This window comes from Populus nigra, chromosome 1 (assembly GCF_951802175.1).
Source record: "Populus nigra chromosome 1, ddPopNigr1.1, whole genome shotgun sequence".
Classification (NCBI taxonomy): Eukaryota; Viridiplantae; Streptophyta; class Magnoliopsida; order Malpighiales; family Salicaceae; genus Populus; species Populus nigra.
The window spans coordinates 28,116,175-28,188,263 of record NC_084852.1 but is presented as its reverse complement, the minus strand read 5'-3'; the positions used below and the strand labels follow the sequence as shown (position 1 = coordinate 28,188,263).

At 31.9% G+C, this 72,089-nt stretch overlaps 5 protein-coding genes across 11 annotated transcripts in view; 2 read left to right on the top strand and 3 right to left on the bottom strand.

The window, feature by feature from the left end:
* The window catches only part of LOC133681032 (histone H2B-like), a 952-nt gene extending 364 nt beyond the window's left edge, over positions 1 to 588 (bottom strand). Inside the window, exons 1-2 of the mRNA XM_062104122.1 lie at positions 333 to 588; positions 41 to 201 (exon numbers count right to left, since the gene is read on the bottom strand). Coding sequence (XP_061960106.1) covers positions 41 to 201; positions 333 to 588 — 417 coding nt within the window. The remainder of the gene's footprint in view (positions 1 to 40; positions 202 to 332) is intronic.
* A 33,709-nt stretch (positions 589 to 34,297) lies between these two features.
* On the top strand, positions 34,298 to 35,134 carry LOC133681022 (uncharacterized). The gene has a single exon (XM_062104110.1). It carries the CDS (start codon positions 34,298 to 34,300, stop codon positions 35,132 to 35,134), a length of 837 nt encoding a protein of 278 aa, XP_061960094.1.
* A 10-nt stretch (positions 35,135 to 35,144) lies between these two features.
* On the top strand, positions 35,145 to 35,771 carry LOC133681013 (uncharacterized). Its single transcript, XM_062104100.1, has one exon. The coding sequence runs from the start codon at positions 35,145 to 35,147 to the stop codon at positions 35,769 to 35,771; it is 627 nt and encodes a 208-aa protein (XP_061960084.1).
* Positions 35,772 to 38,855: 3,084 nt separating this feature from the next.
* Positions 38,856 to 40,740, bottom strand: LOC133702342 (protein RGF1 INDUCIBLE TRANSCRIPTION FACTOR 1-like). Its single transcript, XM_062126669.1, has 4 exons — positions 40,376 to 40,740; positions 40,105 to 40,281; positions 39,782 to 40,003; positions 38,856 to 39,261 (listed from the first exon to the last, which is right to left on the bottom strand). Exons 1-4 carry the CDS (start codon positions 40,376 to 40,378, stop codon positions 39,037 to 39,039), a joined length of 627 nt encoding a protein of 208 aa, XP_061982653.1. The 5' UTR covers positions 40,379 to 40,740; the 3' UTR covers positions 38,856 to 39,036.
* Positions 40,741 to 45,142: 4,402 nt separating this feature from the next.
* Positions 45,143 to 66,088, bottom strand: LOC133669054 (uncharacterized). 7 transcript variants are annotated; one of them, XM_062089067.1, is made up of 25 exons: positions 65,559 to 66,088; positions 63,559 to 63,726; positions 61,218 to 61,292; positions 58,786 to 58,864; positions 58,323 to 58,387; positions 58,054 to 58,143; positions 57,836 to 57,925; positions 57,607 to 57,693; positions 57,176 to 57,259; positions 55,997 to 56,116; positions 55,443 to 55,471; positions 55,215 to 55,347; positions 54,002 to 54,478; positions 53,182 to 53,726; positions 53,008 to 53,071; positions 52,797 to 52,893; positions 52,500 to 52,666; positions 49,500 to 49,640; positions 48,724 to 48,794; positions 47,751 to 47,816; positions 47,076 to 47,148; positions 46,137 to 46,256; positions 45,945 to 46,022; positions 45,697 to 45,747; positions 45,143 to 45,590 (listed from the first exon to the last, which is right to left on the bottom strand). In XM_062089067.1, the coding sequence occupies exons 1-25, from the start codon at positions 65,817 to 65,819 to the stop codon at positions 45,489 to 45,491; spliced, it is 3,333 nt and encodes a 1,110-aa protein (XP_061945051.1). In that variant the 5' UTR covers positions 65,820 to 66,088; the 3' UTR covers positions 45,143 to 45,488. The 7 variants fall into 7 exon arrangements, with proteins under 7 accessions (XP_061945051.1, XP_061945058.1, XP_061945065.1 ...); XM_062089074.1 differs by having other exon boundaries at positions 47,751 to 47,813; positions 65,559 to 66,087; XM_062089081.1 differs by having other exon boundaries at positions 49,500 to 49,625; positions 65,559 to 66,087.
* Positions 66,089 to 72,089: the final 6,001 nt, after the last annotated feature.

Below are 72,089 nucleotides of genomic sequence, written 5' to 3'. Positions count from 1 at the left end.
CCTTCTTGTGTCTGATCCTTCCTTGCTGCCGTCTTTTTACCTTCTTGGGTCCTAGCTTTTTTACTTGATCTCCAGCACTAGCTGCATCTTCTTTTGGGTCTTTTTTAGATGGCTCTTCTGGTGAAACTCCACTTGTTTGGTCCTCCTTCCTAATCTCATCTTCCCTTAATGGCTCTTCTTGCTGACCTCGAGAAGCAGCACCTGAAGAAATATCACCTTTGATGAGAACTTTTAAGGGCTCTTCTTAGTGAAACTTCACGTGTTTGGTCCTCCTGTCTCTCCTCTTCTTTTGATGGCCCTTGTACATGTTCTTGAGAATCAGCTATAGCAGCTTCCGTCGGGCTTTTCCACTGAAACTTCAATTACTCGGTCTTCTTCCTCGTGTACCTTCTCATCAACAGGAAAGGTTCTGAAAGTCTCCATTGCAGGAGTATCAATATCCTCGGTTTCACCATTTTGGTCTTGATCTTGTGTTGATTCTTGATTGTCGTTTTCAATAGCAGCAACTTGCACAGTTTCTCTAACAACTTTCTTTGTAGACCTCAACACAGTTCCCACCACCTCCTTTCCTCGACGCTTTGGAGCCATTTTCACTCAATTTTTTTGCCTTCACCCTCTCTTGTGCTCCTTACATTCGAGTCTACAAAGTAATTTCAACAGTTTTAGTTATGCCTACATATAAAAGTGGTGAGAGTTACCACGGTTGGACATGTGAGAGGGACAAGTGTCAGTTACCTTAGCATTGAAAGGCTACGTGGGGTAAAAGTAGCAAAGCATGCTCAGATTTGCCTGAATTTTCCACTGTTATTTGTATCGTTTACATGCACCGTCTATGATGTTCTAATCCTATCAAAGGGGTGATCAACAAAAACTTCCCCTGAAGGTAAACCTCTGTTTTCTGCAATGATATGGGACCTTGAGTCAAACATTTTCTCACAGAAATATCCCAATAAGAGGTAGATTATTTCATGTAGTTATGAACTTTTTATTTTTTCTACTTGATTGTGATTTTTTTTTTAAAATTTTATAATCGAGTATTTACTACATCATTGTTTACGCTACGTTGCGTGTCGCGGGGCGACATCGAACACGCTGCTAAAAGTGCCTCCCGGGAGGTGTTAGGAAATGAAAGAGTTTTGAGTTTAATCATAAAATTATGATTATAAGATTTAGGAGTCGCTACCTAGTATTATGATTATTAGAAAACCTATGGTCTGTCAGAGTCTGGATAAGAGATTGGTTGTGTAAGGAGAAGACGCATTACCCCAAGTGTACCCTACCTGAGGTAAGCTGCATTGTTGTTTGATTGTTTTTTTAAGTCAAGTTTCTATTCGTTGATCTTTTTTTGAGATCTAAGGCAGGTCTCCCTTTGTAAGAGAGTCTCTACCTTGTTGGTCTAAATCCGAACTGTTATAAGGTCTAAATTTTAGTATGACATTTATTTTGCACTTTGTATCTTTAATATCTGAAGGTGTACTTTACTGTGTAGTTTTATACCCCCAAATATTAAAGTTTATATCTAAACCTTAATATAAAATGAACAAAATGATTGGTGAAGGTTTTTTGATATTTTGGCCGAATCCTAACGAATAATCGCAAACTAGTTATGATATTCATTTTTGCATTTTTAAACATGAGAAAGATGTATTTTTTTTTTTTGATGAAAACATGCTTGGAAAAATTTTAGGATTTAGCCATATGCATGAAAACAAATTTTTTTTTTTATGTTTTTGTAAGAGAAAATTAATTTAAAAATTTGAGACTTTTTTTTTGAATTTTCAAAAAAAAATTAGAAAGGTTTTCGAGAAAACCAAGTATATTAATACTAGATCTGTATCTTACAGTATAAATATACAACCCGATATTGTGAAAAATTATTGGAAAAAAAAAACATGTGAGAAAATCACAAATTTTTTGAAAGGATTTTTTTATTTTTTTCATTATTTTTATTACTACTACTATTATTATTATATAAATTGGGTTGGACCAAAATAGGTCTAGCTTAACCCAGTCCGGTTAGGTCGACTGGTGGCTTAACAAACCCTTATTTTTTTTCCAGGTGGGCTTGACCCGTCCTAGTCTTCTGAGCTGGGCTGAAACAGTTCTAGCTCACCTTATCAGTTAATTATTTTACAGAACGTGAACTTGGTTCATGTTTTGCATGCAACTAAGAAGTTGTAGATTACAGGGTAAAGTGCGGGGATAAAAAGTAAGGTCACTTGGCATGGAGGGGATGGGCCTACTGTCACTGATCTAGGGTGAGGTGGGTAGAAGTGCTGGTGGATCAAGGTAGAGCTGGAGGAAAAAACAACAACTGTCATGGTGTATAAGGGCCGATGAAGAAGAAGAAGAAGTTAACGATGGTGGTGGTGGCTGTCACTGTTACCAGTGAGCAGATTGGGTTGGTGGAGAAGGTTGGGTCGCTCTTGGTCACAACGATACTGAGATGGAAGTGGATGAAAAGGCGGCAAAGAGAGAGAAAGAAGAGAGAGAATTATCGGTTAGGGAAGGAAAAACCAGGGGAGGCTGATTTTTGGCCAACTTTGGACTAGAATCTCTCCTCCCTCAAATCATGAAATGTACCCCTATTTATAGAGGGTGGAAGAGGGACAATTTTTCTTTAATGGTGCCAAATCTTGGCCCTTGATTCAACCCGAAAGGATTCCAACCGTTGGTTTAAAGTGGTTATCATGGGCTGTCAGATTTGTTGCCGGAAATGGTTGGTTGAGTTGGTCACTTTGGGGTGGTGTCACAGTTGTTGTGGCGTCCATCGGCTAGAACAAACCACACTAGGGTGTAGTTAGAAGTCAGACCATCGTTTGCGTGCAAGTTTTGTCAAATTTGATGAAGAAATGAAGCATTAAATGTCTTGGGAAGGTAACCACCCGAATAACTTTTCAGGTGAAAACCTGAAGAAGAAGATGAATAGCTAACCCAACACTATGTTGTTTCGGTAAAGTTCATTTTAATTCTTTGATTTATGATTTCTCTTAATTACATCCTTAATTGGCCTCAAACTTTCAATTTTGTTCAATTAAGTCCCTGTACCTTATTAAATCCTTCAATTGGATTCAAATTAATTCCCAAACATGATTAAACTTTAATTTGGCCCATGATTAAGTCAAATTGGCTTATTAAAATCTAATTATATCCTTAGGCTTAATTTTTATGCAGATTCGTCCATTAATCATGTTCCTTGACCTTGAATTTGCATTGTTTCCCTAATTTTGGGTAAAATATGGTGCAATTAGACTCCCGATTCCATCCAAAATTGTAGATTAATTTTTTCTACATGTGAAATTCTCCTAGCTTGCTTTTGCCAAAATAGTAGTCTTTATTTTATTTTTTTATTTGGAAAGAAAGAAGATGAATTTGGGGAATAACCTAAAAATGAGTTGTGACATTATTGATCAAATTAATTTTTTTCGTAAAAAAATATTTAGGTGTTGTTAATGTATTTTTTAGCAAAACAAATTTAAACTATATAATGATTGACTTGATGTGAGCTAGTCGACTCGACATAATTGGATCCAAATTAATTCCCAAACATAATTAAATTTTAATTTGGCCCATGATTAAGTCAAATTGACCTATTAAAATCTAATTATATCCCTAGGCTTAATTTTTATGCAGATTCATCCATTAATCATGTTCCTTGACCTTGAATTTGCATTGTTTCCCTAATTTTGGGTAAAATATGGTGCAATTAGACTCCCGATTCCATCCAAAATTGTAGATTAATTTTTTCTACATGTGAAATTCTCCTAGCTTGCTTTTGCCAAAATAGTAGTCTTTATTTTATTTTTTTATTTGGAAAGAAAGAAGATGAATTTGGGGAATAACCTAAAAATGAGTTGTGACATTATTGATCAAATTAATTTTTTTCGTAAAAAAATATTTAGGTGTTGTTAATGTATTTTTTAGCAAAACAAATTTAAACTATATAATGATTGACTTGATGTGAGCTAGTCGACTCGACATAATTGGATCCAAATTAATTCCCAAACATAATTAAATTTTAATTTGGCCCATGATTAAGTCAAATTGACCTATTAAAATCTAATTATATCCCTAGGCTTAATTTTTATGCAGATTCATCCATTAATCATGTTCCTTGACCTTGAATTTGCATTGTTTCTCTAATTTTGGGTAAAATATGGTGCAATTAGACTCCCGATTCCATCCAAAATTGTAGATTAATTTTTTCTACATGTGAAATTCTCCTAGCTTGCTTTTGCCAAAATAGCAGTCTTTATTTTATTTTTTTCATTTGGAAAGAAAGAAGATGAATTTGGGGAATAACCTAAAAATGAGTTGTGACATTATTGATCAAATTAATTTTTTTTGTAAAAAAATATTTAGGTGTTGTTAATGTATTTTTTAGCAGAAAAAAATTTAAACTATATAATGATTGACTTGATGTGAGCTAGTCGACTTGACAGGTTCAAAAACAATCGAACGACCGATAAAAAAATAGTTTAATTAAAAAAAATGAAGACATTTGTCAAATCACTAACCAAGTCTTGAGACTTTGACAATCCTATAGAAAACAAATAATTTTGCATTTTTGAACTCAATTTTCGATTAACTCAATGTTAAGGATGAAGTTGAAAATAAAATTCAAGAAAGTGAGTCGAGTCAACCTGAGTTAACCTGTCAAACCTAAATCATGAGATCAAAATAATTATATAGAAATCAAATCAAAATAAATTATGAAATTGAATTTCCAGTCAGCCCAACGATGCAATTAAAAAAAGATTAATTAAAAAGAACACAAGAAACCACCTGAGTCATGAGACCAGGATAACCTCATAGAATACAAATGAAAACAAATTATAAAGCTTGATTCTTGATCAACCCGATATTGAAGGATAAAATTGAAAAAAATCAACTAAAAAAGAATAAAATACCCCCAAGTCAACCAGCTTAACTTGCGACTCAAGTCATAAGATAATGATAATCTCATAGAAAAGAAATAAAAAAGTTATGAAGTTCAATTCTTAATCAACCCCATGTCAAAGGATTAAAGTGAAATAAAATAAAATAAAATAAAGGATAAAATGACTCGAGTCAATCTAAGTTAAACTGTCAAACTTGGATCAAGAAACCAAGATAACTCCATAAAAAGAAAAAAAAAATTATGAAACTTAATTCCCAATCAACCCAATGTTGAATGATGAAATTGAAAAGAAAATCAAATAAAAAAAGGACAAAAAAAATGACTCGAGTTAATCTGAGTTAAACTGTCAAATCAAGAAACCATGATAACTCCATTGGAAAAAGAAAATATAAAGTTCATTTTCCAATCAACCCAATATTTAATGATGAAATTAAAAAAAATTCAATTATAAAAAAACAAAAAAACTTGATTCAACCTAACTAACCCATAAAATTGGCTATATGAGTTATAAAACTATGATAGCCCTATAAAAAATAAATAGAAATAAATTATAATGTTCAATACCTAGTAAATCCAATATTGATTGATAAATTGTTGTTAAATTTTTTTTAAAAAAAATCTAAAAAATATTAAGGATCTAAGTAGAAAAAACCTTGACATTTTTAATGTATATTAATATTATTTTCTATTAATTAGATATTGACGTTCTAGTTAAATTGATATGCTTGAATATCACATAAATTTATTATTTTATTTCTAACTGAGTGCATGTCCTTTTTTTTTTGTACGTATTGTTTTTTTTTTATTTGAATGTCTACATATGCACATGTTAAAGTAAAAACACTCTATAATGGTAATAAAATAAAATAAAATTGTGAAATTAGTAATAAAAATAATGATGGTAGTGGTAATTATTATAATAACATCGATGCTGGTTACAGTGATAGTATTTATTGTATTACTAGGCGGGTACGGAATCGAAACCCACAATAAGGAGTGTTTCAATTAAATTTATTGTTATTAATATATATTTTATATCACTCTCTCTTCTTCTCTCTTTTGACATCAATGTAATTCTTCCACCCTTGCTGACCTATGATTATAGGGGTTCTGTAAAGTGAGTGAGAGAGGACTTCCTAGTTTTGCAAATTCAACATCACTTGATCCAATAAGAGCAAGATAATATCTTGAAGAAATTACTATCCATTGAAGGATATTGACTAGAAAGAAATAAGGCTTTGTTTAAAATAAAAAATAATTATTGAAATTAATTTTCAATCAGTTCAATATTAAAAATAAAATTCAACTAAAAAAATTAAGCCGAATCAATTTAAATTAATCTGTCAAACCTAAATCATGAGATTGAAATAATTCTATAGAAATCAAATCAAAATAAATTATAAAACTCAATTCTCAATCAACCCAATGATAAAATTAAAAAAAAAAGATAAATTAAAAAGGACACAAGAAACCATTCTAGTCATGAGACCATGCTACAAACCAAAACAAATTATAAAGCTTGATTCTTGATCAACCCAATATTGAAGGATAAAATTGAAAAAAATTCAACTAAAAAAAGAAAAAAAACCCAAGTCAACTAAAAGTCAACTCGCGGCTCGAGTCATAAAATAATGATAACTTTATAGAAAAAAAATAAAAAAAAAAGTTATGAAACTGAATTCATAATCAACCCAATGTTGAAAGATTAAATTAAAAAAAATTAAAAAAAATGACAAAAAAAATAACTCGAGTCAATCTGAGTTAAACCGCCAAACCTAGATCAGGAAACCAGGATAACTATGTAGAAAACAAATAAAAAAAATTATGAAGCTCAATTCCCAATTAACCCAATGTTGAATGATGATATTGAAAAAGAAAATTAAATAAAAAAAGGACAAAAATAAATCGAGCCAATCTAGATTAATTTGTCAAATCCGTATTAGAAAACCATGGTAACTCCATCGAAAAAAATAAAAAAAAAATAAAAAGTTCAATTTCTATTCAACCCAATAGTAAATGATGAAATTGAAAAAGAAAATCAAATAAAAAAGGGAAAAAAATAACTCGAGCTAATCTGGTTTAAACTATCAAATCCAAATAAAAAAACTATGATAACTCCATAGAAAAAAAATAAAGTCTAATTTCCAATTAACACAATGTTGAATGATGAAATTGAAACAAAATATTCAATTAAAAAAGAACAAAAAAAAAAACTTGATTCAACCTAGCTAACCCTCAAAACTCACGATATGAGTTATGAAATTTTAATAACCCCATAAAAAGTAAATCAAAACAAATTATAAAGTTTAATACACAGTTCATAGGTCATGGTTTTCTAAAAAACCCCCACGTTTAAAGGCCATCACACGAAAGTCATAACCCAAAATAAGGTTATGTTTTCTCCACACCCAATTTTGTATTGGGTCGGAGTACACCCGCGCTCAACTTTAAGTTGGGTCATGACGCATCCACGCCCAACTTCTCTTGAGTTCATCCTACAGTTGAACCCAATCACAACTGGGTTCAGAGTATAAGCTGAACCCAAGTACACCTGGGTTCATCATACAACTGAATCCAACTTCTCTTGAGTTTAGTCTACAATTGAACCTAACCACAATTAGGTTTAACGTATAGCTAAACCCAACTCTTCTTGGGTTCAATCTACAGCTGAACCCAAATACACTTGGGTTCAGCGTATAACTGAACCCGAATACTCTTGGGTTTAGCGTATAGTTAAAAAGTAATCCCACTCTAAGCCTCCCTTACTCTGGGTCTAGGTTAGTGATTATAATACCCATCACATCCCATTAATTACGAACAAGTAGTTCATGCTTATATTAATGAGATGTGATGGCATGAATAATAGAATAACATTATTTTACTATTACGAGATTACATCTCTACTCTTTACATATAGTATGAAGTAAGTTAAGCTAGGTAATATAAAAGGAAGCTTGAGTATACTGAAAAAAGGTTTGAAACCTTATGCTTTTAGACATAAATACATTCCTTCTTTTCTTCCATTACATCTACATCTTCTTCTTCTCCTTCTCTATCTTCATTAAAGCTCATTAATACCTTCATTAATGTCTTTTTATCACACAAAAAATCTCGTACTAACTTGATATTTGGAGAGTCCCCCAACAATACCCCTTAGGGATATCTAAGAGACTCTGTGCAAGTATTTATTTAAGAGAAGATTTACAACCCCTAAAGATATCCTTTAAAGAGGAAGCCAATACAGTCTGAAAGTGAAGGTTATAGAACACATTATAAATGATCTACATGGGTCTTTAAGAATAATTTCTTCTAAAATATTTCCTGTGATTTTTGCAGCCTCATCAACAGTAAATCAATGTTGAATGATAAATTATTTTTAAAAAAATCTAAAATAAATCAAAATATTATTAAGGATCAAAATAAAAAAAGACCTTGATTAATGTATATTAATATTATTGCCTATTAATTAGATATTGACGTTCTTGTTAAATTGATATACTTGAATGCCACATTCATTCATCATTTTATTTCTAACTGAGTGCATGTCCTTTTTTTTGTACGTATTGTTTTTTTATTTGAATGTCTACATATGCACATGTTAAAGTAAAAACACTCTATAATGGTAATAAAATAAAATAAAATTATGAAATTAGTAATAAAAATAATGATGGTAGTGGTAATTATTATAATAAAATCGATGCTGGTTATAATACTGATAGTATTTATTGTATTACTAGGCGGGTACGCTGGTTATAGAAATAGAAATATATATTTCGATTAAATTTATCGTTATTAAATTTTAAATTTTAAATTATTTTAATATATTAATATTAAAAAATAGAAAAAATATATTTTATATCACTGACAGAATAACCATGGCATTGAACCAGTCAGTAGTGCGCAATCAAAAAGTAGGCATCCAATTATAGGCAGGCATATATTTTTGTATTTGTGGCCTGCTCCCTCCTTTCCAGTTCGGACTGCACCCCCGGGAGATATTCTTAGTCAGCGGTCCGGTCGAGCCATGTTCGAACATGCCTAGCACACAGATCTCCTCTGGAGCAGCAGGCCGAGAACAAACACGCGGCGCTTCCTGGCTCAGGCACACAGATCTACTCTGGAGCAGCAGGTCGTAATGCCCTTCCACAGCAACATTCAAGCATTCAAGCTCTTGACATTAATAAATATAGACAATACCTATAGGTGAAGGAATCCAGCTTCCTACACCTCCACATCCACATTTGATCATCTCCTCTCTTTAGACATCAATATAATTCTTCCACCCTTGCTGACTTATGATTATAGGGGTTCTGTAAAGTGAGTGAGAGAGGACTTCCTAGTTTTGCAGATTCAACATCCACTTCATCCAAGAGCAAGATAATATCTTGAAGAAATTACTATGCTTTGAAGGATATTGAGTAGAAAGAGTTAAGGCTTTGTTTATTTATATATATCGTGCGGTGTGGTTCACCTAATTTTGATTTAGAAAAACTATAATTTATAGCTTTTTTTTTGGCAAACCAAAACTAAAAAAGCCACCGCACAATGCCAAATGCACACCGAAGCTTCATTCTCTTGGCTGGCATGACCTTCGATCTTCATCAGGAAAATACATAACGTCCATGCTGCAGTCCTTAGTTCTCTCTGTCTTCCTTTTTGCCTTTTCGTTTGCACTTATCCGGGAAAAAAAAAAGCATTGCTGAACAAAACAAATTAACACGCAATTTTGTTCTGAAAGAAACATGAAGATCGTACTGTACTACGAGAGTAGCTAATTAAAGAGAGAAAAAATTACTGTTTTAATGACAAGATGATCATTAATTAAACAGTGACTGATATTTTATTTATATCACATCATGGGCGATTCATTCTTATCTCTGTGAGATCCCATGTATTATGTATATAATTAGGTATTTTTGGCTAGATACGCAGTACTTATAATTCATTCATGAAAATTTGGAAAATCTGGCAACATAATATATACACATATATGAGGAGATTTAAGACAGTACAGAATTAAAATCTTAATTAATAACTTCTGCATCTTCTTTTCATGGGACGAGATTGATTGACACGACTAGGTATCTCAAAGCTTGATCGAAAAAACGATTCTACCTCATCTTTGTTTGTAGCCTCGAAAAACTCTGGAATTTTTCTCTTATGCGCAAAAACTTGCACCTTCTTTCTTGGTGTTGGTGGGCAACTTCGAATGGTCGGTATCTTGTGGTCACTAGAGGTTGGTGTTCTGCACTCTTCTTGATCATCAACAGCCTGGTCAATAGAGGGTGGTGTTGGCGGGCAGCTTTGAATGGTTGGTATCTTGTGGTCACTAGAGGCTGGCACTGTTCTGCACTCTTCTTGATCATCACTAGCCTGAAGCCCGAGCTCCCCCCCTCCTTGTTCATGACCTTGTGGTGCAGATTGTAGAAGCTTTGGTAGATCTCTCTGGTTTATGTGATCTTCTGACATGGGAGTGTATCGAAACTTGCAACGGAAGAAGTTTGGAGAGAGAGACTTCACAAGTCTTCTGACAATTTGTATTGTTGAAGGGATATTTCCTTCTTATCTTTTGAAAATTAATTATATATTATATACATGTCTACTACAATTGGCACCCCCTTCTTTTGTATTTACTCGTCGTTTCTTACACTCTCTGTCGTGGCTTTTTTTTACTGGCTATCTATCTTTACCCGGCTGGGAAAAGCACAAGAATTAGCGATAGTTCCATTACCCTAACTAACAATCAAGGTTCCGTTTTCTTTTTAAAATGAATCTCATAAAAAACGTACTCTAGGAAAATAGATTATTTCCCAACACTTGATTATAAAAAATTGAGTAGGAAGATATTTTTTTATGATATTTAATATAAATTGAAAAATTAATAACTAAAACACTCTATAAAATTTGTATGATATAACAAGAAGTTGAATTTCATAACATATTTTCTATCAATTTTATATAAATTAAAACATTTTAAATATAAATTATATACATTAATATATTAAATTAATATGATGTTTAGATATTATATATTGATATATCCTAATATATAATTTTCTTAAATATTATACACGGATATACACTTTTTACACTATCAAAAAATTAAAAAATTCTGATGGAATATTTCGTTAGCGTTTAGGCTAAATTCTTTTGGTATTTTGCATTGCCGATGGAAACACATCGTTGAACAATATCTCGTTAGGGTTTTTATTTTCTTCCGCAATATAAAATACTAGCAAAATATTCTCATCAAAAAATAAAACTTTACCACCATTTTCCATCGAAAACTTCATCGACAATGAAATCACTAATAGAAAGTTCTCGTTGCCAATTCTATCGGCGTTTTCAATTGTTTTTTTTTTTACTCTTGTTAGTTGTTATGATCCTCAAGCCTAAAATTCTTATTTAATCACACAACAACAACAACCACTATAATAAATCAATAAATCACAACCACAATTCACAATAAACCACAACCATAATAAACCACAACAAAAACACATATTGAGAACAAAATGTACTATATAAATCTCACATTACATTTAAATAGCTCACAACAAGAAGATAAACAGTATTCCATATAAAATTAATTTTTAAAAAATTATATATATGAACAACATATTAAAATTCCTAAGATCTTAAACCAAAAGGTCTAGGAGGAGAAGGAAAAGGTCTAGAAAGGAAAGGAAAAGGTAAACTTATATATGCACTCATTTGAGCCTAATATATCCTAGTTTCTTGTTTGAGAGTTCTACTCTCATTTCTACCCTCATTTCTTCTATGAGATCTTTTATCATTCATGCTCTAATATTCTGCATCTCAACAAACAAATGTTTCTAAATCTTTTTTTAAACAAGCTCATCAAAGTTCTGCAAAGCATGCTTGGTCTAAAATATGGTGTGACTACAATTGAAATAGTTCGGCACGCCCTCATTTCTCAAGCTGATGCCATAAGCATACCATAAACCTTATTCCTATCAGGTCTATGAATTTTAGCAGCATCCAACCACAGTTGAGGGTCATGAGGATGATGGGTTGAAGTGTCTTCGCTAAATTTTGTAGCCATGTTGGCATTATATGTCTCCTCTAAAACAAAACAAAAAGAAGTAAAATAGCTAAATTCAATTACATTTCATATTATTCATGTAAATAAACATTATCAAGGCAATGATACCTAATAAAAGACTTACAACAAAGATTTTCGCTCTTGTATCGATAAAGTTTTTCTTTATTTCCCATATCCCCTTTTCTTTATAAGAGTTTCCTCATATAACTTTATTGGAGTTCGCGCCCAAGTTGTTTTTCCTATAAATTAAATAATATTTTGTTCAAAACAAACACATTGGCATATACCAACATCAAAGGGTAACTCAATTTAATTATATATTATTATCATCAATAAATAATACCCTAATTATTATCAATTCATAAAAAGTCAAATATCCCTAAATTTCTAACTTAATCATAAATTTGACAAAATATAATAATTGATACATATTAAATTACTCGTCATTTCTTCAATTCTAATGCACCTAAATTACAAAATCACACTCAAAACTAACCAATATTTAGAAGTTAAAAAAGGAACATACAAAACTTAGCCTAATTGGTAATTGAACTTTCAATTTTAATATGAAAAATTAAACAAGCTTTTTAAGATAAACAATATCATATCATAAAACCATGACTATCCAAGCTTAGAAAGACACATCATAACACCATGACTATTCAAGCATATAAAATCTACATACTTACTAGTTTGCAATTAGGGAAATTCAACCGAGGCAACCAATACAAAAAAAAATAACTTACCTTATAGTTTGATTATATGAATTTAAAGTATTCAATCAATGATAGCAAGCAAAATGAAAAAAGCAAAACAAAGTGCAAAACTTTCCTTTTCATATAAAAACATAAAGACATTGTACAAAGTAAGTTCACACCAGAAAATAACTTTGCTAATCTAGTAACATATAACTCAAAAATGTTCAAGCCACCAATTTTTTTAAAGAATAACAAATGAAATTTACAGCAGAATCAAACTCTTTTTTTCTCTCAAAAAGATCCAGTGAACCCTTATCATTAATATCCTTTTTTCCCCTTCTAGCTAGGTGGTTAACTCCTTAAAATTGCATTATTGGTTAGTCTCTCCTCCACGATTGATTTACAAGAGGTGTTTTTCCCAATTATAAGCCTAGGAACCATAAATAATTCACTTAAGCACTATTATTTTCATAATGATAGCTAAATCTCAAAATAAGTACATTAATTTTAAACTTTGACAAAAAAATAAATCTAGAATGAGTATAGAAGAGGTGATGCCTGATTTGTAAGTTGGGAAGGGTGACCGCTATGATGCTGCTAGGCCAAATATAGGTAAATGAAGAACAAAAAATAAAGAAAGGAGAGAGACTCTCAGGTTTTTGTCGGGTTTTAATTCAATTTAAAATTTTCAATAAAATTTCCACCAATAATTTTACATGTCATCAATACTGATGGAAATTTTCCATCGTAATTTTCGTTGGAAAACAATGACGGCATATTTTCATCGGCATTTCCGTTATATTTTTCCAATTTTCTAGTAGGGTTATCAATACATTATATTAATATATAACATTCATATATATATATATATATATATATATATATATATATATATCAAATTAAAAAAAAAGAATCAGCAAGCTAGAGAGAAAGACTTTTTATAATATATATTATTCTAAAGTTAAGAAAAATTAAAAAAAAAACTTTCCAATAAACAAAATTAACATTAAAAGTGAGGAGTATCGAGGGAGGTGAACAATATTTATACATGTGACTTTATCAAATATAATTTAGGCTATATTATTTCCTCATATCAATGAATGACTGTGAATTAGTGGTAGTTTGAATTGATGTCATCATATTCATCTCATACTTTATGTTTCAACATCATGTACGTGAATATATATATATATAGCTTAAGATAATATATGATTCTTGTTTTCAGCAAAGAAATCATAAAACTATGTTGGCAAAGGAAAATCATCAGACAATCCACGTGTTTATAATTTCTTTTTCTTTTTTACAAATTATTTATGTGCTACAGGTCATGCGATTGTGTTTTTAGGTGATATTAATATTTATACACAAAGCTATAAATGTTAACCAAGCTCCTTGAACCTGCTTCCTGAGAATCCCATGAAACACAGTGTCTCCTCCTCCTCTCTCTCTTCACCTGTCATGTCAGTTCCCCTCTCCATTTATTTGTCTGCATGTACACTGTAAGCATAGGATACCCTTTTGGACGTCTTTGACACTCGAAGGAGACGTAGAATTCCCGGCACCGATCCACACCCTTTTCCCCATTTATGCAGTACATATATATTGGTTGAAATTCATTAGAGTACGGGTATGTATTTATGTTATTTGGAATAGCGGATGCACATATAGTTGAACTGGCAGAAAAAATCCATCTTTTCTAGGAAATTTTGTGTTGCAGCCTCTTCTTTGTAATAATAATCATAAAAACTATAGGACTATGATACTGATTTATGCCATGAAATTTCTTGAAGCAGACGAAATTAAGGTGTACTATGATAGGAGTGCACTAAAAACCAAAGGGCAAGAGGCAGAGGGGTTCAGCAGTTTCCTCCTCTCTGTTTATTTCTTAGATCAAGCGTTTCCAAAAATGTACGTATAGCTAAGTTACAACTATATATCCAATATGTTGCCTCGAGAATTTAGCTCCCGTTTGGATTTCATGAACGAAAATTTTGGATTGAAAACCAAGGAATTGAAATAAAAGATAATGAATCATAGTGACGTTTTAATTTTAATATTATGTTTGAAAGAATGAAATCAAGAATTTTCAACATCAGTTTTTTAAAATAAAATAAAAATACTAATTAAAAAAGTGGTGGTAGCATAGTGTTAATATTGATAATAGTACAACAATAATAATTTCTTAAAAAACATTAATTATGATGATAGATGTAGTAATATTAAGAAAAGAAATTGCATCATCATCATTGACAGCAAAAATAATGACATTGGTCGAGGAGGAGGCGCGATTGGAAGTTGAATTATTGGTTTAATTAATATAAATAAAAAGCTTAATAATAATAAATAAATTGATAAAAAAAACCTTGACTCGAGCCCATTTAAAGTATAAAAAACTCAATATTAAAAGATGAAACTATAAAAATAATTAAAAAACAATAAATAAATCCCAGTTAAACCAAATTAATTCGAAAATTACATGACCATGAGTACAAAATTGAGATAATCTCATAGAAAGAAAAGCAGAGAAAAAAAATTTAAAGACCAATTCATAATAAATCAAATGAGAACATGATAACTTCATAAAAAATAAAATAAAAAGGAAAACATCAAAGCTCAATCTCTAGCAAATAAAATATTGTAGGATGAAAATTAAAAAAAAATAATTAAAAAAAGGTTGGAAAAACTTGATCCAAACCCGTCTAGGTCAAGATACAAAATCTTTGAACCAGTCGCAATGCCAGGGTAACCGTGTTCGTAAGAAAACTGAATAAAATCATTAAACTCAATTATCAAACAACCCAATGTTGAACGATAAAAATAAAAATAAAAATTAATTAAAAAAGCATTGGAAAAAATATGAGTCAACCCGGTTTAACTCATATTTAATGTTAAAGGATGGAATCGTAAAAAAATCAATATACAGAAAATCTCAATGTAAAAAAATAGCAATTGAAAAAATAAAGATCAAATTTTATAAAAAAAAAAAACAAGGATGATGAAATTGTAAGAACAAAAATTTAAAACCATCTTAAATAAAACAAATGGTAATTAAAATAATAGGGACCAAATCTGATAGATAAAAAAAATTCATAAAGGATGAAATTGAATTTTTTATTTTAGAAATTATTTTAAAAAAATAAATATTAATAAAAAATACATAGACCAAACCTAGATAAAAAAAAAATTGAAGGGTTGCTTTGAATTTTTTGGTGTGATTTTCATGGATGAAAGAGAAAAGAAAAAAAAATGATAGTTGATAACAAAGCTGAGGCAATGAAGTTACACAAGTAGTCTGGTGAGGTAGGGGCCACCGAAAGAATTCTATCGTCACCTTAGAAGCCATCAATTAGCCACACAAAGTCACCACACCCGCCATCATAATTTTTCTTGAGCTCCTGTGAGCCTTCTAATTAATTATTTAAATAATATTATATATCTAATAAAAGATGTATTTGACCCTTTATCAATCAATTATGCTTAGAAAACCAAAGTGAAAAATACATAAATGTCCTTGCATGCTAGTTTATTTATTTTTGGCTTCCGAGGATAGTTTTGATAATTTACTTTGCAAACAAATAAGAAAAGATAAAAATATCCCCAAGTTAAACATATATGTTATTTTGATTTAAAGATTAATTCAAAACTTTTACTATGTAAATGATAATAAAACTACTCAACTAATCCTGCAAAAATTGTTAAAGATAATTGTATTATGGTGAAAAGATCACTTTGCTTGTTAGAAAATAATATAAATCATATCTTAGGACCTCACCTAACAACTTAAGCTATTGGGTTGAGATGATTCTTTGACATGGTATCAGAGTCTTGATGACCAAACGGTCACGAGTTCGAACCTCACCATCCTCATTTATTTGATAAAAATTAAGCACAAGGTAACGTGGGCCTGTGCAAGTTTCAAGCCCAAAGGGCTTTCACTTGAGGGTGTGTGTTAGAGAATAATATAAATCATATCTTAGGACCTCACCTAACAGCTTAAGATATTGGGTTGAAATGGTTCTTTGACATTGCTCACAGTGACTAGTCTAAAGTTTTTCATGGCCAGGAACAATATCGTCAAATCACTATTTCAATGAATAGTGATTTGTTTTTAGGAACACAATAAAACCTCTTTCTCCTTTAATAGTTTTTGTAATATATCATTTTTTAAAACAAATATCATTACAATTCTTTTTTTTTTCTTATTCCTACCTTCTATGTAGGAAGATATTATATTTAATTTTCATTATCAGTCTCACACTTGATTTCACTTATAAAGTAGGAATCAAACTTTTATTTGACTTTTCATCATTTTTGTGAAATTTGAGAAGATTGAATAAAGTAAAATGAATGGTCAATATACCTATATACAAAAAGGAATTGTAATGACCCAAACTGAATTGTAATGACCCAAACTCGAGAAAAGGTTGGTATGCAACTAAACAACTTTTGCGACAATAAGTTCAGCATTGAGTTAGGCACCCTGTACCCACCGTCTAAAAAGAATATTCCTTGTTACACATGGATTCATTAATCAGTTTTTTTTTTAAAATCTTATTCATTCTTTCCATAATACTTAGATGTAGGGTATGAAACATTATATTTTTCCTCTTTTTAGAAGTGGCTCTTATGAGTTCATGACATTGCTCCTAACTCTTATAAGAGTGTACCACTTTGTATATTCAGATAGTATTTGGCTACTGTCATGAGATATAAAAAATAAAAACAATAGAAATAAAAATATATTTGATAAAAAAAGATAAAGAAAGAAATATAAAAATAAATATGTATTTAGGATAATTTTGGAGTGAATTTCTACACTTCCAAAACAGGAGGTACAATGAAGACTTGCCTTCAGAGATAATATTTATTATTTTTTTTCTAAATTATTATTGTAAGAAACTCTCAATCCCAATTACCTAAGTAAGATGTTGCACGTGCGCGCACGGTGTTGCGACGTCGAGATCAAGGAGTTTCCACCTAGTTGTTTGGTTCATGGTTATTAGAAGACCCAGGTTGACTGGTCTTATTTGAAATTTCAAGGTAAAGAACTAATTGTAGTTAGGATAGATATGAGCCCCCTTAGCATATTTTACTTGAGGTAAGCTGAATTATATGGTCTAGACATGATTTAAAGGTGTTAATAGGTTCGTAACTGATGGTTCGTTTATGAATCAAAATGAAGATTTATGCTCGTGAATAAATTTGGCATTTCAAATTTATTATGGGATCGTATGCCTAGGTAAATTCTTATAGGAAGAAGTCATGTCGGTGCTCTGTCATGGTTCACTTATCGTGGAAGGTGAAAGTGTTTTTCACACCTCATATATTGTGGTGAAAATACTATCAATTAAAATTGATGAATATCCAAAATAATTCTGAAATTTTCTAGTCAATTCTTAATACTTAAATACCAATCTACTGGTAGATCCAATATTTATATTAGAATATTAACTATTAATTTTTAAAAATTAAAATTTTTAGGGTTATTGAAATATTGGTCATATCCTTAACTTGAAAAATTTCAGCACCCTAAAATTCTTGGGCACCACTACATTTGGCACCAAGCATATCTCAGCTGTTTTAACTAGGTCATAGGTGTCAAATCCCTTAACAATCCTCAATCTTTCCTCCCAGACAATTCATTTATCTTGTTTGGGACTATTAGAGACATTAACCTCATAGGATCACTCTATTGTTAGATCTATGCACATTTCATAATTCATAAACATATTGATGTATGATTATGCATGATGATGTATGTTGGATATAAATTAGCTATACCCCAAGCTGATATATGGCCACCATTCTTGTATAAATAAATAGGGTTATAGTCCTTTCATAGTTGTCGAGAGAGTTTAATCTGAGCCAATGCTTAATAAAAATACATCTTTACAAAGAGATATTGCTTAAAAGGTTAAGTCTAAAGTCTAAACCCTTTCATTAATACTTGATGAAAACTTTTATATTTGAAAGCTAGTTTACTCATCATCATCATCGTTTACATGAAGAAAAGCAAAGCCTTTGTTTTCTATGTCCCTAAGAAAAGCATTAGTCTCAGCCATGCTTTGTTGATATCGATGGATATCTCTTCCAACCTGCCAAACATTGTGGTGGATTCTTCTGGCATAGATAGAGCCTTGGTCAATCTGCTCATCCTTATTTCTCATCTTCTTTAAGAGTAACATGTTGTTCATATTCAATTGATTATTGTTGGTGTCAATCATCTGGTTATGGTACTTGAGCAATCCGTTCTTTTCTTCTGAATGTTTTGCCTTGGCCTTTTCTTTGTCGAGCTTTTTCTCTAATATGTTAATCTTATTTCTCTTATTATCCGAATCAGTTTTAAAGACCCTAACAACTTTTCCTTTGGCTTTTGCTTCACTAAGCTCACTTTTCAGCATTATATGCTTCTTGTATAGCCTTTCATATTACTTAATCTAACATTCTAATTTAGATTAGGTCCTTAAAGACATATCAAACCTTTCTTGGCAATAGTTGAAATTGGTTTTCAAAGCCTCTAGCTTAGTATTGGTTTGTATCCAATGTGTTCACAATTCTCTTCACTCTTCTTCAACTTAGTTTCTAACCACCTTTTCTTCTTTTAGTTTCTTCTTTAAAGAGATGATTTTCTTGTTCTTTTCCTTCAGTTGTTGTTCTACAAACTTTCATAATTTCTTTTTAGTGAGGAGTTGCTCCTCGAAAGATATCCTGAGGACTTTATTAATGCCCGCCTTTATTTGGAGCTTTTCCAATTATTCTCTCAACTCTTTCTTATTGTTAATCCTCTTTTTTTTAGTTGGTTTAATAGCTTGCAAAGTTTCAACTTCAAATCCAAGAATCATAGAAATGGTGACTAGTGTTAGATTTCTTCATTTTGGATACTTTTCACTAGTAACTAGATCTCTCAAACCATTTGATTCCTTCTTGACCAATACCAAAAGTTTTTAGTCTTGATGTTCTCCACGACTTTCAAAGTAGATTGGTCCTTAAATAACCTAGAGAATTAGGATAACCCCGGTCATCCTTGGCACATGTTGTACACCCCTAAGTTTCCTCATAACTAAAGAATTCAATTCCCTAAAGGAATATTGTAAAATGACATGCATGTAAGTAGGTATGAGAACACTCTTACTCCAACTCTCTGAATAAGCCACCCCCCTTATAAAAAACACTCATTATCAAGTATTAGTCATGACTAACACCATTGATCTCCCTCTAAATCTTGCTTGCATGCTCCTCGTCTAAAATGACCTAGATATAAGATGAGACCAGAAATTGAACAAGATCTTAGGAATGAACATTGCCCCTATATAAAAGATTCTTTATTTTGTTATAAAGTGCTACACATTCATCTCTACAAAGATTATGTATTCACCCAGGCCAACTTAGAGAATTGATGGAATTACAAACCTTAAAGAACATATACAAAACTTGTGAAGCATCTTGAAGCTTGTAACACAAGATAATAATTCTATATATAAATTTCTCTATATGATATTTTATGGATATTCTCTGGCATAGTACCATGTCCTAGAGCCTGACTTCATCCTTAACTTTTATGATCCATGCACCAAACTATTCTTCCATTTTAGAACAAGCATACCAACTAAAAAAAGCACTATTAAGCTTTTTTTCATCATATAATAAGAAGATGAGAGCACCAAACCATATCATCACACAATAAAAAAAATAAGATCACCAGAGCATATCTTTGAACATTCAATGAGGAAACGCTCAACATGAAAAGTCTACTTAAACCCATTACCATACAAGACTTGATTAATAGAGTCTACAACTATTTCTCATTCGAATTACTATATAATGTCATTGATTGAACTCTCCTCATTGTAAGATAGGCAATGAAAACCACATTCGAGTAGAAAAATCAAGTGTGACCAAGAAAAAACACCCTTCTTTCTAACAACAAGGAGTAAAATCTTCTAAACACCATTGATATCCTAGTAACCTCAAATTATCAAAAAGGAACACCAAGGATCAATTTATGACCACCTAAATTCCCCCAAGCACCTGACCATATTTCTAACCACCACGTGTACTAGGGGTAGTGGATGCCATCAAAGAAAACGAGTTCATGTTATATCTACCTTCTATGAAAAGTGATGCAAATACAAGAAACCCCATCAATTTTATACCATTCACTATGACAATGCTCATGATATTAAAGAATGTCATGTCCTAAAAAAAGTTATAAAAATATTGATTATTGGGGGTCACTTTCAATAATTTGTAAGGGAAGAAATACAACCCAAATAAAAAGATGTTGACACATCTTATGATGCATTACCCAAGATCAAATAGGTTTCAAGAATTGTATCTTCACTTGTGTGAGAAAATAGTATGAGATTTTCAATGAAAAAGTCAATATTATCTTTGTAAATAGTCCTCGTACATTTTTCTCCATGATGTTATTTATTTACATGTCTCCAATAAAAATCTTCATATCTCCAAAGAAGTATTCTAATCTCCATGAGAATCTTCATATCTCCATATAAAATCTTCATATATCTAATGAAATCTCTATGTCTTCAAATAATGAGCTCTTTTAACATTCATCATGGCATGTTAACAAAAGCCACAAAAAGGTAACATAACATACATAATTTTTAAATCCCTTTTACTTCCACCAGTTATGTCTTTCATACGTAAATGTTTAAAAGGATTGGGGAAAAATGATGGTGCTATAAAAAAAAGTTGTTTATTTAAGCAGTCTAAACAAAGTATGCAATCCATACAGGTAGCCTAAACAAATTGACCATGTTCATTCATGTCCCGATCTAACCCTAAAAAGATATTTAAACCTTGACCCAGTGCCACGTAAATATTTAGTTACTAGCATGTGCCTCAAGGCAGAATTATGACCTCTAGTAAATTTGGTATTATGCCACAATAATTGATGCTTATTTATGAGTTGTTAATATTGTACCACCTTTCCTCACTAATACCTACATATAACTTTAAAGGGTACTTACCAACCAGCCACCTCTCTATTAATGGTATAGCAAAGCATCATAACCAATGGTGAGCAACAATCTTTCCATCAATGGTAAAACAACCAATAACTCATTTTCACTACAAGGTAGCTTTCCATTATTTATCCACTTTGTACGAGGTGAACTCAAGTGATCAAGCTATATAAATACCTTAAATCGCTAAGTAAGTGCTAAGTTAATCCAAAAACTGCACAATTAGTTAGGAATATACAAACTCCTTTTTTAATATAAATTTTTATCTAAAATCTTATTCTATATCAATTACTCTCTTGGTATTCCATTGATGAATGAGTTGCTTTCATCTATTTTTGTTAAAAAAAAATAGGGAAAAATATTTTTTTATTATATAAACTTTAATTTATATATATATAGTTTATCAATTAACTCTCTAAAAAGTTCTTCACATGATTCATTTAAACATAGGTATAAAAATATTATTTTAAAAAACAATTATATAGTGGTTTTGGGCATTTTAAATTGGAAATGGCAGGAGAAGGAGAAAATATCCCTCCATACAAGACACTTAATTACAAGAAGAAAAAAGAAGAGGTAAAGTTGGGGTAGGTTAGAATGAACATTGAAAATTGCACGACAAGTTAGCTTAACCACACAGAAAATTCAAACACAATCAACCATCAAGTATTGACACATAAGAGGTAGCCCAATAAACTTCCTATACAATATTGTTTTTTTATGGAAGGAACTAGTTAACCCAATTTAAAATTCAAGGCGGTTCAATTCAAAATTTAAATTAATCTTTTTATCCTTATTTTTGCTTATTTAAAAAAACTAAGTTAGAATAGGGAGTTGTCTTGGAAATTCTAGATTTTTATTTTATTTTTTGGAGGCCTAAATCATTTTTAAGAAGCCTAAATCACCTCAAAATAGTCCAAAAACTTTTAATTTTATTTTATTCTAGTCCTTATAATTTTTAATTTCTAGTTCAATCAATAATAACTTCTTTTTCTTAAATTTTAATTTCTAGTAATTGTTATATTTTTTGTTTCAAGTCTGGTGAGCTATGATTGATAGAACGAAGATGTCATAATTATTAGAAATGGTTGCTTGTGTGAACAAACAATAAAAAGAGAAACAAGAAAATCAATTGACATGACAATGGAATCTACAGGATCTTGTACAAAAACTATAACATATATCAACTTAGATGGATCAAATCATGAAACCTCAAGAAAAAAGGCCAGTGGCACCATTAACTTTGATCAATGGGAACCACCGACATGAAGTCAAATCACCTTGAGATGATCAAATTCAACTAAAGGTAATTGACATGATTAAAAGATTGATGTCTTATCCCAAGTACAGGAGTGTCGAAATAATAAATAACCTGGCAAAACCGGGATCGAACCACAGGGAGGTTAACTATATAATAATAATAATAATAATAATAATAATAATAATGAGTTAAAGAGAATTTAGAGATGTAAGATTAATGTGAAGATTAAACAACGATAAAAACAATTGTCAAGGTTAGAGGATCCACTAATGGTATTTCAAATAAGTATAATATAAACTCTTTTTATTACTCAATTGAAAACCACACACCAAGGAGGTTTCAATCGGATGATTTGTCATTAATAGCTCATTATAAATTATTAACATGATCATATTAATTATCTTATTCAAGTAACACCAAACTTTTAAATATTATCAGGAATTTATGATGCTAACTTATGTTAACAACAAATCAAGTTCCTTTCATAGCACATGTATAGGTTATACCATACGGTTGGTTATGAAAATATCAAGCATTTGTTGTACCAAGTGTTATATAACACAAATCTAGATTAACCATTTAATAAGTAAGGTATTAAGAATTAATAAGATAAAAATGATAAGACATGTTAATAGCAAGTTGTTAAGGATATAATCATTGAAGTCCATATTGAGTTTATATTATATTTATCCTAACACCATTAGTGAAACATTTTTACCTTGACAGAATAAACTTAGCCAAACATAATGAAGAAGATAAACATAAATAAACAAGAGGAGAACATGATTATATAAGTATAGTAAAGGAAATGAAAGGCATAAACAAGAGATTAATGAAAATATAACATGAAATAAAACTAGAACATTAAAACTACAAAGAAAGAAAACAAGTAAGGAAATGATCTTGATTTGAAAACCAAGATGTCTAAATGTATGACAATGCCTCCTTTTATAGGCTAAAATTCAGAATTATTGATTTGATGACTAATTGTTGAGTGGGTAGCCACCTTTTAACTTGGTAACAATCATTAACTTCTTGTCTGCAGAAATTATCATTGCTAAAATTAGAATTTGAGCAGGTATTCCTCATGAAAGTTTTGGGAAATTGTCTCAGCTTTCCAACAAAATAAAAATCGGTTCATTTGACTTCTAGAACTTAAGATATGGGTTGAACACTGAATAGTGTCTAGGCTGCAGGACAGATTTTGACTTCTCTGTTGTTGCTATAATTTGAGCTTGAAAACGATCCTTTTGAATCTTGGACTCTTCATGAAAGTTTTAGGCCTATGTCTTAGCTTTTTATACATATAAACCAGACCTAAATCCAAGTTCTATAGCTCCAATTATGATCCAATAACCGAATGGTGTTCCAGCTTGGACTGAACCAACATCTCTTTTCTAAGCTTAGCCCTCTCTTTATCTTCTCAATTTCAATAGTTAAACTCATCAATTAATCCTTTGATTTATGTGATAGACCTGCATTTAAAATTAACATTTACCATAAATTAAAGGTATCTTATATTATTAGACATGTTATTATAAAACATTCTCTAGTTAAGGAGATATTGATACTTCAAGTGCAAAATGATGATATAAAACCTTGATAAAAATGCACTTTGAAGTACTAATCAGAAATGAATTTGGATTTTTTATATTATATATAATTCAATAGAGAAGACTAAAAAGGCAAATGTGTAGTTCCAACTAGTCCTTCAACTATTATAACACCAACCCTCAACACAAGTTATTCATGGTCAATTTTCATATCGAAGGGAAAGTCATAACTTGGTTTTAAGAAATTAAAGAGATTAGAGCCATTTACCAGTTAGGAATCTTATGAAGGATTTACATATTTTATTTAGGGCATCTACTTATGATGACCTTATAAGCACTTATCAATTTAAAGTAAATTAATACGATAGAAAACTATAAGTCCTAATTTAAGCTTATTTTAAATAAAGTTATTTCTTACAAAGGTTGGAAGAGAAAATCAAAATTAGGGTTAAAATGTTAAATCCCTATAATTTTGTTGCAACCTATGGGCTAGTTTAGATATAGAAAGGAAAACATAATGGTGGTTTGCAGAAGTTAAAAGCCTATTACTAGCAAGTTTTAATAAAAGCTCGCTTCCCAAACACACTCTAGAGTTGATCCAAAATCCAATCTACCAGTTCAGAAACTAACACCAATCTAAATGAAAGAAAGGAAAAAAAGGCTTATGTTTCAAGTGCAAGGGAAAATAAAGTCTAAGCTACAAGTGTAGAGGCTAAAAACTATTTTTAATTGAGGAGATAAATATAAAAAATGATGGGGGTTAACTTGATTGATTTAGAAGTGCTATTGGTGGTTAATAAAGAAGCATTGACATCCCTACATGTTATGATAATGAGTTTTAACCCTAGGACTATGAAGGTCCAAGCTAAAATAAATAACCAACTAATAGTGTTGATTAACACAAGAAGTACCTACAAATTCATTCACCTTAGAATTATATAAAAAAAATTTGGAATTGATCTTACACTACACTAGCCTTAAAGATAAGAATTGCAGATGGAATGAAGATTATGAGTAAAGGTGGTTGTTTAAAGTCCAAGTTCATGATTTAAGGGTTTTGATTCTAGACACAAACTTTAGTAATATAGGTATGTAGATGTGATATGATGTTATGTGTTCAGTGGTTAAGGCTCTACGAGACTTCTCAAAACTAGCCATGAAGTTTCAACTTAATAGGCTTATGGTCAAACTTAAAAGCCTAAGAGTGTGGGAATTAGACATTGATTGTGGGTCGAGTTTAATGCTTGAATTAAAAAAAAATGTTAAAGGGTTAATGTTACAAACTTGGGGCACAAAGATAAAGCCCAAGCCACTAGTGAAATACCAATTTAAGTGCAGGAGCTACTCAAGGAATTCAATGTAGTTTTTGAAAAGCCCAAAAGACTACCCTTAGAGAGGAGTCATGAGCATTCTATTATGTTTTAAAAAAACAAAGGATGCCCCCAATTAGCGTCTGATCCTTCCACTACTCATACTACTCAAAAACAGAGATAGAAAATATTATGAAATAACTATTTAATTTGAGAACCATCCAACCTAGTTAAAGTCTATTCTCATCTTTAATTCTTTTAGTGAGAAAATTAGATGGATCATTCTAAGCCCTTAACTAGGAAATGATGAAGGATAAATTCCCTATCTTGATGGTGGAACTATTAGATAAGCTATATAGATCATATTATTTCTTTAAATTAGATCTAAGGTTAGGATATCATCAAGTTAGATTGAGATCGAATAACAATTTAAAGACAACTTTCCAAACTCACAATGAATAATATAAGTTCCTAATCATGCCTTTTAAATTGAATAATGCTCTACATTTTAGGATGATGAATGAGGTATTCAGGCCCTTTATTAAAAAAAAAATACTCTTGGTATCTTTCTTTTTTTATGATATTCTAGTACATAACAAAACATAAAAGGATTACCTATATCATTTAAAGGTTGGCTTAAGGATCTTGGCCTAACATAAATTGTATGCTAAGATGACTAGGTGCAAATTTGCTTGTTGAGAAGTAAAATATTTGGGCCATATAATGTCGGGTGAAGGCTAATCTATATAGAAGATTTATTACATGTTATGAGTTATTATAGGCCCATTAACTAGGCTACTTAAGAAAGAAGGATCAATTAGGGTGACAAGACTAGTGAAGCTTTTATGGGCCTAAAAAGGGCAGCGCCAACCTTGATGCAGACCTTTTGATCACGTGGTCAAGCAACCATCAACAAAGTAGATAATAATTCAAAAAGCTGAAAATCAAGTTTGATAGAACTTTGACCCAAATGTAACCCTACACCTAAAAATCAAAGGTATTGGAAAAAGACTTAGACCTAGAGATAACCTTGTATCTAAGAACACTAAGTATGTGAATGATACCACAAAGCCAGTTAATCTTTGATAAGTCAGTGTACAATCTTTGTCCCTACAAAAAAAAAGGTTGTTTTATCACAAATAGACCAAAGAAAAACTCATGTTTATTTTGCAACATGCTACTTATATTTTCAGTTAGAAAAACATAATATAGTCTCTTCTAACAGACCCTAATGACCCCCTTTTAAGTTGCAAGCTAATGAGGCTAAACTAGTAATCAACTAATATAAATCTAATAATGAAATAAACCTCTAAACAATATTTAATAGTCCAAAAAAAACTCAAATTAAAAATAATTATTCAATATTAAATAAATAAATACAATAGGATAAAAAAAAACAAAGTTTTCATGCTAAAATTCCTTCATATAACTCGAATATTCAATTTTCATACATTCTTGGTAGATTTTCAGCTCTATCTTCAAATACATTATTGTCTCTCGTCTAGATTAATTACTAAGCCTTCCATATATGGTTGGAAAGCTTAAGATGTGTTTAATTTCTAACCTAACTTGAATTGCAGCAAAATTCCACTTGTGGATCCATATATGTCCCAAACAGTATACAAAGGACAAGTGTGGCAGGTTTGATAAGATTTGTCTAGTAAATTAGACCCTCTGAAATAATATTTTTTCGAACATCATTTGACCTGAAAATTTAATAATAGTTTCATGTGTCTAGTATCGCCCTATAAAATTACAGCTTGTTCTAACGTATGGTTTGAGATATATGCTCGATCTTGTAAAACAAGTCAACAATTATTTTAAGGCCAAATTCGAACCTGACTTAGTTCATATCATCCTCCCATTCCTTAAAAAGATTTGATCTCAAATATGTATCATAGAAAACATCTTTTAAGGTCAACAAATTAGTAGCTATTTGAAGAATAGCATCTTCATCATCCTCTTTATCCTTCCCATCGATCTCAACCTTATTATTAGCTTTCATAACCATAACTCTTTTATTTAGACACTGTAAAACAATATGACCAAAACCTAGACAAAATAAACATTTAATCTCACAATTACGAGAAGTAGGAGTAACATTTTTACCTTTAACAACGGCCAGGATGTCTTTATTCTCTTTAGGGTATTTGATTTTGCACTCCTCATTCTTTTGTGATGAACCACCCCTAATGTAATCCTTCTAATTGGGTTTCCAAGGTTTCGAAGGGTGTAATGGTTGGCTTTGTCAAATGGTACCTTTTTGTTTAAGTTGTTTCTCCACCTTCATGACCGTATGCACCATCTCCTCCAACTCCATATAATAATACAACTCAACAATATGAGAAATATAATGATTAAGGCTATTCATGAATCTATCCATAGTGGCCTCCCTATCCTCCTCAATATTAGCTTAAATTATAGCAAGTTTCATCTTCTGGAAGTACTTATTAACACTCTTTGTACCTTGACTCCAACTCTGCAACCTTTAATACAATTCTCTATAATAGTGGCTTGGAAAATATCTCCTCCTTATCTCATCTCAAGTATCAACTTGCCTCTCATAATTTCTCATACGATTTGTCACTAACTGACCCTACCACATAATGACATCAACAGTGAAAGCAATTATAACAAGCTTGACTTTCTTGGGCTCTGGATAATTATGACACTTAAAAATCTACTCTACTTCTTCTCTCATTCTAAATAAACTTCTAGATTATTCCTCCCCTGAAAAGCTAGCATTTTCAATTTAATTGTACCTAAATTTCCACTTAACTCAATATTATGGTCCTAATAACTATAATACCCATTTGACCAAAATTATCATCATATTTTCCCCTATAAACTGACAATTCTACTATTATCCAAAACAATCCCCATGTCCCATGAACACATCTTCAAAATCAACATAACTAGTGTTCGCATTATCAGCCAAAAACTCATCCATATTAGTGTTAACTCGCCTAATAACCCTCCTAACATTATATTCTCTTCGCTCAGACCTAATTTGAACCCTACCATAATCATTAACACATTACCTCTCCAACCTATTTCTAAATTCATTGGCCATTTGATCAATCCGATAATTCATAATGCATAACTGAGTTACAATTTCATTATCTCCTCTTTGTGTTGCCATGTTGTTACTTGCCTCTAACATATTTAAATTTGAAAATTGGTTAATTGAAAATAAATATATATTCTTCACCTACTCCTTCATGTGTTTACACTCCTCTCATGTTTCACTCAAAGATATGATTTTCACTTAAATATGCTCGCTATACCTTTTTCTCTCTAGTCTCACCTTTCTTCGACTCTTGCGAAACCGAAATCAACAACAAATATAACAACCTTAGCAGCATATCAAAATATGTGTATATGACTCAAAAAGTAACAAAAATATAAAAAACAAGCAAAGATAAAACTACGATTACAATTTTATGAGTAACAAGCAAATTTGTATGAAGACGTGAAAGAAAAACGATGCAACTATTATATAAAAAACTTAAATGACACCTAAATATATTAATTATAATGTTATTATACTATCATAATTGAAAAAATAACAACAAAACAAGTTTGAATTGTCGACACGAATTAGACCCATTACAAAAAGTTCTAATACCCCATTTAATTACTATAGCAAACAAACTCCAAATGACCTAAAAAATTTTATGAGGTGCGATTAGAACCTTAAGACCAAGTATATAAAATTTTAGAATCTTATAAATTATTTGACCCAAAATTCCTTTGTAATATGAATCTAACATATTACGACAAGTTTTAATCCCAACCTTGGTTATTATAGAAAACAATCTCTAAATGAGCTAAAATTTTATATGAGGTGCAATCAGGACTCCTAGAACTATTATATAAAATTGTAGAATTTTCTGAAGTGTTCTTTTTTTTTTCTTTTTTATGCTTTATGTTATGGATATGTTCTAAGACAACAACAAACTAAAATAACTCTTTTTTTAAGGACCTCTAGATACAAACTACTAAGCTCTAGACAAGAAATAATCAAAAACCAAATAAAAAATAAATAAAGCTAAGGAAGCCAAAACTAACAAGAAGAAAATAAAGAATATAACCTGATTTTTAGAGCCTAGATCTGATACCCCTTGATACGGACCTTTTGATCATGTGGTCAAGTAACCCCCAATAAAGTAGATAACAAACTAGAAAGCTAAAAATCAGGTTTAATAGAACCTTAACCCAGAGGTAATTCTGTACCTAAGAATTGAAGGTATTGGAAAAAACTTGGACCCAGAGATAACCTTGTATATAAGAACCCTAAGTATGCAAATGACGTCACGAAACTAGTTAATCTTTGGTAAGTCAGTGTACGATCTTTGTCCCTACAAAGAAATGTTTCTTTACCATAAAGAAACAAAAGAATAACATATGTTTATTCTTCAACATGTTGCTGAAATTAATAGCTAAGAAAACATAATATAGTCTCCTCATAACTAACTCTAATGGACCTCTTTTGGGTTGTAAGCTAATAAGCTTAAACTAGTAATCAACTAATATAAATTCAATAATAAAATAAATTCCTAAACAATGTCTAATGGGATTGAACAAACCTATATTCAAAATAATTATTCAAAATTTAATAAATAAATAAAATAAGATAGTAAAAACAAAGTCTTCATTCTAAAATTCTTTCATATAACCCGAATCTTTAATTTTCATACATTCTTAGTAGATTTCCAACTTTGCCTTTAAACACGTCATTTTTTTCTCATCTGGATTAATTACTAAGCCTACAATATATGGTTGGAAAGCTTGAGATGTCTAGTTTTCAGCTCAACTCAAATCACAGCAAACTTCCACCTATAAATCCATACATGTTCCAAATAATACAAAAAGGTCAAGTGTGGCAAGTTTGACAAGATTTGTATGGTAGTTTAGACCCTCTAAAATAATATGTTTCCAAACTTTATTTGACTTGAAAATTTACCAAAACATAGTTTCATGTGTCTAGTATCTCCCTATAAAATTTTAACTTGTTTTGATATGTCGTTTGAAAGATATGTCAGATCTTGCAAAAACTAGTTAGTAGACATTTTAAAGTCAAATTCATACCTAACTTGGTTCATATCAAACCTACTAGTTCTGACCCTACTCGACTTTACTAAACTTTTTATAATGGAATATGATGTATATGGGAAGTGTATATGGGAAATACTAATACAAGATGGTAGGCCCATCTCTTATCTCAACAAGGGTATTAAAAAGAAGGGTGAAAAGGGAGATTTTTGCCATTATAATAACAGAGCAAAAATAGAGACCCTACATTTCAGGTTACTATATACAAATCAAAACAAACCAGTAGAGTCCTAAGTATCTATTAAAATAGAAAATAGAAGTACCAGTTCATCAAAAATGGATTTCGAAATTGATTGGGTATAATTTTATAATAGAGTATAAGTTTGCGAATGAAAACTTGGTGGTTAATACTTTGTCTATAAAACTTAAAGAGCTAATTATTGGAGAATCGTAAGCTACTACAACCTTATTGGGACAAAGAAGCACAACAAATATTTTAGTAGATGAAGAGTAACACTATAAATGCATTAGATACCAAATGAAGGGTGGGGGTCTTGTTGTATGAAGGAAGAATTTACATCCATAATGAAAGTCTTTTTAATTTAACTATTATGCAATACATACATGACATCCAATAACAAGTCATTTAAGGTAAGAGAAAATCTTAAAGTGATTAGGAGGGATTTCTATTGGGTAAGCATGAAATTTTAAATGAAGGACTACTTGAGACAGTGTAAGGTATGTTAGCAAAATAAGGTAGAAAAAACTAAGCCATCGAGATTGCTACATACTCTGTCAATATTAGAGAGACCATGGTCATCAATTTCCATGGATATATTATGATCCTAATGGTGGTGGAAAGACTTTTTAAATATTCTTATTTCTTGACTTTGACTGATCATTTCACAACTTTAAAGGTGGCTTAAGTTTTCTCACAAAATATAATAAAATTACATGGTTTACCCAAAAATATTGTGACTGACAAGGACCTAACTTTCACTAGTAAATCTTGGCAGGGGCTATTTCGGGTCCAGGGGGTTAACTACACACGTCTACTACTTATCACCCCTAAATTGATGGCTAGATAGAAATTACTAAGAAAAATATTGAAAGGTTACCTCTATTTATTATTTTTTTGTAGGTGACAACTCTAAAGAGTGGTCAAATAGCAAACTATGGTAGAGTGGTGGCACAACACTAACTTCCACTCATTCCTTCAAATAACTCCTTTTAAGTTAATGATTGAGCAAACCCACCCAATTTACTCAAATACTTCATTTGATTAACATAAAATCAATTAGTGGAAAAGCATTGTAAAGATAGAACAACATTATTAAAAACAAATATCAAGATTAATCTATGCAAGGCATAAGACATAAAGATAACTCAATCAAATAAAAAAATGGAATTAGAGTTATAAGAAGGAGAATTAATGTACCTTAAAGTCCATCCATACTAACAGTTAAGCATGAAACATAGAAGAAAATAGAAATTAGCCTATAAGTATTATGGACCATTTAAAATCAATGCGAGGGTATGAATAGTGGTGGAGCCACAGAGAGACAAAAGGGGGCAATTCCCCCTTAACTTTTTTTTTAATTAAAATATTAATATATTAGTTTAGGGAATTAATTGTTACTGCAGGGAAGGAAAAAGGAAAGTTGATATTGTTTATAATTGTTGACTTATATATTAATATAATATAATGTAATGTAATGTAATCTATATACATAGCTCATTCCGCAGAAGTTTTTCCTTTTTCCCTTTTGTTTCTATATTAAATCATTAGCACCGGCTTAAAAATATAGAATTCCTGACTAACAGAGTATTTTTTGTTCCTGCCTTTCTTTTCATGAGCTGCTATGTTTGCTTTACTCTTTTCATTAGCTGTTGTTCTCTGCCTCTCTGGTATGTAAATTTCTCATAAAGTATAATTAAGTAATTAATTTTTTTCGTTTTTTGTTTTATATTTTAGGTAAATTTTCTTTATTTTTTTTATTTATTTCATTGCTTAATTTTAATTTTATTATTTTATAATTAGTTATTAAAAATATTAGGGTTTACGATAATTTAGGGGTTTTGATATGAATATGTTCCAATATGTTCAAAATAAATATTTAAATCTACTAATTTAATCAATTAAATGTTTCTTTTCTTATTATAAAGGAATAAATTAATATTCATGCAAAATCACTATTATTGACATCTCTTGCATTGGTAGAGTAGTTTATTGAAATTTAATATTTTCACATGACTTGTTTGTAAGTAAAATATCAAGTAGAAAGCATGTTTTTTAAGTCTCTTGCATATACACGAGGCATTGCTCAATTAAATATCTAGAAATGATTAAGTATAATTTAATCAATATACTTATTATATGCATATAGATATGAATTGAAATAGGTTTTGATTTTGATGAATTGATGTGTATTTTGCTATAAATTTCATATAGAAGATTTAGAATTATTGTGTAACTCAACTGGTTTTTATTTAACAGTGAATTATTGTGTAGTTGTGTTAATTATTATGTAGACACTAATGATGATAAAAAAAATCCAGCAGGTTCATATTAAATTAACATGTCACTAGACAAGTATTTCAAGTGTAAATCCCTTGAGGATGAAGAGTCAATCAAAGCTTTAAATCATGTAACTCAATCAAGTTCAAAGAAAAGTCATATTGAAATCAACCCCGACACTCTCCTTGTTGACCCTGGTTTAAGAAGACCAATTTATGAATACCATATAAATGATAGGGATGCAATCCGAAGAGCTTTTCTACAAAAAGGTCCTTGTCAACTTTCACACTGTGATTTTCCTCAAAAACAATTTGGGAATATATCAACACTACGACGCTTTAATCCGGCTTGGTTTGGTGCATACCCAACATGGTTAGAGTACAGCATAGCCAATGATGCTGCCTTTTGCTTGTATTGTTATCTCTTCAAGTCAAAAGGGGGTGTTGATTCGTTTATGGGTGAAGGGTTTTCAAATTGGAAAAAAAAGGAAAGATTTGATCTTCATATTGGAAAGTCTAATAGTTGTCATAATGCAGCTCGGATAAAATGTGAGAATTTGATGAATGAAAAACAAAGTATCATGACTTTGTTATCTGAGTAGACAGTAAAGAGTTAAAGTGATTATCGAACTCGATTGAATGCTTCAATAGAGTGTGCTTATTTTTTGTTGCACCAAGGACTTCCATTTCATGACCATGATGAATGTGAATGTTCAAGCAACCAAGGAAATTATCTAGAGCTCTTACATTTTCTTTCCAGAAATAATAAAGCTATTAAAAGAGTTACTTTCAGTGAAGCTCCTAGACATAACAAATTGACTTCTCCAAATATTCAAAAAGACATTACTCAAGCTGTTGCAGAGGAGATTACAAATTTGATTATCAAAGATCTAGGTGACTCATTATTTTTAATTTTAATTGATGAGTCACGTGACATATCAATCAAAGAACAAATGGTCGTTGTTCTACGATATGTAGACAATAATGGACATATAATTGAACGTTTTCTTGGCATTCAACATGTGCGAGATACAACTGCTAGTTCACTCAAGGCAACTATTGAAGCTTTGTTTTCTAAACATGGGCTAAGCATATCAAGATTGCGTGGTCAGGGATATGATGGAGCTAGTAACATGCGAGGTGAATTCAATGGCTTGAAAGCACTTATTCTAAATAGCAATCCAAGTGCATATTATGTACATTGTTTTGCTCACAGACTTCAATTGACTCTTGTGGCTGTTACAAAGAAGCATAATGAAGTTGGAGATGTCTTCAATTTTATTTCTAGCATTATAAATATAGTTGGAGCATCATGTAAAAGGATGGAGGTGATTAGAGAAAAACAATATGCTAGAATTATTGAAGGACTTGAAAATGGAGAAATTTCTAATGGACGAGGCTTGAATCAAGAAACTTCTCTTAGAAGGTATGGTGATACTCGTTGGGGCTCCCACTATGTTACAATTATTTGTTTACTTGCAATATTTTCATCAGTTCTTGATGTGCTTGAGATTATAAGGGAGGATGGGATGAACTCAGAACAGAGAACAGAAGCAATCGTTTTAACAGATATTATGGATTCATTTAATTTTGTATTCATGCTTCATTGTTTGAGAAGGATACTAGCAGTTACTAATGAGTTCTCACAAGCATTACAAAGAAAAGATCAAGACATAGAAAATGTTATGAGTTTATTGAACACATCAAAGGAACGATTCAAAATGATGAGAGAGAATGACTATGAATCTTTACTGGAAGAAGTGTCATCTTTTTGCATCAAACATGATTGATATTCTAAACATGGATGATGAGTACAAGCTTCGTGGGTGTTCAAGGCGAAAATCTCAAGGGATTACAAACCTACACCATTTCCATTATGAATTATTTAGCAATATCATTGACATGCAACTTACTGAGTTGGATTATCGTTTTAATGATACGAGTACAGAGTTACTTCTTTGTGTGGCATGTTTAAACCCAAGTGACTCTTTCTTTGCTTTCAACAAAGAAAAGCTTCTTCGCCTTACTTTTTTTTATCCTAGTGAATTCTCTATAGTGGACCATATGGTACTTGGTGACCAACTTGATATGTATATTATTGATCTACGTGGTGATGATGAGTTCTCTGATATTGAAGATATTGCTAGTCTTGCAGAGAAAATGGTAAAAACAAAGAAGAATTTGATATTTCCATTAGTATATATGCTTATCAAATTGTCATTACTTCTACCAGTTGCAACTGTTACAGTGGAGAGAGTTTTTTCTGCTATGCATATTGTCAAGAGTAGATTGCGAAATAGGATGGGAGATAAGTGGATGAATGATAGTTTGGTTGTATACATTGAGAAAGATATCTTCGATAAGATTGATAATGAAGCTATTATGAAGTGGTTTCAAAATATGAAAACTCGAAGAGAACAATTATAATGTAAGTTTTTTCAGTTTAAAAGTATTTTTAAATTAATTTTACTTGATATGAATTAGTATATATGTTTTGAATTGATTTCTAATGTATATCTATATAATATATTATTTGTTAATAATTTGCCCCCTCATTAAAAAAACTCTGGCTCTGCCACTAGGTATGAAAGATACCTTACCCATTAGAGTTTCTTGAAGGTTCTTGTATACATCTTACCTTTCATATCCCTCTTCTCAAGAAGATAATCGAGAAGAATGAATAACCAATCTCTAAGCTACCCTTTTTTTACTAGAAAGGTAAACCTCAACCACAACTTGATGAGGTCTTAGATCAAAAAGAAAGGACCACTAGGCAGAGGATCAGACGTGAGTTACTAGTTTGATAGTAAGGGCTGAATATTAAAGATATGATTTGGGTGGAAAAGGATTGGCTTAAATACACCAACCCTTTTCTTGAGGGAAATGTTTTTTTTATATATAGGAGGTGTAGTGTTCCTAGGAATTTTAGAATGAAAACGAAAAGAGAAGGATAAAATATCCCTTCAAACAAGACATTAAAATTTCAAAAATGAAAAAGAAAAGGTAAGGTTAGGTAAGTTGGAATAAATAGTGAAGATTGCACTACAAGTCAGCTCTACCACCTAGGCGATTCAAATGCAACCAACCACCAAGTATTGACATGTAAAAGGCAACCTAACAGACTTCCTAAACGACAACAATTTTTATGGAAGGATCCAATCAACCCAATTAGCCCAATTCAAAATTTAAGCTCATTTAATTTAAATTTTAAATTAATTTTCTTATCCTCATTCGAGCTATTTAAGAAAAACAGGGTAGAATATCTTAGAAATTTCATATTTTTATTTTAGTTCTTAAATGCTCGAACTACCTCAAAATAAACCAAAAACTTTTAATTTCCCTTCATTCTGCTCCTTGTAATTCTCAATATCTAATTCAATCAATAATAACTTCTTTTTCTTAAATTTTAATTTATGGGGATTTTTTACAAATTCAGTATAAAAAAACAAAGAAAACATGAAAAATATAATTATTTTGAATTTAACAAAAAAAAAGTACAAAAAAAACCTTCACTTAGATTTTATTTTTAGAAAATTTATACCATTAAAACCATTAAATACCCCAACTTCACATAAATTCAACCAATAAAGTTTTTTATATAGATTTATTTTATTTCTGAAAAGAAAATAAAATCAAAAGCTAAGATAGTATATATGCTCATTTCATTTTATTTGAGGGCATTAATTCAAGGAGGGGAAAGTTATTTGATGATGATGATGATGATATATATATATATATATATATAAAATGAGATAGGACATATTTCCTCTCATTAGGTGATCATATTGGTAAAGTGAAAATAGAATAAGAGATATATGAAGACATTAAAATGATAAATATGTAAATTTGATTATTTTCAACCTATGGTAGCAGTTTATTTTTTTTATATTCTTATAACATAAAATTAAATGAATTATATGCATAAAGTTTTTTACTAATAAGTGAGTTTGGCTTCTTTTTTTTTTTTGGTTAATTTTATGCATTTTCAATTTTTTACTAATAGAGATAGATTATAAAAATTTTAAAAATTGATAGGTGGATCTAACATATTGTAAGACCTAATTTTTGGATTTTTTTCACGCATTGAGCCTAAGTAAACATGGGTCCGGTGAGCTGTCGATCCCAACATACTTAGATTCAACCATGTGCTGAGTTCAAATAAGTGTAGGTCTGGCGAGCTATTAAACTCAACATACTTGGGTTTGATCATGTGCCAAATTCAAGTAAACATGAGCCTAGCGAGCTCTCAAATCCACTTCTTCTGGGTTTGGTTACACTTTAAGCTCAATTAGTCTAAGGGTTATTATAAACCTATGTTGATGTCATGAGGCTCCGTTTATTTATCATAAAGACTGTTAATATGAACTATTCATGTCAAGATCAATCATTTCTCTACATGCGTAAATATATAAAAGGTCTTCTAAGAGCCTAACACATTTTCATCTCATTAATTATTTGTAAAGGATATTTATTCCTCATTAATAATGTGTAAGAGATTTTTATTCTTCAATAATATCATCAAGAGAAAATGACTCTTTAATCCCTCAACTCCATCAAAACAATAAGGTTCGAAGATTATAAATATCTCTTAAACAATCTAGGTAAAAGGTTTACAATTTCTACTCTCCAATTATTTATGCCTTAATTTTTAAAGCATTTATCATACTAAAACAAGAATAAATTCCCTTGTTTTTGGAATTAAATCTCTTTCTTTTATTTATTATAATTTTTTATATAAAAAATCATTGATTTTATCATCAAAGAGTCCCTAAACTCCTTCAAAATAAACTATTTTGCAAGTGCTAGGATTTCTATCATTAATCATATACTTTTTGGGCTATAAAAAAAAAAATATTGATATGAACATATATCAAACCATTATTCAAGTATCAAATAACCATGTTACTAAGCATATCAAATTTTAAAACATCTTAGTATTTATAAATGATGCACAACTTTTCTTAATTATTATCTATTGTGACGATTAAAAAAGACAAATGGGAAACGAGGTGCATTTTAAAAAAAAATATTATTCAAAGAAAAAAAAAAAAGGAATAAATTACAAAAAGCACTCTTTGTTATACGAATAATTTTAAGTTTTAACACTATTTCCGCTGTGCTGACACGAATAATTCAATGATATTTATGTTGAACTCCTTCACTTGATTTTGGTTTGTTGTGATATGGAAGCAGTAAATGTCAAAACGTCTATCTATCGGATCCCAATTTGGAAAAATATTGGAGATAAACTCAAGAAAGGAATATATTTTTCAAAGAAAGTAATTTCGTTATCAAAATTCCTTTCTTTGGCTTCTAGCATCGCGTGTTCTTGCAAGTTTCATGAACTTATAATTAAAAAGGCTGAGTTGTTAATTGGTTACTTTATGTAAAAAAAACCGTTCGTGTGTGTATACATAACATTCACACCATTGCACAAGCATTAATCCTACCATTATTATTGGAACCCCCCATAAAAAAAAAAAAAAAAAAAAAAAAAAAAAAAAAAACCCCTTAATTGTAAACTCCAACTATATTTCTGTGTTAAAACTTTAAAACACACCCCATAAGATACACCTTAAATTAATCTATTTAGTTTATCAGATATTATCTTCCGCCATGTGCTGGCTTGTGAAGAATACATGAGCTTTGATATACATAAAAAGAAGAAGTTATTAAGGAGGCTGGTCAATAATTAGGACCCAAAAGGTGCCCTATGGGGGATGCCTTTTCTCCTCCTTGAATTGGAATGTGGAGGAGTTAGCGTGCTTGTGTACATATCTTGTTGGCTTCCTTCACGCAATTCTTCTTCTTCCTTTGATGGCAATCTTCTCCCCATTCCTTCTCTTATTTCCCCTACTTCCTCGTCCTTGGTGCTTAAGTTAAAGGTGGCATCTCCATTGTTCTTTATTCTTACAAGCTGAATTCAATACCAAGTTAACTTATGGTCAAGCCCTTGTCTAAGCAAATTAACCAACCCATCAAAAACAGGAAAAAGTCTATTGGGTAAATAGAAAAAAAAAAAAAAAACATCATACATGTCAATTATGCCGATGATATGATTTCCTTTTCTTTAAGGGCACGAGAGCATCTACGCTCTGACAACTAATTTATAAATTAAGCTAGCTAGCTCGGATGGCTACCAATAATTGATTATATATCAAAATTACCATCACATCAAGTCTGAAATCTTGATACAACCACAGTGTCACTCATTGAAAACCACAATGTAGCAGTAATTTGATAATAATTTTGTGTGCAGAGGGCAGAAATCGAATAAGGGATCGATGCAACTATTTTGGTATAATAAATAATTATGGCGAGTGAATAGCGAGTCTTGAACAACTTGGAGTCGGGTCCTAATGACAATGTGGTCCATTTGTTTTGAAGGAGAGGGCCGGTAGAAATCTGAGAAGAGAAATGGGAAGAAATTAACTGACCTTACATCCTAGAGAACAGAAACGAAAGGGATCCAAAAGACTTCTCCCACAAATTTCGCATAAATGAGGGACTCCTTTACTTGTGCTACACTTGGGCTGTGGTCTCTCATTAAGGAAAAGAACTCTAGCACTGTTTATAACGTAAGTTTGAACTCCAGTAATGTCCAAAACGTTTTGAATCTCAGCAACCCTAACAACATCATGATACGATGACCTTCTGATCTGTTTTTACATAACCCCATGCGTTTCAGAGATGTTATATTCATCGATCAGATACTTATTAAGACAATAATGACTCTCCAAAAAAAGAAAAGATAAATTACTTGAATAACAGAATGATCTTTGTGTCGAGTTGATCGGCAATAGAAGCAAAAGGCTTCGGTATTGCAATCAAGGCAGAACATGTTGCATTCGCTACGTGGGGCATCTCTATGCCTGGGGCAAACGGTGAAGAATGCAGTCGATAATAGTGATTCAAGCCACGGTGGTACCAGCATTTCCTGCATTGTTTGGGACCCGAAAAATTAAAACCATCAACTGGGCTATAGAATGAAAACTAAACAAGATACAGCATAAATGTCTCCCATTAGTTACCATTATCAGGAAGGACCGGCGTAGCAACGGAGGCACCAAGAGAAAAAAACGTGGATGCCAATGAGGGAAGGTGGCGTGGGCCGTGGAGGGTTCAGAGAAAATAAAAAAGCTGCTTAAGATATATCGACAAATTGAACAAAGGAAATGGCAAGAGGACAGGGGTGTGTGTGCGCGTGTATAAAGCTTGCTAAAACACAAAGCTAATGTAACGGTTGAGATCACTGGGGGTAGGTTAAGTGGGTATCCTATCGTTGGATTAATGAAATCAGAAGGCAATAAAAGGAAAGAATATAGGGGGAATTGTTGAGAAATAAATAAAAGAAAGACTATATGTAGGGAAAAATGAAAGAGGGAGAGGAGTGTGTTTGGACCTTACGCAAAACTTCGGTTCTTGTTTTGCGTCTATTAGTAAGGTACACAAAGTTCGGCAAAATGTCAGGTTACTTAATTATGGGCTGATTAATTATACTTTAATGAATTAGAAAAGAAAAAAGTGAAAGTATCCATGAGCTATAAACTATATATTAATTAGAATATTTATTACAAAAGGGTTAATGGGATGCGTGATTGTTCATCAATTGTATGGTTTTGAGGAACCTATTGCGTCCTAAATATTCTAATTTGATCTTTAAATATGTAAATATATATTGACCAAGAGAGATGGTATTATTGAAAGAGAAAGACTGAGCTCCTATAAATTCTGCAAGAGCCAAGAGAAAATACAAGCAAAAGAATTATCAAGAGAGAAACAACGTCATACAGGATCATTGAAAGAATACAAGGAATGACATTAATGACTGATAGACCTTCACCCTCGAAGATCATCTGGTTATCATTCCTGTCAAGAGCAAGGGAAGCAGCCACTTGAGGAGCCAAGGCTTCTGTAGTAGCTAGATCAGAAATGTGGTGGAAATGGAATGAATGATTCTTGATAACAATACCAGCACCACCTTGGTGCCAACTGGAGGGGGAGACCATTGCAGAACAGAGCCATATCGATCGTCATTGGATTGTGTAGATCAATGAGGCAAAGCTTCATCAAATTCCGTTTTCTAATTAGCGGCCATAAGCAACATCTGAGCACTAGACCATATAATGGATTGAAAAACAAGAGCATTTCTTGGTTTCCAAATCCTCTGACATAAGAAGCCAGCGAGCCCCATCAAAACAAGATTATTAGACCGACTATGGCAGCGAGAGGATCAAGAAGACCATCACTCGAAAAATCAAGAATTCGCGTTTAAAAATTGACTCCAGCAGCCAGGCTTGACTTAGTACACGCCAAAGGAAATTTTATTTTTTTCTTTCTTTCTTATGAAAACATACTATATCAAATTGGTCCCCAAACTGAAGAGTAACTGTGAGCTGTCCGGTGAAGAAGTCGGATATAAGAAATTCAAAATGAATTGGTTTTAAACTCCTGCGAAACAAGTTGTTTATGGGGATAAGAAACCTAATTTGGTAAATTGAAAGAGGAATATAATATATAACTAAAAAAATTATCTCGGTTATCTGGTGACTTATGTGTATTGTATTGTTGTGGCCTATTGTTATATGATGATTTGAGGTGTATATATATATATATATATATATATATATATATATATATATATATATATATATATAAAAGGAATTATGAAGAATAATTATTTTTACCATACATATAATTTGTAAAAACAAGTTGTGTAAGCATCGCACTCAAAAAATATGTGTTGTATTAGCTATTAGTAAGAAAGATAGGTGTTTATCGACTAAACAAGTAGGCATGTATTAGATCAAAAAATTATTTTTGATATCTGCATATCAAAATGATTTGAAAACACTAAAAATATATTAATTTAAAGTAAATAAAAAAATTTAAATCTTTTTAAAAATATTTTTAAAACACAAAAATAAACATTAAAAAACACTCCACCACCTGCAATTTGTATGCCTCTATTGATGCATCTACGACAAAGTATTTAGGTGTGTTACGTAACAACATTGGATGGTTGCATGACATCATACTGATAAGGTATAAGGTATACGTTTGTAACTTTTGCAAAATAAGTGTGACAGGTGTTGAGCAAGCACGTGCATAACAATATTTTTTTTGAATTTTTTTCCTTTCTTTTCTCCCTATGTGGTTTGGTCAAGTAAATTAGAGGACTAAAGTGGAGAGTAATTGAAGAATTAAGGGCTGAAATGAAGGAAGAAGGGAAAATTTAGCTGGCAGCCTGGCACATGTAATGCACAAAGATTGTCTTATGTGGTGTAGTTGTATTTGTCTCTGTCTCGGTGAACTCTTTATAAATAATGTGGCGCAAATTGTCATCAGAGCTTTGATAGGCTCTGATTCGTTCTCTCTTTTCTCACTTTTTTTACTCTTTCCTCGCTTGGATTTTACGCTTGCTTTCCAGTCTTCTCTTTTCCAATTTGTTGTTCGGGCTCTGTTTTACTATAGCTAGCCTGAACAGTGTTCAGGCTTCTTTTTTAAAAATTACGGGGTAGTTCCCAACTTTTTGACCGGACAGCACTCTAGGCTTTGGGCCTTTTGGCCCAGAGAAAGACTTCCTTTCAGGCTTTTAAGAACTCCCTCCAGCCTCCAATGTAACTTCACAGAGAACCTTGCATTCTACGAGGGATACAAGCATAGATTATCATGAGTGTGAGGAGTACTCAAGGAAACACGTGGAACAGCCCACACATAAGATTCTGAAAACATTTTTCGTAAGAAAGGCTCAATCCATGAATATGAAAGATCATGAAAAAGCTAAGAAACTCGATGAACGTCAGCTAGAGCATCAGATTTGATGGAAAGAAGAAAAGGATATTGTGAAGGAATCTAAGGATTAGAGATAGGTAGGTGATAACAAATTCTTAACCAATTCTCCATCTAATTCCACATCGTAAAATATATTTGCCCGTTAGAATACTTTTCCAAGCCCATGATGAAGCAGCAAGCAGGAAATTATAGAAATGGGAGAAGGGACTATGGCATAGCTGCCTCGGACCAAGCTTCGCTGATAGCTAGATTGAAGGCTTCCAAGTATCTAAAACCCAGGCCACCTAACCTTTTCTTTTCACATAAATCTAACCAGCGAATCTTTCGTTCATCCTCTTTTCAGCCCTGCCAGAACTTAGATATGAGATCATTGATCTCCTTGCAAATCCCTTTAGGAAATTTTAAACATCTCATAAAGTATATAGGAATATAGGAATAGCTAGAAGCAACAGATTTGATAAATGTCTCTCGACCCATATCAAAAGTGTTAGAAATTTGTTTTAAAAAATATAGTTAATGGACACTATTTAATATAAATTAAAAGTGAAAAGTGACACCCATTCACTTTCACTTTTTAAAATAAATTATGATTTAATGACAGATTAATCTCGTTAGCATGCTTGATAAACTAAAAAACCTTCAATAAATATAAGATTTTCTTGGAGATTATAAAGTGGAAAGTGGAAGAGATAAAATTGGTCTCATAGAACACCAAAGTTTTTAATGAGGAGAGACCCTAAATTAAGTGGTCTTTAGGCTTGAGTTACACACATGCTCACTCAGCACTACTTAGACTTGAGGCTTAGGCTTGATGTACAATAACTGTTAGGCCTATAAAAAAAATATTTTTTAAAAAACTCATGAATAATCAGTATGAATAGTATCATTTTTCTTTTTAAATGGTTTATATTTAAAGGAAAAATATCTTGTTTTTATAATAAAAAAAGGGCAATGCATCTAGGGTAGTGATTACCTTTGGGGTGCATCTACTCATTGAAGGTCTTGTTAGGCTCTATAAACATCTTGTGTCCTGTATGATTAAGATGATACGGACTTGTTAGGCCATCAAGACTTTGACGATCTCATACTAGCATTGTCTTGAGATATAGTACATGGACCATATGATCGAGGGTATAGACCACCGACTCCATCAGCCACCCCCTTCCCTAGTCTTGATGGTCTGTCTAGCATAAAGACGTTGCTTGCCATAGCACTCTTTTACCCTGTTCGTGTATAGTTGGGGTGATCCTTGCGAGGCTTTAAACGTGCATCGCTCAATCATTATTTATTAACCTTTCAATTATCTTATCGTCTTGCTTGTCTAGGTGTTTCATTATAATGGTTTGCCTTAGGGTTGTGACCACGTCATGGGGCGCCAGCCTAGAAGCCTAGGGGTTGGCTTATGAGCACGCAAAGGATTGTTGCCTTTACAAGGCCACGTTAGAGAAGAAAGCCAAGAGGTGGTGCCATTATAAGGCCAAGAGGAAGCCACTTTCCACCATTTCCTCACTCTCTCTAGTTCTCTCTCTCTCGGCGATTTCTAGTTCACACTAAATTTTTATCTGTATTGAAGAGGTCAACTTAGCCGAGTCATTTATCATTGTCGGGGTTAGGAAATACAGGCGCCCTGATAACTGGAAAAAAAATCCTCTAATAAAATATGGAGCATGAAAATTACAGTGAGCTATGGTGAGCTGCGAAGTGCTGCACAAACTATTCCTGGTGGGTTCTTTCAACCATTTTGCTGTACGGTAGAAAGAATCAAACATGGTGCCTTTCTACTGCAGTGTTCCGGAGTGGTCAAATTGCACAGCATGATGCAACAGGTGAGAGGAAAAGCAAGAAAAGGAAGCTATTATCTTGATTTCAGACACTGGCAATAACAAGTGAAAAACCATTAACCACGGATATGCCTTTGCGTGGCAAAGCAAGCCATTTTCCCGTTCATGAGAGAGCTATGAAAATTAGAATAAAATAAAATCAGCAAAATGCAAACCAGAAAAGACTCCAAAAAAGACCTAATGGTTTTGCAAATCTTTAATTCTCAAACGTTGTTTTGTACTTGATCAGTTACAAATGAGCACCTCGATCATAATATTTGCAGCCATGAGTACCCGAAATAAAATCTACCTACGAATTCATTATTGGCCGTATAATGTGATCCAAAATTACATTTGATATTCCCACGTAGGGAAAACCATGTATTACAAGATTTACAACCTAACATAATCAAGATGCATGGGAATACTATGCAATATACGATTCATGTTACAAAAAATATATATATTATTTTGAGTGCAGGATTTGATATATACCCAAAACACTAACATGACTGTCTTAAGTCACAGCTCACTCAATTTTCTCGATCACTTCCAACCTGGTTTTTCTCTTCCAACCTTTCATTGCAGCAACGAGATTGATCAACCCAACAATTTGATTTTTGGTGTATTCCTGTGAGGAAAAGTGTAGTTGTATTATTAAAAGATAGATTGAAACAGGTGTAAGTATGTTAAAAACAATAAAACAATTCCTCGGTTCCGGTGCAGAATTTTCTTACCGGGTGAGCACGAGCCCAGTGTACATACTCGGTTTCTGGAAGGTAGTAAGCCTGTATGGGTCGAGAGAATGAAAATTCCAATTAATAATCTTGATAGTGAAAATGTTCACTAGGCATTTCTAAGTGAAACGTGTATCCAAGAACCAAGGAAAATGGGTTGACCAAGCAAGCCTCACTACTAATCATTTCTCCTCCAATATCTTCACATGTTTTTAAGAAATTGTCTCATTGAACATGCTAATTCTTACCTTTATGAAAGTTTCAACCATTTGTAATTTTGGCTTTACATTTACGGGGACAAAATGCTGGAGGCCATTGATCAAAACCTGAAAGGAATTTAGATAGCACTTAAATTATCAATTCTTGAGAGGTGCAAAAGGAGGTAGAGGCAAAATGGAAATCTTGAAAAATACAAATTCCTGTATGAGTTATGAAAGAACCTGAAGATCTAATGACATAAGAGCTCGTCCTTCATCACTACACCTCTTCACCCGTGATAGACCTTCTATGAGGGTTTCAGCAACGATTTCAACACCATATTCTGAAAGACGGTCTTGTGCCTATGAAGATAGAAATATAGTTTAGATTAGTTTGTTATTCAAGTTTTGGGACATGAGAAAACATGTTTATTAGTACAAAATTAGAACATAATCATAACCAGGCGGGTGGAAGCTATTAGCAAAATAATATAAATGAAGATATTATTAGATTCCGAGAAGAAAATAATACAAAAGTCCTCCATGACAAGATGTAGAAAAGTATACAGGAAGAAAGCAAAACCATAAAAAAAAAAAAAAAAGTACTGTAGTCTAAATAATTGCTCTAAAGACACCCCTCTAACTGCCCCTAAAGTGGAAGACTGAAGACCACAAGTAGATTATTCTATCCCACATCTGCTGCCTTGGAAAGAGTAATATTGAATGTTTTTTGAACTGCTCTTCATCCACACATTTCAACTCGCAGCAAACATTCAGGAAGTGCACATTAAACATCCATGATTTACATGCATTTCATTTTAGATATTTAGATATTTGTTTCCTCCTTGTTATCATCACAGGATTTTTAGAGCACAATAACGCAGCAAAATTATGCCATTTATGATGAGGTAAGGCCAATGATTGGGATGATTGTTAACCAAGTGGTTACTACCAGTAAATTAGCCAGCCTAAGAAACCCATTTATTTATCGGCATATGTGCACATACAAATTTATTCAAAGTTCTCGTGTATCCAAAATGTAAAACATCAACATCTTTTGGATGTTAATCTAACAAATATTGAGTTAGCAAACAAAAAACAAACGATGAGCATCAAGTTGTAAATTCTGTATTCCAAATTTTACAAAATGCTGCTCCTCCGGATATGTGAACCAGCCATTACCTCTTTGTGAATTCCACCATGTGCAAGCCTCGTTTTATAGTGCTTAAACTCTCCCAAAAGTAAATCAACATACCTGTCAATATAACTCGTATGAGAGGGATTATAAAGCGATAGCAGTGATAATTATTGTAAAAATATGCTTGGTACCTATTAAAGAATTGTAAGAGATATCATATAGTCCACAGATATGAAAAATCAAAACCTAACATAATCAACATAAAGGACTAGTTCCATTGACTAACATGGGTCAAGCTAAAGTGGAGGGAGGGGGTGTCACAGAGGACAAAGCACAAGAGGCAAGGACCAAGGTCATGACCAAAAAAAGCTCCAACGTAAAGTTTTATTATCAAACAAAAACTCCACCCTAAGCCAACCAGAGCAAGTGAGCAGGACAGTGAATCAAAAACTTCAATTGATAGCACAGAATGCAGTACAAATATTATAAAAAAAAAAAAAGGAAAATTGTAAGTATATTTTTTAAAACATGACTAGAAAATGTTGCAAGCTAACCTACCTTTGATTTATAAAATTAACACACTCAACACGCAGTTTTAATGGAAAAATTACAATAAGAGATAGATGATATCAAGGTCATTAAAAGCATGGAAGTTGCAATGTGCTCGAACAATATAAACGAGCATATAATTATAATAAAAGGGAGAGAAAGAAACATACCCATTATGCTCTAGACCAAGCTCTTTTACTTCCCACTTAGCATTAGCTATCCGATCAACATACCTGCTAAAAAGTGCTTTGCATCAAAGATGGTAGCAATGAACCAAACAAAAATTTTGACTAAAAGGTAACGAAGAATCCAGTGGAATCTTGAGTTTTGATTGTATTTTGCTTGGGAAACTGATCATCTTGTTTTATCTAGGTACAGTTATCAGGATGTCCTTCAACCCAACAAATAACTAACATATTTTGTAAACAATCCCTATCACAGATAAAGCGATTAAAATCTGCATTTGCTTCATGTTTTCACAGCTCACCCATTTTATGCTGCAAGTCCTCCTTTAGCTGAGTCTATTAAAGTCAGAATTTTGTTGTCTCAAATCATGTGTTCCTCGTTAAAGAAATTTACTTTGTTTGAGTTTCCAGACTACAGCTTCCATTTCTGATTACAAATGTTTTATCTAATTACCAAATATATTAAATATGATAGTTATGCCAACTTCCCCCGGCTGAAACTTTCATGCCCTGTAAATAGGTTTTTCTTTACACATTATCCTGCATCATACTTCACTTGTCTCCAAAATTTGACTCATGATCCATTCACAAGCTGTGATTTTTATTTAAGTGGAAGCAGGCTGTTTCCATTTTATGTTATTTTCAAATTTCAAGGGCTAGGAAGGTTGCTTGTATTATTGTTATTTGACTCCATTTGATATAGGAATTGACTTGCCATTAAAAAGGCTGCTTTAAAGAACCTTTGAACAGTTGACACAGATTAGCAGTTCCATCAAATGTATCTTAAATCAACATAAAAGTCATAAGTTATCATCCGCAACGAGAAATGCCGTTGGAAATGGCTTTGGGCATCCAATAGGGCTTCATTAAAATTATTCAGCTCATTAATCCACAAGAACATCCGATGATTTAATTAATATAGAAGGGCTCAATCAACATTATTCAGTTCTAAACTTACCCATTAATGTGAAGAAGTAATCTTGCAGTGGTCCGGTGTAAGTGCTCTATAACATCTGGTACAGAGTCCACCTGATAAAAAAAATAACCTACTTGTCAATAGAAAAGGAATGAAAATATCTATTTCTAAATTATGGACCAAAATAAGAACATCATGTAAAAACCAAAAAAAAAAACTTATATGGAAAGATTACCCCTGAAGTTTAGCAAACAGGTATATATGATTGTCCAAACTTTGTTATAGGACATCTTCACTTATTAGAGGGTTGAATAGATGAAAAGAGAATATAAAGAGCATGCCTATTCAAGTAATGGGCAAGTTTTATGGTAAGAAATGTAGGTTATTGGGGGGCGATCAAGTCCTCCCTCTCTCTTAACCAACAACAATCTCAAATTTTAGATGCTTCCACTCCACCATCGCTCATTTCCTTTTCATTGACCAAACCTTATACAACCTAGCAACTGAAACCATCTGAACATGATGTGCACACATGGATAGATAAGTAAACTCCCAGGCTCTAGTATTCAATTGCAAAATTAATTTACTTTCTGAAATTCAGATGGTTTTCCAGCTATATTAGAACATGGAATAATACCCAGACAAACATATTTCATACTAGTGTCCTTTTCTCCTACAGCATATAATAATGTCAAAATATATGATTCTGATTATCCAATTTAACAGCTCATTAATACAGTATCAAAATAATTTTTGAAAGATTTCAAAAAATTATGGCTAATAAAAATGCTCCAAAATACAGAAACAAGGAAATATACCACGAGGACAAAAAAGTCTTCCACTATAGCTGGATTATTTTGAAGAAGCATTGACTGAAGATGGGTTTTAGATCTGTGTAATATTTGAGCAACAAGAGATATGGTATCAGCAGCAGCACATCTTTCCTGCAACACAATGGTCTATTACTGTAGGCATACTGATTACAGAACAGTTCTTTTGTAAATTCAAACAACCAAATTTAGCTGATAGCAATTAAGAGTTTTTAATAATCAAGAAGCCACTGCACATTCATTGTAGCTATATATGTATTCATACACATGCATCATATGACAACCCATTGAAATGCAAGATCTGCTTTTGATAGTTTTGTTATATAAGACTGAATCATAATGTGATAAGTTTCATTGTACAGGATAGCATGATAATGAAAGTGACAACAATGGCCATTGGACATCCACGAGAGTCAAAACTCCAATAAACTTGCCAAACATTTTACAATACTAATTTCCTAATATTTATGAGCTCAACCTTCTCAGCAGGGAAAAATGCTGCCAGTGTCAAGGCCAGAACAAAAGATCCTTTTTCTTAGAGAAAATAAATGTGTCCTGTGTAACAGAGGTGGATGATTCTCCATATGTACAGACGGGGAAAAAATGCACTGATCTGCTTTCTACAATCAACGGCATATCATGAATACCAAACAAGTTATAATTGGCTATTGCATGACCCTACTTCAGTGAACATCAAGAACAGTGATGATCTTTATCCTGGTCTCTACGCACTTCAAAGTCAAAACAGTTGCACTGGGAAGGGTACACTCTCAATGTCTACTTTGATGTAGGTAGAGAGAAGAATTAAGAGAGAAGAAAAAAAAGTCAAAATCAAACAACGAGCGTTAGGTTACACAATGACCGCTGGGTCGTTCACAAATGATATCCATACCAATATCACAGACCTCATTGCTATAAATCTTGATTTTTTTTTATTTTGTTTTATTTATGCTAACTTAGTTTTAAGTGTGCTATGCTAAATTGCTAAATTATTATTTTTTTTAGAACTTCTTAGTTTCAGGTATACTAAGCTAAATTGTTAAATTATTATCATACAAATGACATAAGCAAGAAATTATTTTTCATGAAATTAAGAAATTAGTTATTTAAATTTTAGTATCAGTATTTTATCTTTTCTAGTGAAATTACAATACTAAGCATGTTTAGCTGTCTATTTTTCTTACTTTTATACTTTACTTTAAAAAAAAAAACAATAAAAAAGCATTTGATTAGGATTTTAAAAATCAATTGCTTCACTTTTGAGAGTGGAAGGTTAATTTTATAAAAAACAGGTTAAATATATATAAGCTTCCACTTCAAAAAGCATGAGAAGTGATCATTTTGAAATGGAAGGCTGATTATTTTATTTAAAAAACTAAAATAACCTTAAATATTTTAGAATTAACGAATCCAAATCATTTTTGCTTTATATATAGTAATTAACTAATATTTAATTACAAAGTTAATGACCTTAAATATATTAAAATTAACTAATCTTAATTATTTTATTCCAAGTATATTAGTTCTCAGCTTATAATTAAATTATTTGATAACTATGTTTACTAAAAAAAACCATGTAAGGTTTTTATTATTGTTTCTTTTAAACTTGTTTTTATATGATATTTGTGTTTTTTAAAAAAAGAATTCATTTCTTAAGCAATTCATTTAGTTTTTTAAAGAAAATGTTTAATTTTAGTTGTCCTTAATGGTAATTTAATTTAAGAGATTTTACTAACAACACAACATAACAATTCATTACCAAACAACTTGATGTGTTTAATCAAGCATCCCAGCACAGCAGAGGTCAAACCAAATCTAATACTGGCATGAATGCCAATATAACCAATGTACCACGATCACAAACAAAATTGCAACAGTGATTCTAAACCGAGGAAGACAAAGTACAGGATAACAGAAGGAGATGACAACTTAGGGGCAGTTCTGGATATGACTTTTAAAGGCTGTTTAGGGTTGTATATAGAGGCGTGAACAGTAATTTTAGGAGATTTTAGGCAAAATCTTTGACGTGTAATTGTTATAGGGTTGATTAGGTATGCATGAGAGGTTGTTTAGGTCTATTGATGAGATGTTTTTAGGTTAGATTGATGGGGTTTTCTTGGAAATTGTAGAAACTATTTGTCACATTAATAGGGTTTCTATGAGTCACACCTAAAGGATAGAAATACCTAAGCTTCACACCGATGGTTCTTAAAAGATGATAGATTGAGTCACACAATCAAAAGCAAATTGCTAGAATTTTATTCATCAAATGTTATTAAAATATTGAAAGATTCATTATATAGAGTTGATATAGTACTCAAAGGCCAACATGGACTTATTTTCTTATAAGAAAATACTTATTATCTATTTAGAATAGGAAAAACCTAATAAAGGTAATTACTTTAGAACTAGTAGAATACAACGTAGTAAACAAACACTAAACTAAGACAATTTTCCAGATTGCCCAGCAGATCAGGATGTTACAGAAATAACCGTGCCACAAAGGAACATTAGTTTTGGTTCTTTTGATATCTCCATCAGGCAAAACCAACTGGAGAAGAACTATAGGGATGGAAAACAATCTATCTATCTATTTATTGTCAGTCCCATGATCATCAAAAAAATGGCTCTTGAAACTTAAGAAACAGAAGCTTTTATATAATATAACCATAATTGAATTATTAAATAGAAAACCCAAACCCAACACTACTCAATAAGAAACAGAATGCTTTCGATAAAAACTACTCGACAGAAAATAAAACAAAAAAGGCTCGAAACAGTAAAATTTATAATAACTGTAAAGAAAAAAAAATTATTGAAATAAATCCTTGAAGTCTTTCTTGGTTCTCCATCATCATTTCTTAGGGAAACAAAATTTTGATTAATTCAAGTACACTCTCGTCTTGTGTAGGTGGCACAAAATGGATTGGAAAATATTTCTCTATTCAGAAAAAAATTACTTTTGCAAAATTATTATTGCATAAATACCTTGAGACCAAAGGATGTGGCATGATTTGGAGGACTAGCCGGTGTTACATCTCCATGCATATATGTACTCAAAGACGTAGGGGAAGAGGATGAAACAGGGGTCAGCTGGGGCTTTATCCATTGGTCACAATCTTGTGTAATTCTGGATATAGCAGTCTTCAGCCGATCTGGGTACCACAGACATGAATTATGGGTACTTAGTTCAAAATAGTAGCAGCTGATTAGGGGTGAAGGAGCATATCAGAATTGATCAACATGGGACAGGATGGAATTTTGGAGGAAAAAAGGAACCCTTACAATTGAGAGGGTCAGATTTTCCATTTGAATTAGAGTTCTGCTGACCAAATGTTTCAAACACAGAATAGAAGAAAATCTCAAACAACTGGCATATACCCTGCAAAACTATACTGAATCAGGAAAAACAATTTAGAGGGGAAAAAAACTATAGATTTTTAAAGTTAAATAAATAGAAGACAAAGAAACAAGAAATGTAGACAGTATAACATACCTTAAAAAACTCAACATTTACTATTTCTAGTTTCTGCATGAACCTTGCATATTTGTCCATTGATCTAACATACACAAATAAACACAGCTCAATAAAGCACAATTATGTATAGTTGCAGGTTATAATATCCACGTACAAATAGTTATCAGTTAACAGCACAAAATGGCTTTGCACCTGAGAAGACAGAGAGATGATCCTGTCTGTGCAGATATCTCATCATCTTTACAATGTGAAAAGTTACTTTTAGGAGCTTTTGGTTTTGAAATTCGACTTGGGAGTTGACTGTCCTCATCAATAAAGTCTGCAAGAAGATCTTCATTTTCATCTTCTGAAACAGGAGTTCCATTTTTATTACTTGCACCACCACTATGGGGAGACGCCTGATCACCGTGATAACTATCATTAGCATGTCCATCATATTCACCAGCAGTTGCCCCATTAAGCAGGGATGAACTGCAGCCTTCAACAGAAGTGGAGATTATTTTTGGCAAAAATGGATTTCCACTTTTAATCCAAGAGGTAAATCCACTCTTTTTGATAGTGGCATCAATGGAATTCACTGATTTGTTAGAGTGATGCAATTTTGCATTTGAAGAGATACCGTGAGATGGAACTATCAGGGCAGCCCCATTGCCAACAAGCCCAGCAAAACTAATTGCTTGGACTGTATCTGGTGGCAATTTCAGCCAACTTTCCTTTTCCAAAACCATTTTGAGTGCCTGAAAAAGTTTTAAGAAAAAAATTATATTGTTTTTCCAAGAATTAGATATTCAGAACTTAGATAAGAAATTTTATTCGAATCACATAAAAGCAAGTTATGTTAATGTGACAGGACAATAAATAAGAAACAAAGTGAATTTATTGACTAATCAAACTTTACTTTGAAGGGGGGTAATAAAGCTCTGAAGGTAAATGTATCATGCACCTAACAGAGCAGGGATATGAGCAAAGAAAACTAAAATTGTAAAACAGACTAACCCTAGCAACAACTTACATGAATATTTTGCCGATGAAATGCAAGAAAATAGTTCTCGCATACAGCCTTCAACTTCTGTCTGAACTCAACTGCTTCAACTCCACAGAAGGCTTCCCCAGCCAAGATGAATACATTCAAATCTTCATAATTTTTCAAGAATTGGTGTGTGCTCATAGAGCTAATAACTGCAGAAGAAAGCAACACTGATACTCGGCTTGTTGTAAGCTGCCAAAGATTCTTTCGACCTCGCTGAAGAGTTTGTGAAACAAATGCTGTCGCATCTTTTCGCAGATGATACCAAGGAGATCCACTGATTGATGCTTCACCACAATTACTTCTAGTTTCATCTGCATCAAAATTGGAATCTAAATACATGTAAGTTGTTGTAGATTCCTCGGTAGGAGATGAACCAAGCATTCTATCTACAGATTCACGGGGAGATCCATTGCTTCCTAAGGAATCCTGCTTCATGTCAGATGTTTGGTATGCCAAATCCTGTAAACCAATGAACAAGTTTTGAGGATAAATGAGAGAAACAAACACGTGAACAGAAGAAACAACTGACATTGCAGAACCAATGTTATTTATAACACTACATAAGAAATACAAAAAATACCTTCTGACTAAAATAGATTCAAGGGTGGAAAAACTTGTCTCTAGTAATCATGGAAGCTTTCCAACTCATACTGCTTTTATTATCCCCGTGATTTCGATTAACAGAAAAAACAATTCTTGGTTTAAGAGGCTATGGGTTGGTGTGAAAGATCTACATTTAAGTTGTTTAGCTTCATTTCATGTAAGAATCCTAGGTTTTCCAGAATTAATGCGCCTGCCTCATATATGATTGGTAATAATGTCACCATAAAATGTGTAGTCAAAATGAGAAAACAAAACCAAAATTTACTATTACTATAAAAAAACTAAAAAACAAGGCACTAGATGCAGAAACAACGCACAAATAATTAACAGTCCAATATGATCCTTTAAATTAAATGACAGTCAACAACCGTTACACAGCTAGTTTAGAAACATATTTAAGCAACCATCCAAAGTTTACAAACAAAAAAATGGATAAAGCATAGATAGGGAAAGAAAGCTTTAGGGTACTCAATTTAACTATCAATGTTTGCAAGCCCTGACCTTGTTGTGGAGAGGACTGAAAACATCCCATAAAAGTAAGGGAAAGGAAAAAAATAAAAATAAACAGGGTATATAAAGAATATAGTCTGACCTTGTTCTCCAGCTGGAAGTTCATGATTTCATGATAGGAACTAATCAACCTGAATAAGACCGCTAATGTTCTCAACAAACACTGCCTGAACTTAGATTCAGGTATCTGAAGGCTTAGATCACTGTAGGTAAGTCTGGAATGAAAGGCACAAAAAAATTATGTAACATATAAAAATAATTGAGTTATGATGGATTCAATACAGAAACAGTTAAAGTGAAAAGGAAGTACCTACTGTTCTGCATCTGTATTTCCAGATCCTGCATAAGTTAATCAGTTATCTGAGTAAAGATTACCTTAGGAAGATAGTTGACATTAATTTCCATGGAAGACTAAAAAAGGAAAGAAATTTTGAAGGGGAAAACCCTGTGAAGAAGTTGAGATTTTAAACAACCTCAACGCATACATCAATAAGCGTGTAGGTGCAGAGAGCAATTTTGGACTTGAAATTCATAACTGAGCTATCTATATCTTGCCCACTGCTGATTATATGAAACTAATTTCACTTATAAAATCATGCTCCATCTGAACCAGAGAAATTGTCATATTTGACTTTTCACACATATTAATAATGTTATTAATTGATATTCCATATCATCAATTTTATCCATAATTTCTAAAGACCCCCTTTCCAATTGTAGGTCTCCTGTAAAATGAGCTTTAATTAGGAGCACTGTAGGAAAATATGTGAATTAATATTTCGACCAAACAATCATTTTGGGACAAACAAAAATAGAAAGGCAGACAATTTCTTTGGAACAGAGGGAGTAATTAGTTGAACGTACCTCCAGCACAGTATTCTTCAACACAGAGTGGGTTTCTGATAAAACTTCCTGCATATAGAAGCTTTGCAACTTTTCAGCAAGACCAGAGATATCTCCAATCAAAGCATATGCATCAACTACCTGTACAAATTGTAACAATCTATCATTTGAATCTTCAATTTTGCACACTGCAAGTGGTTCTACTGATTCTTCAAGTTCAGTTTGCCAAGATAACATACTTCGAGTCTCTGACTACTCATGTCTATTATTCATAAAATAAGGGGGATTGTGAGAAAATGTAAAACAACACGAACCTAATACAAGGGTGAGGGGAGAAAACAGAAGTGTTTTTTTTAATACTACCAATCCACAATTTTGTTGCAAAAGTGTTGCTTGTTTAGGTGCACATGAGCTGATTCAAAACTCAAATACCTAATGTCTGGTAACAAGAGAATAAAATGTTAACCAGAAAAGAGGAGGAAGAGAACATGGTTAGACAAGATCAAGATAAAGCTATCATTTTTTCTCTCAATGTTCTGATAGTTATGCAACAGATACAGCTAACCCCCCTCCAGAAAAACCGAGCTGAGCTAGAGGAGCACACATGGTTAGATAAGATCTAGAGAAAGCTATCATTTTTTCTCTCAATGGTCTAATAGTTATGCAAGAGATGGAGCTAACCCCTCCAGAAACCCCAAGCTGAGCTAGAGGGGCAAAATCCATTCCTCAGTTTCTGATACAACGCCCCAGAAATGTTTACACCAAACTATCATTTTTCAGTTGATTGAGGAAATGATGTCCCGAATCCAGAATGATGGTTACATTAAGCATACACATGACATTCTATAATAATCTTGTGGAAAAACAAAATCATTAACAGTTAAACTACCAGTTTTCAGATGATAGAGGAGATGACGTCCCAAATCCAGAATGATACCACTAATCATATACATGAAATTTTATAAAAATCATCTTGTGAAAAAAAAAAGCTACAGCAAAAACCAAAAAAAAAAAACACGACATATAGCAGCATTGAATAAAACAAACCACTTGTATGAATAAAGTTACATGAAAAAAAAAATGTATATATATATACATATATATATATATATATATATATATATAAATCGCAATTTTGACAATAATATGAATTTGAATAAGATAAATATCCTTTTCACAACAAAGTATCAATATACTGACTGTTATATAACTCTCCTCCTTGAACTCCTGGCACACTCCCAGCAAAAGGGCATCCAGCTTTTGAAGGGTTCTTCCCAACCAAACCTGTATGAAAATCAAAACCAGTTACAAGAATAGGGAAAAGTTGCTCAAGTATAACTGTCTGTCACCAATGTGAGCTTCAAGTCACAATAAAAGGGCAAGACATACAATCAAATGGAGAAATAATGAAGCATGAGAACGAAAAAAACTGGGAAACAGCAACAGTGAACTTGGATTTCTTGATATATGCATTATTAAACATAAGATAAAAAACAAAATAAGACTAATTTGGTTTGAATGATAGATGAATTTTTTGTTTAAGCCAAGAGAAAAATGTATTAAAATAAAAAAGAATCACAAAAGCTTGATAAAGAATAGTAGTTGTATGTTTAATTCTTATTTATATTCACCTCAACTCCACGGCTCATCTCCTGTATTGCTGGAAGCTCTGAGAAACTATCTAATAGCTGTAAATACTCGGATAGGACTTGGAATGCCTGGGAGAAAAACACAATTTAGTGGAATTCTCTGACACAACAAACAAGAAAATAGACCACATTTTTCGCAGAGAAGGAAGGTTGAGAACTGAAGTCCATAACACCATAGGATACCACTAGCAAAAAAGATGCATTGACCAACCTTGCAGTAATTTCCTTTTTCAACCAGGGATTCAAGTGCCACTTGCATGTCCAATGCACGATGAAGCTCAGTTAATACTGCAAGCATGTCCTGAAAATGGAAAAGGTGATTCATACTTATCAAATGCAGCTCCCAACATCGATATATTCTTGATTGAAAAAATAATCCACAAAGATGAAATGTTCAGATTACTAAGATATCCAGGAAGATGAGCATACCAGGAGAGTTTGTTTCCTTTTGGAATTACTATTCACTACAAGATCCCTAGAAACCTCATTCATTGATGAAGTCAGGTGCCTTCTACCATTCTGCAAAACAAAATGATGGATATCCAGATCCGGAAAGAGAAGCAGTGGTGACAATAGCATCCTCAAAAACACACCCACATCATGAATTTAGAAGGAAAAAAAATAGATGCATTTCTTACAAGTATCCTTCTTGACTAAGGCCCTTTAATCATTAAGGAAAACACCGCAGGAATGCTTACCATGCAGATGACATTAGCAACCTTTAAATCTTTCTCTACTTCCCTCACCAAATTCATCCCCTTCACTGGCCAGAAGCAAGTATAAACATCTCATTCAAAAGAAGGACTACACAGACTTTTTTCTATAATTAAAATTTTATAATTTCACTCCAAGCTTTCTTTACTTGATCAATATAAATGCATGGACAAGGGAAATTACTAAAATGACAAAACTTAACTATATTATATAAGTTAATGTCAAGGTACATGTACAACAGCATCGCATCAACTCATAAAAGTGCCAAAAGCATTTAATGCACAAATGGGAAAGGAGGTTTAGCAAAGATTAAGAACACAAACCTTCTCAAGATAACTTTGAATTAGATATGTGAAAATTAATAAATGTACATGCAAAAACTTAATTTGATCAAAACAAAATATAAGCAAAACTTTCATTTCTAAATGAAATCTATTAACGCCTTACCCATTACTTCATGATGCTCCATGACATGAAGAGATAAACGCTCTGCTACTCTGTCTAGTTGTGCTAATCTAAGAGTGGCCTACAAAAGGAAGAATCCACATTGAATTGCAGTCAGTTAATTGCAGAAAAATATTTGAAAAAACAATTCTGTGAAAAGACAAAGTGAACAACATATTCTATATGGTAGTTTAGACTGGTAACGAGCTTTAAACATGAACAAACAACTATGGCGTCTGCAAGTGCGTGGAATTCTGTGAGTTTAAAAGGGACATGCACTGGCAGTACAAGAAAAAAATATAAGCCATAATACTAACAAATAAAAGCATAAACTCCATCATCACACTCTCAACAACATTATACTTGCCCTTGCGTTGTATAAATCTATTTACTATGCACAAACACAAACACAGAAAGAATGATCATGGAAAACTCCTATCAAAAGAACTAGTTCGTAGAATGGGATTCAGACTAATGCCGTGCTTATGCAGGTTGAACACTCCTTAAATGCACATACTTTCAACCACATTCTTTTAGGTAAAGATCTAAGTATTGAAAATCACATTATTTATCACTATCACCCTAAAGATTCGAATGAGCTATAACTTTAGAGTATTTGCAGTACTTTAATTAACTGAACTGAAATTAGTTCAGTTCAATTTCGGTAGTTTACATGATGTGGAATAAGCAACCTAAAGCAGTGACAGTGGTTGCAGATGGCAGCAGTGATGGCAGTGCTGGTATCAAACTTAGCAAGAGAGCTGGCATTTACTAATATTGTTTGACTCCTCCATCACCATTTTGTCACCAGTTACCATCCCTATTATGACCACATTACATCTTATTGTGGTGTCATCGCTGACACCACAATAACCAAGATGTCTTTTGGCAATAATGGTGGCAGTGACAAGCACAGAAACAAATGTAGTTATGTGCCAACTTCGGTAAGAATAGTGGTAGTAATTGATGGAAGTGGCTGTAGAGGAGAATAGGACTCAGATAAATATATCTCAATTGTTTGCAGGGATTTTTTTATTTTATTTTTTTGGGCATATGGATTTTGAATTCCATGAGAAGTGAAAGTCAAAAATATCAAAGGTGATGAATTCCCAGAAATTCTAAATTTGTTGCTGTTGTTTCCAATACTTATCCCAATTTAGGTTCCATGCACCACCAGAAATCAAACTAATGTAAATCAACTAATGCATTTAACATGGAATTGGTAGTGGTTAGAATGCATGGCACAAGAAGCATCCAAAAAGCATAATAATGTGGCAAGGCATGTCTCTGGTATCATCATGAACAGGTCCACTTTAGGTGCCCAAATACTAGAAATAATCCTCACGGAAATGCAGGCAATGTAATGGACATTATCATCACTATGAAGTTGTCATCATATTCTTAGTGAGTACCAAATAGCAACAAGCATAGGAAACTAGCTGAAGATAATCAAAGAACACTTATAATTTTAGGTTTGTTTATAAAGTAGGTCACATAATGTATGTGAGTTAGAATATCAATAAACATAATGAACATAGGAAAATCCCAACCAATATTCACCAATCAGGTATCAAGGCATATTACATAAATTTTGACTAATCATCAAAATTCAGTTACGGAAAATTACATAAATTTTGGGCCAAGCTAAACACCAAAGTTAACACATCATATTTTACACATACAGTCTCAAATATTTCCTCTTTTAGACAAATAAAAGTAGAAGTAGATACTAGTTACAAAAGAATGTAAGCGAGCTCCTCCAAACTTTCAAGAATCATCAGTAAATGGGCAAAAGAGTTGGTCTGCGTACTCCAACAGTATAAGCCCTTCCGTTTGCATATTTATGGGGTCCATGGATATTTATAATAAGCAAACCCCATGTATATGTGGTAGGAACAACCTCAAAGAGTACCAGATATTTCTTTTCCATTTATGTAAGTGATGTATCCTTCACGAATTATCTAACATGGATACAACATGACAGACACAACATTGCTTGGTATAATTTACGTGCAACTTTGAGGCCACTTTGTTTTTATACTATTTATGGTGTCCATGGATATTTATAATAAGCAAACCCCATGTATATGTGGTAGGAACAACCTCAAAGAGTACCAGATATTTCTCTTCCATTTATGTAAGTGATGTATCCTTCACGAATTATCTAACATGGATACAACATGACAGACACAACATTGCTTGGTATAATTTACATGCAACTTTGAGGCCACTTTGTTTTTATACTATTCATGATTTCATGATTGATTAAAACAATCATTTCTCTACATGTAGAACATACAATGATGACATTATAATCCTACATGCCATCAGATAACACAAAGGAAAGACCATCCAATTACCATGCAATATTCAGCCCACATCCTGTGAATACATCCAAAGAGAGTAAAATATCAATGATATTTTGCTAGAAGTACCTGTTCCTCAAAATACGTTAACTCGTTTTCTTCAGATGGAACATGCTCTAGAATATGCCTAACTGGATCAAAATCCTGCACATGATGATGCCCAATAGCCTTTTAATAAATCAGCACAACATTAGCTCAATGCATACTCAACCACCCATATTCTAAGAAACGGAAATAAAATTGAAAAGTTCTGTAAGAGTGTAGAGGGCAAAAGAAAATTTTTTTATAAACGAACATTATATCAACTAACTGAAAAGTACAGAAAAATCATGTTGTATGGTGGCTCATCTTCCAAATCATGAAAGCAAAGATAAGAAAAAAAATCATAAACAAGTAGCCTGAACCAGCTGAATATCATTATCAGTCAAGAAAATTCCCCCAAAAGTACCAAGCATGAAACTGAAGAGTAGAGAGAAAAGCTACAAATCCCACAACAATTTTCTCCAGGTGAACTGATTCTTAAGAGTTATAGCATTAAGCTCCAACCAAGTTCTGAATAAGACAGCAGAAATGGCATATTCCAAAAAAAGTCTTAAAAATCTTTCCTTTCCACAAAACCCACTCATAGTTCGAGACAAATACAAGAGTAGTGTCATCCAAAAACATTATATGCTCAGAGTTACATGCAATCCTTCTTAAGTTGCAGAATCAGCACCTACAAAGCAACTTGCCGAGAATATTAAGAAAACATCTTTTGCTCACTAATGTCAGCATGTGTAGCTTGGTGTTATGTAGGATTAAACAAAAGCATATATAGCATTGCCTCCTCAAATGGTTGCCTGTCAAATAAGGAGCTGTCATAAAGACCATGCTATTCTCAACATGAGCAGTAGCAAGGTAATTTTATGTTAACACAAGTTCGGATAAATAATCCCAGTTTTGGCACCTTATTTAATATCTTCCTTCTTCCTTGCTAATAGAAAGGACTTGTTGGAACTGATCTATAAAGAGCATCACTTCTAGCTCTCAAAAGTACCCCTTCCCCCTGGGTTTCATGATATCAGAACCACTGTAACTAGCAATGACTGAGGCACACATCTCTCTTGTGGCTAGACAATGAGTGATTCTGAGAGACTCCACTATATTTACACATACAAGGCTATGTCCACAAGATTTATCTGTGGCCATAAAAACATAAATTAGCTCATTTCTCTCAAGGAGTCAATGGGGAGCCTTTTTATATTTGTTTGGTTTATTCACCCACAATTTGATAAGTAACAGCCAACATCAAAGGCTACTCAATCAGTTAAGAGGCTGCATATTGTGCCAGTGAGTCAACGTTTGACCTTTATTATCTAATAGGTTTTTCTCTCTCGATGTTATCAGGTATTGAAAGCAAAAATTTCAGATCCTCTCTTCATCAGTATTATCAAAAGCCCACTTCACCATTAGCCACTCATGTCTACTGATCTCAAATCGAGCCAACACAAACATCATAGCTGGATATAAAACACTAAACCAATATCCAATTGGTTCAGGAGCAAATGACCATGAAATAATCATGGCATTGGAGGACCATGTTGATGGTGTCATATGGGAAACCTTTTTGTCTCAAAAAGAGTTATCCAATCTTAAGATCCTTAAAATGACATCACCATTTGATTTGACAAATTGATTAACTCTACAGACATCTGCTAGTGTGTGTGTGTCTGTGTGTCTGTGTGTGAGGGGAGAGAGAGAGAGAGAGAGAGAGAGAGAGAGAGAGAAGTGATTTTAAATCAGAAAGTTATTGCAGTCTGCAGTCTACTCTGTGCTTAAAATACTCTGCAAGTTTGCTTTAAAAAGTGGTAGACAAGGAAACAGAAAGAAAGCAAACAATCAATGTGATTTTCAGTGGTTGGAGAAGTGAGAAATTTTGAGGCTTTGGAATTCAAAGTCTCACAAGTGAAACTCTTTTGTGTGATTTTTTTTAACTTTTCAATTCTTTAAGCAGTTTATTGGTGTCACATGGATCTGCTAGAAGTGAAGTTGCCACTGCTGCAAGAAATTCACCTTTTTTTCTTCTGATTGTGCTTTTCTTAATTAAAGTCATTCAATTGTTTACTTACAATTATCTTGCGACATTAGACTAATAGAAAAGAGACAGATAAAGGTTAATGGAAAAATTCCAAAGGGAGCCAAAGGTCTGAGCATTTGATACCATGATTGATTAAACTCTCGCACAAATAAAAAAAAAATTCAAGGCATATCATGAAGACGTGGAGTAAAGTTGAAAAATAGCTAGTGATGTTCTATCAATAATTCTTGCTACAAATAGACTAGCAGCATTTTCTGACAAATAAACCACGTTGATAAAAACAATATTGACATGCTACATAGAAACAGAAGAAAATTTAAAGCACGTAGAAACCTCTTCATAGAAGTCTTCTTCCAGCTCCTCCACCATGTGACCTTGTGGTATGCTTCCATATATTGATCGTAGTTCTTCAGAACTTGAAGGAAGATTAAACCGCTGATGAGGAGGCATTCCTGCAAGCACGCGAGCAACAGCAGCTGCTGCTGCAGCTCGAGCTGGAACCTGAAAGGGGAATAAGAATCAAAATCTGCCTGTACGACTTGTATGACTTTAGCAATTTGAATGAAAGATCTCCTCATAAACAGTGAGGATGAGTTAATTCCAGAGACTGTTACTAAATTTGTTCCGTGAAAATTATAGTCTATGTGAATTGTTCAAGGGATGGTGAGCCAATCACTCACAAGAGTAATATTTTACAACCAGCTCAAGATTGAACCAAAGAAACCTCTTGCTGGTGCTGTGGCACTAAAGCTCAGAAACTGAACACATTCATGTTTCAGAGATTCAACTCTTGATAATATTTTCAGTTACATTTTTGAATGAAAACAGAGTTTTCAATGCATAGCATATGATGAGAGCTACTGGATGGCTGTTTACATAATATGTTGAACTGTTGATGAAAATATTCAGAGTTTTTACCAATTTGCTGCCAGAGTTCCGCAAGAAAGTTGGTTAAGGAGAAGTTGAAAGACAGGGAGAGAGCTAGAAAGAAATGGATCTTTACAAAACTCTACTAAAGAGAACCCATAAAGAAAAACAAGAAACCAATAAGCGTAAAAGGAATCTGCAAAACAAATAACCAGAGTATTATCAACAAATTATTGCTCCCTGTTCCAAAGATCTGAAGTCTTTATATTAGGCTCCTTGAATTAGTCAGAAAATAGCTAGAGGAATTAAAGCAACCCTACTGCTGTAATCAGTACACAAGTGAGTACATCTCCATGTTCATACTTCAACTAAATATATACGCGTCCAACCAATCCCCTTCATTGTAGATATGCTCCCACGGCATTAAAGTAAAAATGGTAAAAGTGTCATTCCATTCAGCTGCCCTTTTATTAAAGAACACCCTACTGATCAACCTTTTTTTTACGAGATTGTCAATAGTCAACATAATCCCACACACCAGTTCCTAAAAGAACAAAAAGATAAGGGGGAAGAATCAACCTTAGAAGGAACAACTGCCTTCCAAATAGGTTCAACAAAAGATAGTTCTATCAACTCCACCTTCCCCGTCAAAAATTAAAAAAAAAAGAAAAAGAAAAAAGAAAAAACTCCTCAAATAACAGCATGATTAATACAACCCTTTCAAGACTATGTGCCTATTCGGGAGTGTAGTAGATATTATTTTTCAAAATGTTTTTCGTTTTAAAGTGTTTTTCACTTAAAAATGCATCAAAATAATATTTATTTTAAAAACAAAATTATTTTTGACATTAACACATCAAAATGTTTCAAAAACACAAAAAAAAAATTGAAAGCTAAAACTAATTCAAAAATTTTCAAAACTACAGTTGGACCGCAATACCAAATACCACCTACCTCCAATAAAAACAATCTTTCTTCAGGAATCTCCAATGCATCACAAAGCATGTCAAGAAAAATAGCATTTATTCCAAATTCCAATCTCGGCAGAACTCCCACAAACAGCACTAACACCTTTAGAGTTAAATGAAGCATTCACATCCCTAACTAACAAGAAGACCTGAAAACTACTCCGATCCCTAACTAACAAGAAAACCGGAGAATTACTCCTCGACTAGCGACATGCCCCACCAAGAATCAAGCTAAATTGAGCAACATTTCCACTACAAGCGGCACAAAATCTTTCAACCATTTCTGATAAATCTCTGTTACGCATACCATCACCCTTCCTCACCTCATTCGAGTTCCAACCACCCAAAACAAAATTTGGAAGTTCAAGAATTGCATTGCGTTGCTAGGGTTCATAAATCACGATTAAAAAAATATATATATAGAATTTAAGCTTTCCAAATAGAAATAATCAATATAACAAATACAAAAGGCATCAATTTCAAAAACAAAACGGATACCTCAGGTCGATCAATAGTGAGAGGCAAGAGACCGAGAGATCTAGCAGAGCGAACAGAACTCAAAATCTTCTCACCAACTTTAGACAAATCCATTCCGCCGCTGCTTCCTCCTCCTCCTACTCCTTGTAACAATAAAAACGGAACCAAAAAGAATAATCTGGAGCGCTCAAATCCAAAACCGACACCGTCTTCTCCTAAATCATCATTTAACAGAAAAGGATTCCCTAATACGCTACCGATTGGGAACAGATTTGGCTGCATTTCAACTCCGAACTCTGAGATCTAACCTCGCTACTGCTACTGCTACTGCTACTGCTACTGCAACAATACAACATTTTAATTAAACACTGTGTGTGTATTTATTTAATTTTCTTCTTTCGATCGAGATCTGATACTTCCTTTTTTGGATCGGAGAATGTGAGTTTTCTTGGGAGTGAATTTGGATTTCATGTTCTCTTTTTTTTTCTACCATTGGTATTGTTATATGTTGATATCATGTATTTATGTTTTGAAGACTTTTAATAGGTGTTAATGCCTGGCTGACCTTTGAAAAATGCTACTAGTGTGTATATAATTGTCACAGCGGTTATTTTACTTTCTAAAATGATTTTTATTTGTAAATGTATAAAATAATTATTTTAAAAATATATATATTTGATATTAATATATTAAAAAATATTTAAAAAATATTTTTTTCAAAATCATTTTTGAAACCGAAAACAAACCCTCTTAATTTATTTTTTTCATAATTACGTGTTGGGTATAATATTTAAAAGTTTTTTTAATAGAAAACATTTAAAAAAATATATTTTTAATATCAAAATATTAAAACTATTAAAAAAATATAATAAACTAAAAAATATAGATGCTTTATTGGACTCTTCATCTATCACGAATAGTTGCATTACTAAACATAATTTAAGTATCCCAGGAGATGTCACTATCAATATAAAAATAAAACTAGTAAATTTAAGGGTATGTTTCTTTTCTGAAAAATAGTTTTTGAAAAATTATTTTTTAAATTTTTTTATGTTTGTTTATTATTAAAAAAGTTGATTAACGAAATATATTTTTCGATCAAAGAAAAATTTGACTTGATTTTCAGGAAAGTGTTTTTCTATTATTTTAGCGGAAAACACTTTCCGGAAGTTATGAAAAATTTAGAAATGTCATATTATTTGCTGATTATATCAAAACTGGTCCTCAAACTTTTGATTGCTATATATATTTTGTTTTGAATATTTATTTTTTAATTTCATCCCTTAGAATTTATTTTTTATATTAACTTTGGTCCTCATTTTTATAATTGTTATTTGCTTTTCCCTTATTATGTTTTAATTGAAATTTTTTATCTATCAAATTTGATCCTTATTCTTTTGATTGTTACTTATTTTATTTGAAATAATTTATAAAATGTTAATTATTATTATTTTAATTTCTTTATCTTTTAATTTTTTTATTTTTTAGATTTGATCTCTATTATTTTTATTATTATTTATTTTATTTTAAATAATTTATGAAATTATATTTTTTTTCAATTTCATTCTCATTCAACTTTTTAATTTGTAATATTTGTTCCTTATTATTTTAATAAACTTGAAAAAAATAAAACATTAATAAACTTGAAAAAAATAAAACATTAATAATCAAACATTGGAAAGTGTTTTCCAACTTATTTTCCATTACATTACCAAACATCGAAAAATAATTCACTTTCCTGAATTTATTTTCCTGAAATTCACTTTCCAAAAAGAAACTAATTTCCAGCAAACAAATAGGGCCTAAATGAAAATATGAAAAATAAAGTTGCTATTTAGTTTTTTTTAATATCTTAATAATTATAAAACATACACTAGTTACAAACATTTGAATAAGGGTATGTTATGCTTAAAAGACCATAATAGCACACTTATTGCATTATTTTCAAGAAAATATTATCATGGCTATGTTTTTTTTTGTAATTTTATTTTATGCATGTCGTTAATTATTTAAATTATTTCTAAGTTTATTTACAGGTCATTTATTATAGATCGACCTTCGTCTAAGTTATTATCAAACCTTGAATTAGAAATATTGTGTTGGGTACATGTCAGTCCCTAAAACTTAGACTTGTTAACCTAGCTATTTAAAAAAGCTTAAATGAAACTTTATGAAAACTCATTGATGTATTTTTAAATTTATTTTACAATCAAAATAATCGTGTTAAGTCCATTTCAGTCCCTGAAACTAGAAAACTCATCAATCTCACTATTTAAAAAGCTTAAATGAAACTTGATAATAACTTGATGAAAACTTGTTAATGCATTTTTTTAACTCGTTTTAAAGTAAAAACCATATGTTAAGTCTATATAGATCCTTAATACTAAAAGACTGGTCGACCTCATTATTTAAAAATTTAAAATAAAGAATGTTAAAGAGAGGAATAAATTACAATAAACACTCTTTGTTACACGAATAATTTTAAGTTTTAACATTCTATGTCCGTTGTTTTTATGTACACGAATAATAAAGAATGTTTAAGGGGGAAACCAAAACACGAATCGAAAGGAAAAAATACATTAGGTCTCAACAAGACTCATATTATTTAAAATCATGGTATTGTGTTGCATATCAACAGCTAGGCACAACATAAAGTAAAATAAACTCAAAATGACTGAAATGAAATATAATACATGAGCCGAAACATCTATTCTAAATAGGGCAGTTTTTACCTTAATGAAGGTTATTGCTATTGCTGCAAAAATGGATATTGTTGTTTTTGGATCTAGAGCTTTAAAATGACATAATTTGAAGTTGGGCTCTTTGTAAAAGTTTTAAATCTCATTCTCAACGTTCCAAACTCATCTAAACTTGCTTTGTTCTAACTTTTATGACTCCAAATATAGGCTGAAAATTGAAACAAGATCTAGGTTACAGCAAAGTTCTGGATAGATTTGGACTTCTTTGTTTATACTATGTTTTGAACTTCAAAATGGCACACAGTGATGAAAAGGATGTATTTTGGCTTGATTTGCAACAAGTTGTGCAAACTTTAAGGTTAGGTTTATGGTTGCAATTAGACATATAATAGCAGAGAGAAAAAGAGAGACTGAGCTTTGGCTTGTTTTGACGAGATGAAGAAAAAAAATGCAAGGGATTGAAGAGAAGGGTTGTTCATTTTTGTTATAGACGTGAGAAAAAGAAGAACGTTGTTGTTTGTTTTTTTATTCTTTTGAAATATTTTATGATATCCCAACTTTTGAAAAATTGCTAACACGAAAATGATTAAAAAAATGTTAAAAAAATTAAGAAATGGTTAGTTATGTCAAATGCGTCTTTCTTGGAAAGTTTGTAATTTTGCATTTTTTTTTTCAATTTTAAAACGAAGTAGAAAATGTGATAAAAATGGAGGGTTAAAATCAAATTACAACATAAGATATTAGAGATGAGGGATAAAAACCTAAGATCACCAAAAATAAAAATGACATGGATCACTAAACTAGAGATTCTATGTCAGTTGAAAGTTTATTCTTGAAAGATATATATTCTTCACAAAACAATAATATATCAACTAACCAAGAGAAGAGAAAGCATTAAAAGAGAACAATAGAATGAAAAAATAGTAATTAATCACACATCGAGAGAGATTTGTGTTTAGAGATGGTAGAAGAAGACAAAAAAAGATGTTGTTGATGAGAGACAACAGATAGTGAGATCGAGTGAAAAAAAACCTTAACAAATATACTCTCTATAATAACATAAACTAAAAGATGAGGTTACTTTAATGTTCACCTTTTCTTTGGCACTACTCACTTGAATAGTGCCATGCTCTTTTTTTTTTTCTTTTCTTTTTGTTTTTTGCAATAAATAATAAGGTAAGAATGTAGATGCTATAATGGAATCTTCAATTACCATAAATAATTTCGCTACTAAAAATAATTTAAGTATTTCAATAGAAGGGATCAGAGATGAGGGATATAAACGAAAAAATACCAAAAATAAAAACGATGTGGATCGCTAAATCGAAAATTCTATGTCACTTGAAAGTTTGTTCTTGAAAGAAATTAATCCATTACAAGACAACAACATGTTGACTAGTTGAGAGAAGAGAAAACATTGGGAGAGAGAACAATAAACCGGGAGAGTAGAAATTAGTCACAAATAGAGAGGTTTGTGTTAAAAATGGTAGTAGAAAACAATAGAAAGATGATGTTGATGAGAGACAAAAAGGAGTGAGATCAAGTAAGAAGGAACCCTAAAAAACTATACTCTATATTATTAACAAAACTAAAAGTGGAGGTGAATTCATTACTCACCTCCTCATAGGCACTTTCGACTCATTTTTCTTTGGGTTCTTTCTTTAAATTTGATTTTTTTTTTAATTTCATCCTTCAATATTAAGATAATTTTAAATCGAACTTCATAATTTTTTTTGATTTACTTTTTGTTAGTTACTCTAGTCAAGTTACTCTAGTCTCATAACCCTGGTCATGAGTTTGACAAATTAACATGAGTTGTCCTGAGTTGATCTAATATGCAATCTTCTTGATATTTTTTTTTTAAAAAAGATGTTCAACATTTCTCCATCTCAATACTTATAAAAAGGTGTCACCCTAAGGTTTTTTTTTTGTCATACTATGTTTTTAACGATTATTTTGGTTATCTTTGGACATTTTAAATTGATCAAGTTATATCGATTCAACCCCTTCACGGTTTAATTGAAGAATCGGGCTTCATGATTTGTTATTTAAAAGGTTATCATGGTCTCAAAAAAAATCCTGATGTTGGGTTGATGCTCCATTTTTTTAAGAAAAAAATAAGGAAAATTACTTCGAGCATCACACCCTATAGTTTGATTATTTTTTCACTTCGCAACCAAGTTTTTGACTATCACACTTTGCAACCTTTAATAAAAAAGATTTTAAAATTTAACAAAAAGACAATGATACCTCATATATATATATATATATATATATATATATATATATATATATATATATATTAAAGCATGGAAAGTAACCATTACCACATAACTCATTCTCTCTTCTTGCTAACCTTTTCTCCTCTCTCATGCTTTCTTTGTCAAACACAAGTCTAGGAAAAAACTCAAACGGTCAACCGCTCCTTGTTAACCAAATCATATGCAATTAGAGAATTAGTGCCACCCCTATCAGATTGACAATAAAAGATGCCATCGGCGAAATAAAAAGGGAGATGAAATCATAACCACAATTAGTTTTTATCTTGTATATGTAAGAGCATTAAGTCAATTTCATCCTTGCCCTGACTTGTTTAATTTAGTTGTAATAAGGCAAATAAATAACATATAATTAAGTAGGCATTCTATATATCTAAGTTTCTTTTCTTAGACATTCCCAGGAGAAGTGTATGGTTCAAATTCCTAAGTCTTTATTTTATGGCTGATTATCCAAAAAACTAATCCCTCTAACGATATTATTGTATCCTAAAACACAAATTACTATTTATTATAATAGTGCAATTACTGTATTGTCCCTTGATTATTTTATCTTTTGTATTTGCTTCGAGGGTAAGGTGGTCTTTTCATTATAACATAAAATATCTTTTGAGGATTGTGCAGGGTTATTTTGGTAATTGTGTTTTTAAAACACGGTAAAATTACTAATGTAACCCTTGAATAAAATAATAACAAACAAACCATGATGAAATTACAACCAAGCCCTTAAAGCTAAGGCTAAAAAATTTGAATGGTAAGGGTAATGTAATAATTCTATTATTCAATCAAATATGAAAATACAAAAAAATCATTATGCAGAGGGCATTTGATTATTTTATTCAAAGTTCACATACAAACTTATCATTTAAATAACTCAATCAGAGTTCAACGCAACAGTAACAACAGAACTAACTTTATAATATAATTTGATTGTCTTAATACAAGAGTTAATAGAAATTTATAGTTGTGGAGCACTAACTTGACATAAATAAAAAGTACAAATTACAACCAAAAGAGCAGGTTTTGAAGATCTAACAAAAGTGACATACTAACAAGCTAGAAGCATGAAAAGATAAATAATAAGTAGGTGAGTTCAACAACTCAGTGAGTAGATAATGTTTATATATATATGGCTTTAGGTTTTCATATGAAAGTTTCTCAAATAGGTCATAACAATACTATCATAAGGTACAGCTCATCAGAAAATCAAAACGCAATGAGTATGAGGCTCCGTGTTATAAGATGATCAGTCTACACAGGTTGGTGACTCCTTCTGTCACCTAGAGTTCAGATACAATGTGCACAAAGACTAACATTACCCTGTTAGCATAAGTATTCTGACTGGCATACCATAGGTTCATATCATAATCAAACATACAGATTTATATCTCAAGGATCAACTCATGACATCAATCAAATGAAGAGCTATCAATTCAGAAATCAATTAAAAAGTATGTACTGGCTCATATCAAGAATTCAGATTTAATAATTGATCATACTTTATCGTAACAAAGATAATAATCAACATATATATTATCAAGAAGCATGATCCAATCCGTATTAATAATTCAAATATT

What these genes read in the sequence shown, in the direction of transcription:
- LOC133681022 (XM_062104110.1), top strand. Translation starts at nt 34,298, where the DNA reads ATGGTCGTTGTTCTACGATATGTAGACAATAATGGACATATAATTGAA.
- LOC133681013 (XM_062104100.1), top strand. Translation starts at nt 35,145, where the DNA reads ATGGATGATGAGTACAAGCTTCGTGGGTGTTCAAGGCGAAAATCTCAA.
- LOC133702342 (XM_062126669.1), bottom strand. An exon ending in AAGATCATTCTGTTATTCAA is followed by an intron (nt 40,004 to 40,104) that starts GTAATTTATCTT and finishes ATGTAAAAACAG; the next exon opens with ATCAGAAGGTCATCGTATCA. An exon ending in TCTGTTCTCTAGGATGTAAG is followed by an intron (nt 39,262 to 39,781) that starts GTCAGTTAATTT and finishes TATTGAATTCAG; the next exon opens with CTTGTAAGAATAAAGAACAA.
- LOC133669054 (XM_062089067.1), bottom strand. Translation starts at nt 65,819, where the DNA reads ATGCAGCCAAATCTGTTCCCAATCGGTAGCGTATTAGGGAATCCTTTT. An exon ending in AGATGAGCCGTGGAGTTGAG is followed by an intron (nt 57,260 to 57,606) that starts GTGAATATAAAT and finishes ATTTTCATACAG; the next exon opens with GTTTGGTTGGGAAGAACCCT. An exon ending in ACTGGGCTCGTGCTCACCCG is followed by an intron (nt 45,591 to 45,696) that starts GTAAGAAAATTC and finishes TTTTCCTCACAG; the next exon opens with GAATACACCAAAAATCAAAT.